Source organism: Triticum urartu, chromosome 7A (assembly GCF_056163025.1).
Source record: "Triticum urartu cultivar PI428250 chromosome 7A, HENAU_Tu73, whole genome shotgun sequence".
Taxonomy (NCBI): domain Eukaryota; kingdom Viridiplantae; phylum Streptophyta; class Magnoliopsida; order Poales; family Poaceae; genus Triticum; species Triticum urartu.
Genome location: NC_141879.1, coordinates 559,909,625 through 559,981,713, shown reverse-complemented (window position 1 = coordinate 559,981,713; position 72,089 = coordinate 559,909,625). Strand labels below are relative to the sequence as shown.

General features: G+C 45.8%; 2 protein-coding genes across 2 annotated transcripts in view; both read right to left on the bottom strand.

Moving 5' to 3' along the window:
• The window catches only part of LOC125523419 (uncharacterized), a 1,051-nt gene extending 52 nt beyond the window's left edge, over positions 1-999 (bottom strand). Inside the window, exons 1-2 of the mRNA XM_048688453.2 lie at positions 632-999; positions 1-505 (exon numbers count right to left, since the gene is read on the bottom strand). The exon at positions 1-505 is cut by the window's left edge and continues 52 nt beyond it. Of these exons, the coding sequence (XP_048544410.1) occupies positions 279-505; positions 632-848 (444 nt within the window). The 5' untranslated portion in view covers positions 849-999 and the 3' untranslated portion in view covers positions 1-278. The remainder of the gene's footprint in view (positions 506-631) is intronic.
• A 34,056-nt stretch (positions 1,000-35,055) lies between these two features.
• On the bottom strand, positions 35,056-41,503 carry LOC125519002 (calcium-dependent mitochondrial ATP-magnesium/phosphate carrier protein 2). Its single transcript, XM_048683887.2, has 4 exons — positions 40,916-41,503; positions 35,696-36,481; positions 35,517-35,607; positions 35,056-35,436 (listed from the first exon to the last, which is right to left on the bottom strand). Exons 1-4 carry the CDS (start codon positions 41,406-41,408, stop codon positions 35,244-35,246), a joined length of 1,563 nt encoding a protein of 520 aa, XP_048539844.1. The 5' UTR covers positions 41,409-41,503; the 3' UTR covers positions 35,056-35,243.
• Positions 41,504-72,089: the final 30,586 nt, after the last annotated feature.

The window sequence follows — 72,089 nt, the reverse complement described above, 5'->3', positions numbered from 1 at the left end:
CAACAATGCAAGGACCCCTTGTTCTTGGACCAATTTGGCTACTTACGCAGGTAGAAACAGTACGCACTCGTACGAGTTACGACAACGAGTAGAACAATTAATAAGACGCACCACACAGATCGCTCGCGCGTAGCGTACGGGATGCTCACTAATTACAAAAATCTCCCAATCAGCGGCGACGCTAATGAACAAGAAACGCGAAAGGCACTGGCAGCTTCGGCCGGACTAAGACGGGGATGGGATGGATTAAACGGCGGGGGTTAATTGACGCCGGCAGCTTAGTAGGAGCAGGCGGTCCTGAGCATGGAGCGGCCGCGGAGCATGCCGCGGTACAGCGCCTCCCGGTTCGCCGGCATCGCGGCGCCCCTGCAGGACGGCCCCGGCCCCGACGCCACCGCCTCCTCCACCTCCGGCGCCGGGCGAGCTGGGCCGTGGTCAACGACGTCGGCGGCGAAGCGCACCCGCTTCATGCTCCCGCGCCGCGCCTTCTCCCGCTTCCGCTTCTCTGCACGCACGGAGAAAGAAAGAAACAGGGCACACATGTAAGAACCAAGAACCAAAAACTGTGCTGTGCGGACGAATGAAGTAACGAACGGCAGGGCTGTGGAGGTGCAGGTGCTGCGCCACTCACCGGAGGAGGAGAGGCAGGGCCGGAGCCGGGCGGGAGACGGGGACGTGGCGGCGGCGTCGGAGGAGACGAGGTGGTGGTCCGTCTGCTTGGCGCGGCAGAGCGAGAAGAGCACGAGGGTGCCGGAGAGCGCCATGGCGGTGGCGGCGAGGGCGAGGCCGGCGTGGGAGCCGCCCAGCGCGGAGCCCGCCGCCGCGGTGGACGACGACGACGACGACATGGCACAGTGCGGCGCAGATCACAGGCTCCCGTGGGAGACGGAGAGCAGAGACCCGACGACGGCGACAATCGGGGGCGGTGGGCTGGTTGTTGCGTCCTGTGAGAGGGAGGGGGGACCGTGCAGTGCTCGTAGGCGCGCGCGCTGCTCCGGCTATAATATAGCGCGCGCGGCGGCTGTGAGAAGGGCGAGCGACCTTGGTGGCCGTTGGATCGGGTCGCGGTGGTCACGTTTGTTTAGTTTTTTTTTAGGGTGGTTTATCGACTGGCAGAAGTTACCTGGAAAGATGCTGGAGATGGGGCTGGGATCATTGGAGTGGGGGCCGAATGGTCATTTCGTAGTTGCTGCGTGACATTACAAAATTATTACCGCCACAAAATTAAAGCCCGCTTTTGGCGAAGAAAGGCCTGATGCTCGTGCTCATCGCCGTCTGATATCTGTGACATGGACTGTACACAATTCTGTGAAGTGTCCACAATTGGCCCAAAAGGTTCCCAACGTTCATGAACTGCTCGACTCGATCGAGCGAGCTCACTGGATGCTCGTAGGCTGGTGGAGAGAAGACCAGAAACCACACGCCTCAGAACTCTCCACACGATTAATCTATGCACCCGACGCCGTCGGCCGGGTCCGTCCGGCGCATGCAGCCCCCACCCCACCCCACCTATCCCGATCCTATCCAACGGCAGAATCCGCGCGCATATTCCTCCAATCCACGGCAGTGGCCTAACCAAACCACCCAGCGTCATCCGACAATTAGTAAGTAGAGTATATCCATCCATTCAATCAATCCGGCCCTCGTTGCTGCCGGAGAGCGCTGTCGCGTGCGGTGGCTCTGCCTCTGCGCTGCGTTGCTTCCAGGGAGCGCAACTTGTGCCTTGTGCGCGCGTACGTACGTACGTCGACGGGGACGCAGCCGAAAGAGCCCGCGCTTTGGAGCTAACGAGAACGAACGTGGGCCCTATTTTTTATTATTATTATTTTTTTAACGCTCGCATTCAGCAGTCGAGTAACCAGGGTCCTGTTAAGAATGCGCTAGTGGCTGGCTGCTGGAATATCCGCTGGATCCCGTTTCCCTCTCCCGGCCGGAGTGACGATGGCGTAAAAGGCATCTGGAGTCATTAACTTAGCAAAAGGCATTAAAGTACCGCGAAAGACATGACATGTCACTCTCTCTGGCCGCCATCTTTTAACCTTTGCGTTGTGCTGATGCGAACATGCAATGCAGGGGACCAATTTGCCATTGTACTTTCTTCTCTCAACTTTTCTTTTTACCATGCTTTAAGAATAGAAAAACATGCATTATTATTATAACTCGAGACAATGGAGTATGCATGTCATCAAGGCATTAGTTAATGATTCTTGAAGAAAAGAGAGGGAACATCTCAGTGATTAAGAAGAAGAATCCTCTAATTAATTAGCACACAAACATCAGAATGGAGTACATATTTGTATTAGATTCGCCATATGGGTGTATTTTAGTGACAATTAATCGCCATATGGCGAATCTAATACAAATATGTGTCGTAATGGGTGTATTTTAGTGACAATTAATCAAAAAATTCCAACACAAATACATATTTGTATTTTTCTAGGTGACGTTCAAAAGAAATATTTGATACTAGGTTGTACCAAGATATAAGATGATTTTCCAGTTTAACTTAAACTACAAAAACATCTTATATTTTGATACGAAGGGAGTACTTCATCTGCTCTCTCCATAATTTACACCTCTTCATATTCATTATTGCGCAAATTGCCATGTTCCAAAGCGCAAATAGGACCGTAGTCATTTAGAACACACCTGCACGGTCTTCAGTGTTATTTGACTGCATCGAAAAAGGCTTTTACTTGACTTTTCAGATAAAACACCGACCATCATACAACCAGATATAGACACGCAACCACAAAACACGCACATACCCAAGACCATATACATAGGCACTGAATTGGCATGAAATTGGCAACACCATCCCATACAACTCCAAGCTAACATCAGGTTGATAATAAGCATCACTATGAGTTATTAGGGCCTTCACGCATGAAAAAGCCACCGCAATGAGATGATGCCGCGTATGACGAACCATGAGATTCAAGACGGCATCTTCAGGAAGGTCATGACACCGGACCGCCGCCACCACCTGATCCACAAATTAGGATTTCTCCCGAAGCAACACAACGGACAATTAGTAACCACAATGATGCCTTCAAGAAGGGACGACAACGAATCGCCGCTGCTAGCAGCCTGACTGAAGTTAGAACGGGTTTCACCCCTGCCAGCAGTCACCAAAATGTGGTACGGCCTGCCGCCCAACCACCATCAAATGCCACACCTCGGTCACTATACCCCCCCCCCAACACAACCATGGCCACCAAATAGCACCTGAGCCACAGGCTCCACCGATGAGCATCCCGGCTCCCACCACTAGGGCCACCGCCCCGACATCCGATACCCCCTACCATTATCACAACATACAGACGTCATCGACCTACAAGGGGTAGAAGACCCCCTCCCTCCCCATTAGCGATTTGTTGGAGGAGTTGCGATCTTTTCCGATCCAAATCATCATGGTTTCTGACGGAGTTTTGGTGGAGGGCCGCGAGATCCGTCTCGGCGCGCTCACGTTCATCGCCGACGACTCCGCTTGGCTTCAGGAGGCTCCGCTCGACGTCGACGCACTCCCTGTCCGCGGGGCAACACACTTTCGCGCGTGCGTTCGCGGCGTCCTCTTGCGGCAACCGTCGACCCATTATCGGTCGGCCCTGTGTTGTCCTCCCTCCCTGTTTCCCGTCGGCGCAAGCGCTCCGGTCGGTCGAGACTTCAGCGGTGGGTGAGACACGCGGTGGCACGCCAGTCGGCCACCCCTCAAGTCGCGGCGATCGAGCCCGATGAATCCCTCTACGGCCTGTTCGACCTGTCGACTCGCTCCACAGAGACCGCATCCGAGTGCGACAGTAGTGATCCGGCGGCGGAGGTTCTGATGGTCGATGGACCGCGCAGTCCTCCCGGTTTTCACCGCATCAACGGAGGCGCAGGTAGAGGCGACCCGTCGCATCCCCATGAGGAATATCTCCCCGAGCCTCTCACGTCGCTGCAAAGAGAAGAACTTCCTCGCCGGAACATGGATGCACTACACACTCCTATCGTTGGAGAAACCCCCGAGGCTCGTGCCTTGGAGGACGCGCGCCTGACAAACTTGGCTGAGCGCACTCGACTGAAGAACCTCCAGCGAGCACTCGACGAGTGTGCGCGACAACGGGTTCCAGAATCCAGTCGATGTCAGCTCTTTCCGCCCCCGCAGGTATATCGAGCTCCGATTCAGAATTTAGCAGTTGCAGCCCGTATAGTAGAGTCGATTCAGCCTTCCCAGTCAGAGGCTGGCAGAGGCTTGCTGCAGATCAGAGCGTTACTCCGGGCAGCAGGAGACCAGAATTGCGTTGTTTCTCAGTCGCGGAACAGGATTCATAGCAGATCCATTGCTGCAGACACAGTCCAGTCGGCTCATAGCCCAAGATCGCCCCTGAGGCGTGAGGGACGTGGGGACCGGCGTGATCAGTACGGAAACCGTGAGCAGTATGATCACCGATTCGATCGTGACGATCGACGTCGAGTGCCCACCCGTCCCCCGAGGAGTGGATCGTATGTGCCTCGACAGCAGGATGACAGGCGCCCTCATAGTGTTGGGCGAAGGATTCCAGTCGACCCAAGGGAACCAGGCTTTGATGCGAGATCCATTCTTGTTCAAGGTTTGGTCGACAGGAACAGAGCTCACCGAGAAGGTCATGACAGAGATGCACCTACCAGCAGCAGAGTACATGTTTCGGGGCCAGAGTGCTTTAGTAGAGCCATCAGGGCCGCTGTGATTCCTCCCAACTTCAGGTTGGCGACTGGAGTCAGTAAGTTCACTGGTGAGTCCAAGCCCGATACTTGGCTTGAAGACTACCGAGTGGCTGTCCAGATCGGCGGTGGCAATGATGAAGTGGCCATGAAGCACCTGCCTCTCATGTTGGAGGGCTCGGCCAGAGTGTGGCTGAATCAGTTAGCACCCAGCAACATTTACACTTGGGAAGATCTCGCCCGAGTGTTTGTCACCACATTTGAAGGAACATGCAAGCGACCGGCAGGGCTGACGGAACTGCGGTCTTGCGTGCAGAAGCCGAATGAAACTTTGATGGATTACATCCAGAGATGGATCATGTTACATCACACGGTAGAGAATGTGCCTGATTACCAAGCAGTCTGTGCCTTCAAAGAAGGTGTCAAGTACAGAGAACTGAATCTGAAATTCGGTCGAACCGAAGACATGTCTCTGAATCGGATGATGGAGATTGCCACCAAGTACACTAATGGTGAAGATGAGGATCGACTCCGGAGTGGCAAGCACAAGTCAGTCGCCCAAGAAACCGGAGGAGGAAATTCCAATCAAAAACAGAAGCGGAAAGCCGAGCCAGCTGCTCCCGGGGAAACCTTGGCTGTAACTCAAGGAAAGTTTAAGGGGAAACCCAAAGGGCCTTGGAATCCCAAGAAAGTTAAAGACCAAGACGGAAATGATGTGTTGGATTTGCCATGTCACATCCACACCAAGAAAGATGAAGAGGGTAAGTTCATTTACCCGAAACATACCACTCGACAGTGTCGGCTCTTGATCCAGCAGTTCCAGGGAAAACAACCCAAAGATAAAGAAAAGGAGTCGGACAAAGTTGAGGACAAGGAAGACAGTGATGATGGATACCCCCAGGTCAATTCCACCTTGATGATTTTTGCTGATGTTGAAAGCAAAAGTCGACTGAAAGTTATCAACCGTGAGGTGAATATGGTTGCTCCGACGACACCCAGTTATCTGAAGTGGTCTCAGACTGCCATCACATTCGACCAGTCCGATCACCCAACGCACATTGCCACCCCTGGGAGGCAAGCTTTGGTGGTCGACCCAGTTGTTGAAGGCACTCGACTGACCAAAGTCTTGATGGATGGTGGCAGTGGTTTGAACATATTGTATGCTGAGACGTTGAAAGGGATGGGCATTCCGATGTCCAGACTCAGTACCAGCAACATGAGTTTCCATGGAGTCATTCCTGGGAAGAAGGCTGATTCACTCGGCCAAATTGCTCTTGATGTGGTTTTCGGTGATTCCAAGAATTACCGCAAAGAAAAGTTGACGTTCGAAGTTGTGGATTTCCAGAGTGCTTATCACGCTATTTTGGGCAGGCCAGCTTATGCACGCTTCATGGCTCGACCATGTTATGTGTATCTCAAATTGAAGATGCCTGGCCGCAAAGGTGTGATCACTGTTACGGGCAATCGGAAGAAAGTAGAAGAGTGTTTTCAGAAAGGCTCAAAGATCGCTGATGCTCAGATGGCAGTGGTGGAGCTGCAGGAATACCAGAAGACTACAGACCCGAGTGATTTTTTGCGAGCCAAGAAGCCCGCTACAGAATCAGCTTTTCAGTCGTCTGGTGAAACGAAGCCGGTTCACATTCACCCGACCGATCCCAGTGCTGCTCCGACTCATATCTCAACAACACTCGACTCCAAATAGGAAGAAGCGCTCATCCAGTTCATCCGTGAGAACTGGGACATCTTCGCATGGAAGCCTTCTGACATGCCGGGTGTTCCCAGGGGGCTGGCTGAGCACCGCCTACGAGTCGACTCAAAGGTGAAACCTGTTAAAGAACATCTCCGACGGTCCACCATCCAGAAGAGAAAGGCTATTGGTGAGGAGGTGGCTCGGCTCTTAGCAGCGGAGTTCATCCGAGAGATTTACCACTCCGAGTGGCTCGCCAACGTTGTCATGGTCCCCAAGAAGGACAAGTCACTTCGCATGTGCATTGACTTTAAACATATCAATCGGGCCTGCCCGAAAGATCATTTTCCTCTCCCCCGCATCAACCAGATAGTCGACTCGACTGCGGGATGTGAGCGACTGTCTTTTTTAGACGCCTATTCCGGGTACCATCAGATCCGTCTATATGGACCTGACGAGATCAAAACAGCTTTCATCACTCCATTCGGGTGCTTCTGTTATGTTACCATGCCATTCGGCCTCAAGAATGCCGGAGCCACATTCATGAGGATGATTCAGAAGTGTTTGCTCACTCAAATCAGTCAGAATGTGGATGCATACATGGATGATATTATGGTCAAGTCACAGAAGGGTCCCGACCTGCTGACTGACCTTGCTGAAACCTTTGCCAACCTCAGGAGGTATGATATCAAGCTTAATCCATCAAAGTGCACATTCGGAGTTCCTGGCGGAAAGTTACTCGGTTTTCTCGTTTCCGAACGGGGAATCGACGCCAATCCAGAAAAAGTCGGTACTATACTCCGGATGAAACATCCTGTGCGCGTGCACGACGTCCAGAAGCTTACTGGTTGCTTGGCCGCTTTAAATCGATTCATCTCTCGTCTCGGTGAAAAGGCATTGCCTCTTTACCGATTGATGAAGAAGTCAGACAAGTTCGAGTGGACTCCTGAAGCTGATGCAGCGTTTGCAGAGCTCAAAGCTCTGCTCTCCACCCAGCCGGTGCTTGCTGCCCCAATCAACAAAGAGCCTTTGCTGCTTTACATCGCAGCCACAGGACAAGTCGTCAGTACGGTACTTACGGTCGAGCGGGAAGAAGAAGGAAAAGCCTTCAAAGTTCAGCGCCCAGTATATTATGTTTCTGAAGTTTTGACCCCATCGAAGCAAAGATATCCTCATTATCAGAAGCTTGTATATGGGATTTATATGACCACAAAGAAGGTTGCTCACTATGTTGGAAATATGCCCTAGAGGCAATAATAAAATGATTATTATATTTCCTTGTTCATGATAATTGTCTATTATTCATGCTATAATTGTATTATCCGGAAATCGTAATACATGTGTGAATACATAGACCACAATGTGTCCCTAGTGAGCCTCTAGTTGACTAGCTCGTTGATCAACAGATAGTCATAGTTCCCTGGCTATGGACATGGGGATGTCATTGATAACGGGATCACATCATTAGGAGAATGATGTGATGGACAAGACCCAATCCTAAGCTTAGCTCAAAGATCGTGTAGTTCGTTTGTTGTAGCTTTTCTGAATGTCAAGTATCATTTCCTTAGACCATGAGATTGTGTAACTCCCGGATACCGTAGGAGTGCTTTGGGTGTACCAAACGTCACAACGTAACTGGGTGACTATAAAGGTACATTACAGGTGTTTCCGAAAGTGTCTGTTGGGTTGGCACGAATCGAGACTGGGATTTGTCACTCCGTATGACGGAGAGGTATCTCTGGGCCCACTCGGTAATGCATCATCATAATGAGATCAATGTGATCAAGTGGTTGATCACGGGATCATGCATTACGGTACGAGTAAAGTGACTTGCCGGTAATGAGACTGAACAAGGTATTGGGATACCGACGATCGAGTCTCGGGCAAGTAACGTACCGATTAACAAAGGGAATTGTATACGGGGTTGCTTGAATCCTCGACATCATGGTTCATCCGATGAGATCATCGAGGAGCATGTGGGAGCCAACATGGGTATCTAGATCCCGCTATTGGTTATTGGCCGGAGAGCCGTCTCGGTCATGTCTACGTGTCTCCCGAACCCGTAGGGTCTACACACTTAAGGTTCGGTGACACTAGGGTTGTAGAGATATGAGTATGCAGCAATCCGTAGGTTGTTCGGAGTCCCGGATGAGATCCTGGACGTCACGAGGAGTTCCGGAATGGTCCAGAGATGAAGAATTATATATAGTAAGTGTAGTTTCGGCCATCGGGAAAGATTCGGGGTCACCGGTATTGTACCATGACCACCGGATGGGTCCCGGGGGTCCACCGGGTGGGGCCACCCATCCCGGAGGGCCCCATGGGCTGAAGTGGGAAGGGGAACCAACCCATAGTGGGCTGGTGCGCCCCCCCTTGGCCCCCCCTGCGCCTAGGGTTGGAAACCCTAGGGTGGGGGCGCCTCCACTTGCCTTGGGGGGCACTCCACCCCCCTTGGCCGCCGCCCCCCCTTGGGAGATCCAATCTCCAGGGCCGGCGCCCCCCCTCCCAGGGGGCCTATATAAAAGGGGGAGGGAGGGCAGCCGCACCTGAAGTCTTGGCGCCTCCCTCTCCCCTGCTACACCTCTCCCTCTCGCAGAAGCTCGGTGAAGCCCTGCTGCGATCATTGCTGCATCCACCACCACGCCTTCGTGCTGCTGGATCTTCATCAACCTCTCCTTCTCCCTTGCTGGATCAAGAAGGAGGAGACGTCATCCGCTCCGTACGTGTGTTGAACGCGGAGGTGCCGTCCGTTCGGCACTTGGTCATCGGTGATTTGGATCATTGCGAGTACGACTCCATCATCCCCGTTCTCTTGAACGCTTCCGCTCGCGATCTACAAGGGTATGTAGATGCACTCTCCTCTCATTACTAGTTGACTCCATAGATTGATCTTGGTGAAACGTAGGAATTTTTTTTGTTTTCTGCAATGTTCCCCAAAAGTGGCATCATGAGCTAGGTCTATGCGTAGTTACTATGCACGAGTAGAACACAAAGTAGTTGTGGGCGTCGATATTGTCAATTTGCTTGCCGTTACTAGTCTTATCTTGATTCGGCGACATTGTGGGATGAAGCGGCCCAGACCAACCTTACACGTACGCTTACGTGAGACCGGTTCCACCGACTGACATGCACTAGTTGCATAAGGTGGCTGGCGGGTGTCTGTCTCTCCCACTTTAGTTGGATCAGATTTGATGAACAGGGTCCTTATGAAGGGTAAATAGAAATTGGCAATTCACGTTGTGGTTTTGGCGTAGGTAAGAAACGTTCTTGCTAGAAACCTATAGCAGCCACGTAAAAACTTGCAACAACAATTAGAGGACGTCTAACTTGTTTTTGCAGCAAGTGTCATGTGATGTGATATGGCCAAAGTTGTGATGAATGATGAATGATATATATGTGATGTATGAGATCATGTTCTTGTAATAGGAATCACGACTTGCATGTCGATGAGTATGACAACCGGCAGGAGCCATAGGAGTTGTCTTTATTTTTGTATGACCTGCGTGTCATTGAGAAACGCCATGTAAATTACTTTACTTTATTGCTAAACGTGTTAGCCATAGTAGTAGAAGTAATAGTTGGCGAGAAACTTCATGGAGACACGATGATGGAGATCATGATGATGGAGATCATGGTGTCATGCCGGTGACAAGATGATCATGGAGCCCCAAGATGGAGATCAAAGGAGCTATATGATATTGGCCATATCATGTCACTATTATTTGATTGCATGTGATGTTTATCATGTTTTTGCATCTTGTTTACTTAGAACGACGGTAGTAAATAAGATGATCCCTCATAATAGTTTCAAGAAAGTGTTCCCCCTAATTGTGCGCCGTTGCGACAGTTCGTTGTTTCGAAGCACCACGTGATGATCGGGTGTGATAGATTCCAACGTTCACATACAACGGGTGTAAGACAGATTTACACATGCAAACACTTAGGTTGACTTGACGAGCCTAGCATGTATAGACATGGCCTCGGAACACAGAAGACCGAAAGGTCGAGCATGAGTCGTATAGAAGATACGATCAACATGAAGATGTTCACCGATGTTGACTAGTCCGTCTCACGTGATGATCGGACACGGCCTAGTTAACTCGGATCATGTTATACTTAGATGACTGGAGGGATGTCTATCTGAGTGGGAGTTCATTGAATAATTTGATTAGATGAACTTAATTATCATGAACTTAGTCTAAAATCTTTACAATATGTCTTGTAGATCAAATGACCCACGTTGTCCTCAACTTCAACGCGTTCCTAGAGAAAACCAAGCTGAAAGACGATGGCAGCAACTATACGGACTGGGTCCAGAACCTGAGGATCATCCTCATATCTGCCAAGAAAGATTATGTCCTAGAAGCACCGCTAGGTGACGCACCCGTCCCACAGAACCAAGACGATATGAACGCTTGGCAGACACGTGCTGATGATTACTCCCTCGTTCAGTGCGGCATGCTTTACAGCTTAGAACCGGGGCTCCAAAAGTGTTTTGAGAGACACGGAGCATATGAGATGTTCGAAGAGCTGAAAATGGTTTTTCAAGCTCATGCCCGGGTCGAGAGATATGAAGTCTCCGACAAGTTCTTCAGCTGTAAGATGGAGGAAAATAGTTCTGTCAGCGAGCACATACTCAAAATGTCTGGGTTGCATAACCGCTTGACTCAGCTGGGAGTTAATCTCCCGGATGACGCGATCATTGACAGAATCCTTCAGTCGCTTCCACCGAGCTACAAGAGCTTTGTGATGAACTTCAATATGCAGGGGATGGAAAAGACCATTCCTGAAGTATTGTAATGCTGAAATCAGCAGAGGTAGAAGTCAAAAAGGAACATCAAGTGTTGATGGTGAATAAAACCACTAAGTTCAAGAAAGGCAAGGGTAAGAAGAACTTCAAGAAGGACGGCAAGGGAGTTGCCGCGCCCGGTAAGCAAGCTGCCGGGAAGAAGCCAAAGAATGGACCTAAGCCCGAGACTGAGTTTTTTTATTGCAAGGGAAGTGGCCACTGGAAGCGGAACTGCCCCAAATACTTAGCGGACAAGAAGGCCGCCGTCACAAAAGGTATATGTGATATACATGTAATTGATGTGTACCTTACCAGTACTCGTAGTAGCTCCTGGGTATTTGATACCGGTGTTGCTCACATTTGTAACTCAAAGCAGGAGCTGCGGAATAAGCGGAGACTGGCGAAGGACGAGGTGACGATGCGCGTCGGGAATGGTTCCAAGGTCGATGTGATCGCCGTCGGCACGCTACCTCTACCTACAGGATTAGTTTTAAACCTCAATAATTGTTATTTAGTGTCAGCTTTGAGCATGAACATTGTATCAGGATCTCGTTTAATTTGAGATGGCTACTCATTTAAATCCGAGAATAATGGTTGTTCTATTTATATGAGAGATATGTTTTATGGTCATGCTCCGATGGTGAATGGTTTATTCTTAATGAATCTCGAGCGTAATGCTACACATATTCATAGTGTGAATACCAAAAGATGTAAGGTTGATAATGATAGTCCCACATACTTATGGCACTGCCGCCTTGGTCACATAGGTGTCAAACGCATGAAGAAACTCCATGCAGATGGACTTTTAGAGTCTCTTGATTACGAATCATTTGACACGTGCGAACCATGCCTCATGGGTAAAATGACCAAGACTCCGTTCTCAGGAACAATGGAGCGAGCAACCAACTTATTGGAAATCATACATACTGATGTGTGCGGTCCAATGAGTGTTGAGGCTCGCGGTGGCTATCGTTATGTTCTCACCCTCACTGATGACTTGAGTAGATATGGGTATGTCTACTTAATGAAACACAAGTCTGAGACCTTTGAAAAGTTCAAGGAATTTCAGAGTGAGGTTGAGAATCAACGTGACAGGAAAATCAAGTTCTTGCGATCAGATCGTGGGGGAGAATACTTGAGTCACGAATTTGGCACACACTTAAGAAAATGTGGAATAGTTTCACAACTCACGCCGCCTGGAACACCTCAGCGTAATGGTGTGTCCGAACATCGTAATCGCACTCTATTAGATATGGTGCGATCTATGATGTCTCTTACCGATTTACCGCTATCATTTTGGGGCTATGCTTTAGAGACTGCCGCATTCACTTTAAATTGGGCTCCGTCGAAATCCGTTGAGACGACACCATATGAATTATGGTTTGGGAAGAAACCTAAGCTGTCATTTCTAAAAGTTTGGGGATGCGATGCTTATGTCAAGAAACTTCAACCTGAAAAGCTCGAACCCAAGTCGGAAAAATGCGTCTTCATAGGATACCCTAAGGAACCCATTGGGTATACCTTCTACCTCAGATCCGAAGGCAAGATCTTCGTTGCCAAGAATGGATCCTTTCTAGAAAAGGAGTTTCTCTCGAAAGAAGTAAGTGGGAGGAAAGTAGAGCTTGATGAAGTGCTACCTCTTGAACCGGTAAGTGGCGCAGCTCAAGGAAATGTTCCTGAGGTGCCTGTACCGACTAGAGAGGAAGTTGATGATGATGATCATGAAACTTCAGATCAAGTTGCTATTGAACTTCGTAGGTCCACAAGGACACGTTCTGCACCAGAGTGGTACGGTAACCCTGTCTTGGAAATCATGTTGTTAGAAAACGGTGAACCTTCGAACTATGAAGAAGCGATGGCGGGCCCAGATTCCGACAAATGGCTGGAAGCCATGAAATCCGAGATAGGATCCATGTATGAAAACGAAGTATGGACTTTGACTGACTTGCCCGTTGATCGGCGAGCCATAGAAAATAAATGGATCTTTAAGAAGAAGACAGACGCGGATGGTAATGTGACCATCTATAAAGCTCGGCTTGTCGCTAAGGGTTATCGACAAGTTCAAGGGGTTGACTACGATGAGACTTTCTCACCCGTAGTGAAGCTGAAGTCCGTCCGAATCATGTTAGCAATTGCCGCATTCTATGATTATGAGATATGGCAAATGGACGTCAAAACGGCATTCCTTAATGGTTTCCTTAAGGAAGAATTGTATATGATGCAGCCGGAAGGTTTTGTCGATCCTAAGAATGCTGACAAGGTGTGCAAGCTCCAACGCTTGATTTATGGGCTGGTGCAAGCATCTCGGAGTTGGAACATTCGCTTTGATGAGATGATCAAAGCGTTTGGGTTTATGCAGACTTATGGAGAAGCCTGCATTTACAAGAAAGTGAGTGGGAGCTCTGTAGCATTTCTCATATTATATGTAGATGACATACTTTTGATGGGAAATGATATAGAACTTTTGGACAGCATTAAGGACTACTTGAATAAGAGTTTTTCAATGAAGGACCTTGGAGAAGTTGCTTATATATTAGGCATCAAGATCTATAGAGATAGATCAAGACGCCTCATAGGTCTTTCACAAAGCACATACCTTGATAAGATATTGAAGAAGTTCAATATGGATTAGTCTAAGAAGGGGTTCTTGCCTGTGTTGCAAGGTGTGAAATTGAGCTCAGCTCAATGTCCGACCACGGCAGAAGATATAGAAGAGATGAGTGTCATCCCCTATGCCTCAGCCATAGGGTCTATTATGTATGCCATGCTGTGTACGAGACCTGATGTAAACCTTGCCGTAAGTTTGGTAGGAAGGTACCAAAGCAATTCCGGCAAGGAACACTGGACAGCGGTCAAGAATATCCTGAAGTACCTGAAAAGGACTAAGGACATGTTTCTCGTTTATGGAGGTGACGAAGAGCTCGTCGTAAAGGGTTACGTCGATGCTAGCTTCGACACAGATCTGGATGACTCTAAGTCACAAATCGGATACGTGTATACGTTGAATGGGGGAGCAGTAAGCTGGTGCAGCTGCAAGCAGAGCGTCGTGGCGGGATCTACATGTGAAGCGGAGTACATGGCAGCCTCGGAGGCAGCGCATGAAGCAATTTGGGTGAAGGAGTTCATCACCAACCTATGAGTCATACCCAATGCGTCGGGGCCGATCAAACTCTTTTGTGACAACACTGGAGCTATTGCACTTGCCAAGGAGCCCAGGTTTCACAAGAAGACCAGGCACATCAAGCGTCGCTTCAACTCCATTCATGAAAATGTTCAAGATGGAGACATAGATATTTGTAAAGTACATACGGATCTGAATGTCGCAGATCCGTTGACTAAACCTCTCCCTAGAGCAAAACATGATCAACACCAGAATTCCATGGGTGTTCGATTCATCACAATGTAACTAGATGATTGACTCTAGTGCAAGTGGGAGACTGTTAGAAATATGCCCTAGAGGCAATAATAAAATGATTATTATATTTCCTTGTTCATGATAATTGTCTATTATTCATGCTATAATTGTATTATCCGGAAATCGTAATACATGTGTGAATACATAGACCACAATGTGTCCCTAGTGAGCCTCTAGTTGACTAGCTCGTTGATCAACAGATAGTCATGGTTTCCTGGCTATGGACATGGGGATGTCATTGATAATGGGATCACATCATTAGGAGAATGATGTGATGGACAAGACCCAATCCTAAGCTTAGCTCAAAGATCGTGTAGTTCGTTTGCTGTAGCTTTTCTGAATGTCAAGTATCATTTCCTTAGACCATGAGATTGTGCAACTCCCGAATACCGTAGGAGTGCTTTGGGTGTACCAAACGTCACAACGTAACTGGGTGACTATAAAGGTACATTACAGGTGTTTCTGAAAGTGTCTGTTGGGTTGGCACGAATCGAGACTGGGATTTGTCACTCCGTATGACGGAGAGGTATCTCCGGGCCCACTCGGTAATGCATCATCATAATGAGCTCAATGTGATCAAGTGGTTGATCACGGGATCATGCATTACGATACGAGTAAAGTGACTTGTCGGTAATGAGACTGAACAAGGTATTGGGATACTGACGATCGAGTCTCGGGCAAGTAACGTACCGATTAACAAAGGAGGTGAAGAATTATATATAGGAAGTGTAGTTTCGGCCATCGGGAAAGATTCGGGGTCACCGGTATTGTACCGGGACCACCGGATGGGTCCCAGGGGTCCACCGGGTGGGGCCACCCATCCCGGAGGGCCCCATGGGCTGAAGTGGGGAGGGGAACCAGCCCATAGTGGGCTGGTGAGCCCCCCCTTGGGCCCCCTGCGCCTAGGGCTGGAAACCCTAGGGTGGGGGGCGCCTCCACTTGCCTTGGGGGGGCACTCCACCCCCCTTGGCCGCCGCCCCCCCTTGGGAGATCCAATCTCCACGGCTGGCGCCCCCCCCCCTCCCAGGGGGCCTATATAAAAGGGGGGAGGGAGGGTAGCCGCACCTGAAGTCTTGGCGCCTCCCTCTCCCCTGCTACACCTCTCCCTCTCGCAAAAGCTCGGCGAAGCCCTGCTGCGATCATTGCTGCATCCACCACCACGCCGTCGTGCTGCTGGATGTTCATCAACCTCTCCTTCCCCCTTGCTGGATCAAGAAGGAGGAGACGTCATCCGCTCCGTACGTGTGTTGAACGCGGAGGTGCCGTCCGTTCGGCACTTGGTCATCGGTGATTTGGATCACGGCGAGTACGACTCCATAATCCCCGTTCTCTTAAACGCTTCCGCTCGCGATCTACAAGGGTATGTAGATGCACTCTCCTCTCGTTGCTAGTTGACTCCATAGATTGATCTTGGTGAAACGTAGGAACAATTTTTGTTTTCTGCAACGTTCCCCAACACACTACTTCTCTGATCATTCCATTACAGTCGTCAGCGACGCTCCATTGTCAGAGATCCTGCACAACAGAGATGCGACTGGTCGAGTGGCAAATTGGGCGATTGAAATCCTTCCTCTAGATATCAGATTTGAGGCAAAGAAAGCTATCAAGTCCCAAGCAATAGCAGATTTCGTCGCCGAGTGGATTGAACAGGAACTGCCGACTCAGGTTCACTCGGAGCATTGGACCATGTTCTTCGACGGCTCCAAAATGCTGAATGGTTCCGGTGCCAGGGTAGTATTGGTCGCTCCCCGAGGAGATAAGCTCAGATATGTTCTTCAAATCCACTTTGATTCCTCCAATAACGAGGCAGAATATGAAGCACTTTTATATGGGTTGCGCATGGCCATTTCACTCGGCGTCCATCGCCTCGTGGTCTATGGCGACTCAGATTTGGTGGTTAATCAAGTGATGAAGGAGTAGGACGTCAGAAGTCCAGCCATGACTGGTTATTGCAATGCAGTGAGAAAGCTGGAGAAGAAATTCGAGGGGTTAGAACTTCATCACATACCCCGACTGAAAAATCAAGCAACTGATGATTTGGCGAAAATAGGTTCCAAAAGAGAAGCCATTCCCAGCAATGTGTTTTGGAACACATCCACACACCATCAGTTCAGGAAGATCCCTTCACTGAAGAAGCCCCGCAGCCAAACAGTGCCACGGATCCGATTGAAGTTGAAGTTCCAGCTGTGGTCGACCTGATCATGGAAGTTTTGGTCATCACTCCCGACTGGACGGTACCGTACATCGCGTACATCCTAAGGAAAGAACTCCCAGAGGACGAAGAAGAGGCTCGATAGATCGTCCGTCGATCCAAGGCCTTTACAGTCATAAAGGGACAGTTGTATAGAGAAAGCGCGACTGGAGTCAGTCAGAAGTGTATAACACCAGAAGAAGGTCAGATAATCCTTGATGATATCCACTCGGGGACCTGTGGTCATCATGCGTCCTCTCGGACCATTGTGGCTAAAGCATACCGAGCGAGATTCTACTGGCCAAGGGCGAATGAAATGGCGAAAGAGATAGTCGACAAATGTGAAGGATGTCAGTTTTACTCCAATATGTCGCACAAACCCGCGTCAGCCCTGAAAACCATTCCACTAGTCTGGCCCTTCGCTGTTTGGGGACTGGACATGGTTGGACCACTGAGAATGGGCAGGAGCGGCTTCACTCATGTGCTAGTAGCAGTCAACAAGTTCACCAAATGGATTGAAGCTAAGCCTATCAAGAATCTTGATGCTTGCACTGCTATCAGTTTCATCAGAGAGTTGATATTCAGATATGGAGTTCCGCACAGCATCATCATTGACAATGGGTCAAACTTCGATTCTGACAAATTCAGAGCCTTTTGCGCCTCTCAAGGCACACGAGTCGACTACGCTTCAGTCGCTCACCCCCAGTCGAATGGACAAGCGAAAAGAGCAAACGGCTTAATTCTCAAAGGACTGAAACCCTGACTGATGCGCGATCTCAAGCACGCAGCAGGTGCATGGGTCGACGAGCTCCCATCAGTTCTTTGGGGATTGAGGACAACCCCGAACCGATCGACTGGAAGAACCCCATTCTTTCTGGTCTACGGAGCCGAAGCAGTTTTGCCGAGTGACCTGCTTCACAACACACCCCGAGTCGAGCTCTACTCTGAAGATGAAACAGAACAAGCCCGGCAGGACGCAGTCGACCTCCTGGAAGAAGAAAGAGAAATGGCCATGATCCGATCAACCATCTATCAGCAGGACTTGCGTCGATTCCATGCCAGAAATGTGAAGAGTCGAGCCTTCCAAGAAGGAAACTTGGTCCTCCGAGTGGATCAACAGAAACCACACAAACTCGCTCCTACTTGGGAAGGTCCCTTCATAGTCACCAGAGTCCTCCACAATGGAGCGTACCACCTTTATAATGTCGATAGCCAGATTGATGAGCCACGAGCCTGGAATGCGGAGCTGCTCCGCCCCTTTTATACTTGAATTCTCACTCGGATGAGATGTAATAAGAAAAACTTATGTGGTTTATTTATCAAAGACAAGAGCGTTATAATTTTCCCAGTGATTGTTATTGTTTTTGTTTGCGTGAGAAATCCCCCAGTGGGTGGCTTAGCTGTGAATCCGTTTCGCCTAAGTGTTTGAAAAATAATTTCCTACCGAGTGGTGAGCCAGCTTCTCACTCGGAGGCTTAGCTGTGAACCCGTTTCGCCTAAGTATTTGAAAATCCTACCGAGTGGAGAGCCAGCCTCCCACTCGGGGGCTTAGCTGCAGTATAGTACTCGCCTAAGTATTTGAAAATCCTACCGAGTGGTGAGCCAGCCTCCCACACGGGGGCTTAGCTGCAGTCCAGTACTCGCCTAAGTATTTGAAAATCCTACCGAGTGGTGAGCCAGCCTCCCACTCAGGGGCTTAGCTGCAGTCCAGTACTCGCCTAAGTATTTGAAAATCCTACCGAGTGGGGAGCCAGCCTCCCACTCGGGGGCTTAGCTGCAGTCCAGTACTCGCCTAAGTTTGAAAAATCCTACCGAGTGGAGAGCGACCCTCCCACTCGGGGGCTTAGCTGCAGTCCAGTACTCGCCTAAGTTTGAAAAATCCTACCGAGTGGAGAGCAACCCTCCCACTCGGGGGCTTAGCTGCAGTCCAGTACTCGCCTAAGTTTGAAAAATCCTACCGAGTGGAGAGCGACCCTCCCACTCGGAGGCTTAGCTGCAGTCCAGTACTCGGCTAAGTACGAAACACATCCCAATCCGCAAGAATGATGAGGTGCAGGTCGACTGCCACCTTCTCCTTGGGAGCTTCGCCACAAATACAACGTGTGCTCCATCCCAATCCGCAAGGACGATGAGGTGCAGGTCGACTGCCACCTTCTCCTTGGGAGCTTCGCCACAAATACAACGTGCGCTCCATCCCAATCCGCAAGGACGACGAGGTGCAGGTCGACTGCCACCTTCTCCTTCGGAGCTTCGCCACAAACACAACATGCGCTCCATCCCGACCCACAAGGACGACGAGGTCCAGGTCGACTGCTACCTTCTCCTTCGGAGCTGCGTCACAAATACAAAAGTTATCTCGAGTGAAGAACGAGTTCCACTCGACGGAGAATTCGTGAAGATATTCAACGATAAACCAAGTTCAGATAAATCCTAAAGGTTCCAGACGCAGATCGAAGTGCTCGGGCATTCAGCCCGAAAGAGTTTAACGGTTACAAAAACCACTCGACATTCCGAGGCAAATTTAAGGTGGGGCATAAAAGTTTGTTCACTCCACAGGAGGAGGACTGGCAGGCTCGACGAACTTGTCCAGGTCGACGCCGTCGGCGATCCGAGTGGCTACAGCAATAAAAGTCTCCATAAAAGATCGGAAGTCATGCCTCTGGGTGTTGGCGACCTTGATTGCTGCCAGCTTATCTTGTCACACCTCCTTGCAGTGGACACGAACCAAAGACAGAGCCACATCAGCACCACACCGGGCAGAAGATTTCTTCCACTCCTGCACTCGACCAAGGATCTCGTTAAGTCGAGTCATCAGAGACTCGAGATCATTCTGGAGCGTGGCCCCTGGCCAAAGTGTGGTGACCTTCAGTCGAGCCAAGTAGTCCACAACACCGTCGATGCGGGATTCCAGTCGCAGCAGATTCATGGCAGTTTCATCTTTCACGGGAGAGTTGATGGGGTCCAAACCTGGCTCAATCCGCCCAGTCTCCTCCTCGAAGTTCTGGCAAAACTCTACATTCATGATCCAAGGATAAGTCAATTTTCGTATGCTGAGTCGACAAAAAAAACATCAGTTAGAACAAAATGTATACCTTCAAGCTTGATGAACAACTTCTTGGCAAGGCTCCTCAGATAACTCTCCAGATCGTCCCTCCTGCGAGCGATGCCTTCCATCTTCTCGTAAAGGTTGACATTGTTTTTATTCAAGTGTGTGCACTCCTTGTTGGCTTCGTTCAGGGCAGATTTCATCTTGGCGTTCTCTTCTTCCAATTGGCCGACTGAAGCCAGTTTCTGTTTAGCCAGAGCGATTCTGTCGTCAGCTTTCTTTAGAGCAGCAGCCAAATCCTGATCCTTCTTCGCCAGAGCTTCATTCAGTTTTTCTGCAAAGAAATGGTGCTTGATTCAGAAAGAGCAAAAGGGTACTCAAGCCTAAGACAAACCAGTCGACAAGCTCGTCTTACCATTGGCGTCGTCCTTGGCCTTTTGCAGCTCTGTCTTGGCCAATTCCAAGTCAAGGTTTAGCTGGATCTGCTGTTTCTCCAAGTCAGCAAAGCGAGCTCCAAGATCGCAAGATTTCTGCAAACAGGGAGGGGAAGTTATTTTACAGTGAAAAACGACAAAGACAATCAATACTAAGACTACGGGCGACTGCCCGCAGTCCACCATAGTCTCGGGGACTACACCCAGTGGGTGCACTTTGCGTGCCCCCACCGGTTCGGTTTACACTCGACACGGCCAGACCAGATCGAGCGAAAGAATCAAAATACAAAGACTACAGTCGACTGCCAGTAGTCCACTGTAGTCTCGGGGACTACACCCAGTGGGTGCACTCAGCGTGCCCCCACTAGTCCAAAAATTCAATCGACGCACCCAGTGGGTGTACAGATGCAAAGATTTTTGGAAAGAGAGTCTCCAGATAGCATATCCTAACAGAACAAGCGGTGACTAGCTAACCTGAACATTGCTTTGGAGAGCCGAGCTGGCGTCATAGGCGGCCTGACTGGCGTCCCGCACCATCTTCACCTTCTCCATCATAATGCCCGCCTGGCGTATGGCTTCCTTGGCAGCATTCACTTCGTCCTCTGGGACATGATGGATCGCAAAAACTGAAGGTGGGTCGGCAGGAGCTTGAGCAGTCGACGAAGAAGGCAGGGCACTCGACAATGGTACGGCGAAGGTAACAGAACCCCAATTGGCATCACCAGCGTCCTGAACGACTGGTTCCGCCATCGGCGTCGACTATGGCACCTTGCTTGCAGGAGCTTTCCTATTTTTCCTCGTCAAAGGCCTATCAGGCTCTTCATCATCATCATCGGGGAGGTCAATAATGTTAGGAGCAGTTCAAAGATCAATCGCCAAAATCACATCACCCAATGGTACACATTGCAGTTGAGTCGACCAAATAAAGACAAAATGACAGAAATCATACCCAGATTGGAAGTGACTGCATCCTCCATTACCTCATCCTCATCTTTGTAAGCTGAGGTCTCAGAAGTAGTAGCGCTGCCAGTTCCAAAGTTCATCTGGTTAAATCAAGAAAAAAATAAACAACACGGAGCGTCGAGTGAATACAAAGGGAGACACTCACGCAGAAGCGACGAGGATGTCAATCTTAATCTTCGGCAACGCCTTCCGAGTCTTCTGCTCTGCAACTTTGAGATGCTTTGACACTTTTTCAGTTGGGGTTGGTGAAGATGTCCGAGGATGCTTTGAAGACTGACCAGTCTGAGCAATCGCCTTTTCACGGGCGCTCGGTCGTTCTTGGTCAAGCTTGGATCGCCTCTCCCTGTGAGGAGGCGACTCGACTTCTTCTTCGTCACTTGAGTCGTCGCTTTCTTCGTCCTCTTCTCCGTCAGAATGCCATTCGCCACTATCGCCGCCGCTCGCCTCTTCTTCCAGATCTTGCTCTTGCTCTCCGTTGGGCACTGAGTACATTTCGATAAGGGCCTCAAAGAAAGCAGGAAGAATAAAGTCAGTCGACGCATTATAGACAGCTGCGCGAGTGAATTCAGATTATAATCAAAAGCTCAGAATCGGACCTTTTCTGGTTCGTGGGACTGGTCGAATGGAGGAACTCTCCTGGCTCCCTGGGGTTGTCCTTGTTTCCGGTGATGCCCGACAGCCACCCCTCCAGTGTGTCGTCATCGACCTCCTCCGGGTGAATCCGAGTGGTGTCGTCAAGACCCGAATACATCCACATCGGATGGTCTCGAGCTTGAAGAGGCTGGATGCGCCGCCGAAGGAAAACCTCCAAGAGATCCATACCAGTGACCCCGTCACGGATAAGCTGGACCACTCGTTTGACCAGCACCCTAACTTGTGCCTTCTCCTCCGGGATCACCTTCAAATAGGAGGGTTTCCTCACTCGGTCCATGGTAAAAGGAGGGAGGCCAGTCGACTACCCTGGCGTCGGCTGGTCTTTGCAGTAAAACTAGGTCGACTGCCATCCGCGGACCGAGTCGGGAAGAATCATGGCCGGAAAGGAACTTTTCCCTCTCATCTGAACACCAAGACCCCCACACATCTGAATCACTTGTGTTCTCTCGTCACTCGGATTGGCCTTTTTCACCATCTGAGAACGACATGTGAAAATGTGCTTGAAAAGACCCCAGTGAGGCCGACAACCCAAGAAATTCTCGCACAAAGACACGAAAGCAGCGAGATACACGATTGTGTTGGGAGTGAAGTGGTGGAGTTGTGCCCCAAAGAAGTTCAGAAATCCCCAGAAGAAAGGGTGAGGAGGCAAGGAAAATCCACGGTCGACGTGGGTGGCAAGGAGAACGCGCTCACCCTCCCGAGGTTGCGGCTCGGATTCCTTCCCCGGAAGCCGCGCCGATCCATGGGGGATCAGTCCTCCGTCGGCTAGGTCGTCGAGGTCTTCTTGGCGGAACGCCGAGCGGATCCAGTCGCCCTGGATCCAGCCCTTCGGCAAGCTGGCTCGTGAGGAAGATCCACCCCGACTGGTCGCCTTCCCCTTCGCCTTTGCCGTCGCCTTCTTCGCCCGCTCCAGAGCCGCCGTCTTCTCCTTCCCCATCGTCGCCGGCGAGACGCGTACGGAGCGGCGGCGCTGAGGCGAGAGCGAGCGCGGCGAAGAAGCCTGAAGAGGAGAAGAGGAAATGAGAACGCACTGTTCAAGAAACCCCGGTCCGACGCCTTATATGAGGTCGCTTCCGAGTGGCTGACTGGTAGGCCCGGACGATCCTGTCAAATCCCGTAACAATCGCGCGCGTGATACGTGGCGAAAAAGGTGGCGCGGAGATCGAGGCGGCTCCGCCCTATCCCATCCGATTACTGTGGCCTCCCCCGTCCCGCGCGCTTCCCAAAATTCGAATTCCGCGAAATCTGCGGGCAGCAGAACAACTTGTTAGACGGAAGATCTCCTCCACACCGTCACTCGGAGCTTTTCAAGTAAAGAAACTCACTCGATAAAAAACTAGGAATGGATCAAGGCGACTGAAAAGGAAGTTGCTGTCATCACTCAGGTTCATTGATCCGAAACAAGATATGCTCATGGCATGAAAAATGAGTTGGAGAAGTTCTCAACTCCTTCTCCACTCAAACCTCGATTCATTCGGGGGCTAATGATGAAGCTATGTACCTAGGGTAGGGTCATGGACCTGTCCTAACTGCCCTACCCAAGGACATCTCTAGAAGAAATCACCTTTCAATCGACTTGGAGGTGTTCCACTCGACAGACTCGAAGACACTCGACCAAGAAGCAATCACTCGACCAAGATCTAACCACTCGACGGCCAGGAGACCTAAAGTCACTCCGCACGCTAACGGTCGGTCATTAAGTAGCTTTTATGGTCATCATAGCACTTTATTAGGGGCATTACCAGTAACGCCCGACCTTAATGTATTTGAAACCCTGCATAACTGAGGGCCGGAGGGGTCTGGCGAACTCTATATAAGCGACCCCCCTCCTCAGTGTAAAGGGTTCGCACCTCTGTAATTCATACACACATAATCCAGTCGACCGCCTCCGGGCTCCGAGACGTAGGGCTATTACTTCCTCCGAGAAGGGCCTGAACTCGTAAACCTCGTGTGCTTACAACTACTCCATAGCTAAGATCTTGCCTCTCCATACCTACCCCCTACATTACTGTCAGACTTAGAACCACGACAGAGGGCACCTCGGCGTGACTGGGGCCCCACCGACCAGATCTTTGCAAGGAAGCTCCAACAGCCTTAAGCCATGTTGCAACCGCTAGTTGCGCCACCAGACCACGTCGACATCGAGGACGGAAAGCCCCATGTCTCCTTCCTGAAGAACCCCTGCCACCTCTAGCCAGCCCCCGTGTGTTGCGAGAAGAGACACCCAACTAGGTGATCACCCCCCCTCCCCGGTCGTCAAGCCATGTACCTGCACCAATAGTGGAGGGGGGAAGACCGAATCCACCACTGTTGCATCGCCACCTTCACCAACCGACCACTACGGCAGAAGCAGCCGACCGCATCCCACGCCAACCGGATCCTAGGACCGGCCGCCCGCCGCGACCACGCCGGTCGTGCACCACCAACGCGCAGTCCATCGCGCCGCCACCGGACACGCGTGTCGTGACATGCTCCGATTGCGAGGCCGCATTGCCGCGCCCTACGAAGACCACCCGCACGCGGCGACAAAGATACCCCTCCCCCCCCCCCCTTGGCGGCGAGGGGGGGAGTGGAGCGGAGGACCGGTGAGGGTGGGTAGGTCGCCCTCTCCATCACATGCTGTGGCGATGGGGGATAAGCCTTTCTTCGATATTTTATTTTGACTGTTTATGATAATTCGTCAAATCAAATCCAATTCAACGTAGCTTTTTTTTCGTAGCATTCTTTATTATTTTGCAATGATGCAGTATGTACATCTTGATAGTTTATAAAATGGTCCATACGTACTTTTAAGTATTTTCTTTTGCATCGAACGTATTTTTAAAGTTGATCGCACGTTAACCGCCTCTCATCGGTTTTCATTCAACAAACACATGCACGAACGAACCTCACATGCATCTATTCTCCCATGCACAGTCCACCATCACATCACACGGCACCATTTCTCGGCGCATTTCCTAGGCACAGTACCACCCGTCCGCATGGCAACTTGCAAAGGTTTTTCTCTGTTTCTTCGCCCATCAAAGCAGCAGCATTATTAGGCACAGGCACGGGATCCCACTTGAAGATCGGCCGAAAGCGCTCGTCGCTCCCACGAGCCGGCGGGCGGGTGCGCGGAGCATCTGCCATTTGAATACTGCTCCCCCCAGCCCCAGGCGTCCGTCCTCGTGCTTATCCACTCCGAGATTTCCCCACGAACATGGCCGACCACCGCAGCGTCACCAGCAAACAGTAAAAAGGTAGGGAACTGAGCGCAGCGGGGAAATCGAAACCGACGGTGCGCCCCGTGCTTTCCTTCTCCGCGTCACGCGCCGGGTCCCCTCCTCGGGTGAAATCTCGCGTTCGGCGTCAGCATGGGGGCCTCGCCCTGCCCTGCGGATCGGGGGCTCGGGGGCCATTGCTCGTGCGCAGCTGTCGCGTCGGGAGATCCTGTGGTGGGGGAGGCGGTCCTCCGGCGAGCCGTCGCTGTCTGGACACTTGTCGCCGTTGCGGTTGGGAGCGAGGGACGCGCGCGGGCCAGGAAAAATCATACTCCCGCGCGTTTCTCCGGCCGGGAGCCTCGCCGTGCCCGCGTGTTTTTGCTTTTTTTTAAACGAAATTAGGTTTTATTATTTTCTGAAACAGGACGTACACGTCCTTCATTCTAAAAAATGTTTGTGCCACCCCATACAATTTTCAATTACTATTTGAACTCTTTTCCATTTCAATTTTTTATTTATATACATATTGCTTCAACGTTTATAATGACTAGCAAGATGCCCGTGCGTTGCGCGGAATATCAAGATGCATTTGTATGAGTAGATTATCTTGTGAGAGAAAAGAATGAATGGAGGAAGTCCTTATCTACAAGTGTGGAGAGAGGTACGAGTATCTTTTACAAAATTGCCATAGTTTACTTTTTATCCATCAGATATAGAACAAACGGTCTATATTACACGATGACAGGCACACCATCATCACCAACTCAATCTTTTATAAGAGTAGAGACAAATGTGAATTGAAATCACCATTTATTACGCAATATTTCATTCACATTGTCTCTAGCTATATAAGGCTAGAAAGCTAAGAAGTGTCTAAATGTTATCATAAATACAAAATATTGGAAGGAAGTCTTAATATTGGTACGATATCTTATGATAAAAATTTGAGAGGATTACACATAAGATGAATAATAATCATTCACCAAGTTATCACATGAAATATTCACACAGCCCTTTTGAAGTGACCATTTGAGCTCATTTTCGCTAAAATTTTGTGCACACCTTGCTTTAACAGTTTGTAATGACAAAAGTGAATTAAAACTGCCATTTGTTATGTAATAATTTTCTATATTTGGCATTTTCTCCAACTATTTATAAGACTAAAAAAATGAAAGAATGTTTAAATTTTGTATAAGGATACTAAAAATTGGCAAGGAATCCTAAATATAGGTACAATATCTTGTCATAAAAATTTGGGGGGAAATATAATACACATAAGAGAAGATACGATTATTCACCAAGCATTTTTCTCAAAACTTTGAGAAGAAGAAAAATAATAAAAAATGAAAGTTGTCAAAAAATTCAAACCTGGCATGGTTATCTTAATATTGGTTTATGAGTTTGTCACAAAAATTTCATGCGTTTCTTTGAAAGTAGGAAAAACCACTAGCTTAGAAATGGTCCCTTTAGAAATACATATGGCACTATTCTCTAAAGCTGAACGAAACATCAAATTTTATCCAAAAATTCTTTTTAAAAAACCTTAGCAGTTCTTCATACACGCATTGGAGAAAACTGGGAAAGTTTCTGCTTAGTTGGCCCAGTAGTTATGAACTTTGGACAGATTTTGTTCATATAGACCAAAATTTGACCAAACATCATTTTTCTAAGAATATTCATATAATTATAGATAAATGCAGAGCACGATCATTCAGCCGTTGAACTACATTGTTCATCGAAAGGAAACACAACACAACATGTCCATCAGATTGTTCAAATAATATTGAATTGCTACATTACTAGCTTCCTCCTAATCCTTGTGTTCTCAGATACTGCAGAAGGATAAAACGATGTAAGTGGCATAGTCTTTGTTCTGTTATTGCGTTCGATTTTCAACCCTTCCTCATTAATAATCCACGCCTATGCAGTTGGTCCAAGTCTCTCACTTAGCAGCATAGTAGGGAACATGTGTATCTCAATGTTAATCTTCACCTGGAATGGACTAAAAATTTATTAGGGGTATTTAGGGAGAATAACAATGATAGGATATGAAATACCCATTTTATGTAGAGGAATACTCCCTCCATCCATATATATAGGGCCTAATACATTTTTAAGGCTGCCTTTGACTATTGATAAGATTAATAATATATAAGACGTATAATCTGAAAATTATATCGTTAGAAGCTCCCTCCACATACAATTTTGGTGGTGTGGTTTGTGTAATTTGCATGTCATATATTATTGCTCTAATATGTGGTCAAAATTAGTCTCGGAAAACGCATTAGACCCTATATTCATGGAAGAAGGGAGTACCTAAAATGGATAACCAAATTTATTGCGGATGCATGCAATCGCCAATTATAGTATTTGGTTTGCCTACAATTCACTCTAAGCATATTTTGGTCACTCTTTTCGGTGATACGCTCAAAAAACCCTTGTATAAACATAGGTTGCATGTGCATATTTGCACTCCTCTACATTATCAAAGACAATCCCAACCTTCATATGTTGGCCACCCCTGTCAAAGGATAGCACATACCTATCCTCTTCTTCTTCTCCATCGTCCACGTGTCATGGAGATCAATCATGGAGATGGCAGCAGGTGTACAAGGAGTGAATACTCAGCTTGAACTAATGGCCTCAGAAGCCTCACATGAGGAACATGGACAATATAGACAAAATGTCATTTATAATTCCGTCCATGGTCATCCATAGGTGTTGCGTCACCTCAATTTTGGTGGGGCTTTTCGAATAAAAAACTATAATGCAATTTTAGAGTCAGTTTTTAGAAAGGAGACCGAACTTAAGGTTGGATTCGACGCCCCCCCCCCCCCCCCCTCCTCCTTGAGCTGGCCGAATCCCCCCTTGGACCGTCCTTATAAATACCCCTAGGTCATCATTTTAGGGTTAGTGTTTTGTTTGATTGAGTTTTAGTGTTTGCTACTCGTTTCCATAGACATGAAAGTCGTCGAGACCTCATGTACTATGCATCATTGGAACCCACTATGTTAATCAAGTACTTCATATTTTATCCGCAATTTAGATTGCATATCTCCAATTTCTGCTTATCTCAGTTATGGTTCCACATGTTTATGGGCAATTTGGCCATTTTGGCTTGGTTGAAAATGGGACTACTCGGCCGGTACATTGAGCGGACGGATTGGGTCCTTCCCCACGTCTCATTTAGAGGTAGATTTGTACCCCCTGCCCACCAGAGTTCAAGTTCTAAACTTGACATTGGTGCTCGCATTATTTCTGAATTTATTTCAGACTTCCCATGATGTTCGTTCAGTGGGAGGAGACGTTCCCGTCGCTATGAGATGCCCGTGGTGACTTCATAAAATCTCAAGATGCTATGCCAGCTTAGTATCTTGAAGATGCTTGTAGAGGTAGGGTGTGCGTATGTGCATTTATATGGGTGAGTGTATGCGCATGTATGTGAGCGACTTCGATTCTAATGTGTTAAAAAAAAATATTAAGAAACTTGCAAAGAGATGAAGCAAACTTTCCAAAGTGTTCCTAATAAATTTTTTGTAGGAAGTTGCAAATAGAGCCCTAAGTCTCCCGCCGTGCCTAAGGTCCCTTTACCAATGTGCCCACGCACATTGTAGTCGATGAATCTTGTCACTGACCAGATATTTTGGTAAGCTTCCTAACACGTACTGTACATCACAGTGGATGAGACAACGTGTTCGGTATAACTAAGAGAACAGACGCACAGCCGTACGACCCGTACAGTTCGTACCTGAATGGCCAAGCACGCGAACTGTCAAACGTGTTAGGCATAACAAGAGAACACCTGTTCTTTACCTGACTGACCATACGCTTTGTCTGATCTAAATAGCTGCGCGCGAGCGTGCTTTACGTGTTTACTAGTCTGTCTATGCCTTAACGGCAAAAACACGCTGCCTGTTCTGCCTGGAAATGCCAAATTCCCATATCTGGCGGCCCTGGTTAGGATCAAACATTGGTTTCGGTCAACAGTCCAGCCAAATACTCTACGCCTTTTTTCCTTGCAGAGGAAGCACGCACAACGCACACCTAAAAATGCCTTCTGGTTTGGGGCGGCTTGTACCGTTCGTACCGAAGCTGCCTGCGGTGCCGATAAGCAATCCGGACATGGCAGACCAGTCTTCGACTAGCATGCGTGACCGGGTGAAGGGGTGAAGCTCGCCTCATCTCCATCCACCGTAATGCAGTCACCACCTTGGCTGCACCGCAGCCAGTCAAGAAACAGTGGCGGAATGCTGTTCGGCAAGTGCTGGTGATGCTGGTGGACAACGAGTGCAAGGGAGGCAGCACACGGCTACACAACGGAGGACGAAACTTGTCACCTGTTTCCTGCTCCTTTACCACCTCTGCCCCGCCATCTTGATCGTCTCTGCTTTGGCAGGGCGTAGCTTTCGAGCACGAGGGCTTCTAGAAGAGCCGACCAGCTTAGCGGGGACAACGAAAACATCGACCACTCAGCTGCCGTCAGCTCCCTTGGCATCCTAGTCTATCTTTCCAAGAGGCTTCTTTCGGCAACTGTGAGGCCGCGCCGCTGACAGTGATGCATTCACAGCATCGGGCTTTACGTGGACTGGTAAACAACGGGCACGATCGACACCACACCTGTCTTCTGTTCCATATCAGTCCCCGCCATGTCTGGAGGATATATCCTACTAATAATAATAAAATGGGTCTAATATGCATCTAGTACTATCAGTTCAGCGACTAGCTTTTCTTAGAGAAATCAGTTCCACAACTGTGGCGGGGATCCGCCGATGTGAGGCAGATGCAGTTCGTGTTCTTGTGCCCATTGATTTCTTCTTTTATTTTATTTTCGAATTTTCAGTTCGTTTCCTGGAGCTACTGCAGATCTGAAGCTGATACGGTGGTTTATTTGTATACTGCATATACAAGGCATACACACTGTAATTGATTAGAGCAACTCCAATGGGGCGACCCATTTCATCTGCCCGCGTCCGTTTGGGTCGGCGTGGACAAAAGTGGAGGCCCAACGCGCCGACCCAAACTCAAATCGTGTCCGCCTGGCGGCCGCGCCGATCCATTTCCGGCCCAAAATTGCGCCTGGAATGCGTCGGCGCGGACGCGCCGCGCGTCTCCTCGCCGTCCGCCGCGTCCCCACCTGACGGCCACCCAACCGTCACCGGTCGTCTTACTTATGACGACCGCCGACAGCGGGCTCACGCGTCAGCTAGTGAAATCGTCCTTTTTAACCACGCGTGCGGCGGGGTCGGCCTCATCCACTTCTCCCGTCCACATCTGGCCCCCCACCACTCCCTTCGCTTCCTCACCGGCGACCGCAGACCCTAGCCATGGGCCTCTTCGGCAGCAGTAAGAGCAAGGGCAAGGGAACCCCCGGCGCCTCGTCCTCCCATGCTTCCCTCCCCCTCCTCCGACGGCGACGCGTTTCCGCCCTGGTCGCCGGCGCCTGCACATCCCGGTGCACCAAGCGCGGTGGCACTGGGAGTATAGGCAGCCATTGCCGTACCCCGATGTCACGCTGTCGCACCGTTGGCATCTGGATCCGCAGCGGATCCCGGTGCCAGCGGTTCCTTGTACCCAACGGGCACACGACGACGAGGTGCGTAGGCGCCGCGGGCAGCTCACGCCGGAGCAGCGTCGGCTGCCAGAGTACGCCGCCGACTCCCCCAACTGAGAGGCGTGGTTCGCCCTCGAACACGAGGAGCAACGGCGCTCGGGTGTCGACGCCGTCCCGCCGCCGCCCCCGCAGGTAGAGCCGGAGGACATGGAGGCGGAGTACCAAGCCGCCCTCGAGGAGGCCCTGCAGCACGCGCTGGAGGCTAGCCGCCTCGAGGAGGATGCGCACTGGGATGGGCTGGAGCAAGCCCTTGCCCTGTCGGCAGCGGGGGACTCTGTGCACACCCTGCTCTTCGTGCCGCCACCGCCACCGTCGCCGCCCGTCCAGCCCAAGCCGGAGCCAGAGCCGGAGCCAGAGCCGGAGCCGACGCGTAAGCGCTCCCCGCCTGCACCCACTTGGCCGAAGGAGGCCTACTCGTGGACGGGTCAGTACCGTGAGTGGGTGAGCGCGCCTCCCGTCCACTTCACCGCAACGCCGGAGGAGGAGGCGGCCCACCTCGAGCGATGGAAGGAGCACTGGCTCCGCCAGGAGCAGGCCGACGGCGAGGAGCAGATGCGCTACGACGCCATGCTCCAACGCGACGCGGAGGCGCTCCGGCTCGAGGAGGAGGAGCGCGCGGCTTGCCGCAATGCCGCTACCCCAGCAGACGCCGGAGGAGGCTGCCTTGACAGCGTACCAAACAGCGTTCAGGTGGGCTAGCCCTGCTCCGGTCTCCATCGACCTAACCGACGACGGCGGCGTCGACGGCATGGGCAAGAGCAAGGCCAACGACGTCTAGGGCAGCGTGCCGGGCGGCAACAGGCGGGCGCAGACTTTTTTTAATGTTTTATTTAATGTTTATTAGATTTAGGTGGATTAGCGCAGACTTTTTTTAATGTTTTATTTAATGTTTATTAGATTTAGGTGGACTTTGGCCAGCTTTTGACCGGCGACTTTATTTAATGTTTATTAGATTTAGGTGGACTTTGGCCGGCGTTTGATCGGTCACTTTATGTTTAATTATGTTTATTTTGTGCAATTTATTATTATTTTTCCACGGCGACACATTTGGGTCGGCCTCCCCGTTGTGCGGTCAAGCCGACCCATATTAAAATGCAGATGCGCATATTCGCCTGGCCGATCTAAACAGATAAAAAGCGGATAAAACGTGCGTCCGTTTGTGTCGCTCCGTTGGAGTTGCTCTTACAGTCTATTTTAGAACTGAACCAAACACGTTATCCCTTTTTTCTCATTTCGTTTACGGTGCCGGTGTGACCTCATTACGATTACGTTTGCGCTACCCTTCCTGAACCAAACACCTCACCTCATTACGATTACGTTTGTGCTACCCTTCCTGAACCAAACACCTCCTCAGAATAACCCGTTTGTATGAATGCACATACTCTGAACTAGAACAACAACACGGAAATACCTACCCCATGTCTTTTTTAGTCTGCATATAAGTTTTGTCCGAAGTTAAAAATCTCTATTTTGACCAAACTTATTGAAAAGGTTAACACTCACAATGCCAAACCAATATTGTTAGATTCATTATAAAATATAGCTTCATAGTATATATATTTGGTTTTGTAGATGTTGATATCTTTTAATATAAGCTTGGTCAAACTTTACAATGTTTAACTTGACACAAATCTAATTCATGGAGTAAAAAGGACTTCACAATGTTTGACTTGACACAAATCTAATTCGCAGAATAAAAGGACCGGAGGGAGTACTATGTAAACACCTCGAAGGAAACTTTTGCTAAGCATTTCCGGATATTTCACCCTCATTACATCACTCAAGCCTCCCTCCCAGCCTCCCAGGTCACTTGCGTGGATGATGCATGCATATGTACGTACTAGGGTTTACCATAAGGCCCCGCTTGGATTCGATGTAAGTTTATACACCCGGATTTAATTTACAGGTTTAAATTACCAGCCGTAGTATGTTTTCCGTCTGGAATAGAAACAACGGCTGGAGGTCTGTATCGATTACGGAGGTGTATTTGGGAGGCAACCGACAATCCAATCGGGGCCTAAGGAAGCCGAATCGGCAGCGTAGGCAGAAACAGAATATTACATATAATAGACATTGATTTTTGGCTAGCAAAGGAAAATACACGCATGCATAATCAGCAGCCATTTCTACTAGGTAATTTTGCGGTCAGTACAGACCACAGCTCTGGTCTGAGTTTAGGAGAATAAGGATTTGTAAATTGTATAAAGATATTTTTTTCCTGTGTGTTACAATTTTGACCAACAAAACTCACCACTAGACTGGGGGCAAACAAACCTTCATGAATTCACAATTAACAGCTAACTCGATGCCAATGGTGCCATTTAACTGAAAGTGCAATGCAAAGCAAATGAATCATAAAGCTCAAGTGATAAAGAGAATTCACCCACAAAAAAAAATGATGGAAGAGAATTTATCCAAATCAAGCTGCATGTATCAACAAATGAGTTGCGGGTTCAATTAACCGAATGATTCACCCAGTTTGGTAGCTAGTTAAAGTGGCGTGATAAAAGTCCAGCTCAAAGAGATCCAAGTAATAAACGGAGTAAAATAGATCATTTGGACATGAAATGACCACGGTGCTATGTCAGGCAGAAAAAAGAACCAAAAACACCACACCTTTTTTTGGAATGCAAAAACAAATCAAGCGGCAAAGAAAAAAATAACACCAAAAAAGTGCAGTGCAAAGATTTATGCAAATGGCCAGATTTCCTACAGATGACGAGAGTGACTGATGGTGCTGCTGAATACTTCACTACTGCTAAGGAGCTGTTTGTAGACAAGAACGCGCCATATTACTGAAACACACCATGGCTCTCTCTAAGATGTCTGCTCCTATCTACAGCTCATGTAGACACAAGGGAGGTATTAGGCTCCTACAACTATATCCTTATATCCTCTTTTCTTTTCCTCCAGAGCCTCCTTTCTTTTGTGTGCGGGGAAGACAATCAGCTTGATTTTAAGGCGCAAAAATTATACGGGACACTGAGTAATAATTGAGACTCCCCACTCTAAACAGACTCGGTACTTGAGTAGTGCCGAGTCCTGAATATAGAAATCCAGTGCGTGTACAAAATAAATTATAAGTAGGTGGCCATCTTTATCCTATTCACTTTGAAGTCTAGCACTGCGCAAACTAGTGTCAGGGTGTAAACCAGTTCTACATTCTTCCTCTTCCATTATAACACACAATTATATAAAATGAAAATTTTGTAAGCATAAACCTTTCAAGGACACGATATGGAACAGCAAAACCTCAGGGGAAAGACTGAATTCTTGAGCCTATGCTAGCTAACGTCTTCAGACCAGTAATGGTACTTCCATCACTTCATTTCATCAATTTACAGAGGCTTTCCTCCGCTTCTCTTGCGCCGTTTCAAGCAATCCCACAGAATATTCAATTTTGAACTTAATAGTTAATACTGATACAAATTCATTCTGATTTTGGCCATTAGCATTGCTCTCCATGGGAGATGGTCTGTTTGCTCTTTAAGTAACCATCTTATACAGGCACAATATTTCTTTGTATACAAATGCGATACTACAACTTAACTAGTTAATATATTAATTTAATTACATGAAACTTGATTTTGTGGTCACAAATAACCCCAGGTTTCTTGTATTAATTGTCGCTCAAACAGATGTAGTATAGATGCATCTGTTTGAGCGACAATTCATATGGGACAGAGGGAGAAGCACTTATATGGTCATAGGGTTTCACAAAACCCTTATACAAAGCCAAAGCCTGCTGAGTGCTGACAATGGGATGAAGGTCACCGGGCGAGGTAAGGACATAGGACACAGTGGAAATTTGTGAAACTGTGAGTACAAAACCTACAGTATTCGTAAAGAAATAGTCCTTTAACTGTTTAGTCATTATCGTGATCTATTCATGGAACCATGTATTCAGCTGTGCTAGATGACAATATATGTGTCATGTATGCCAAACTTGTTATTTAAGAGTCCATGCCACTTCTAACAGAATCATGGCATGTCGTTCTTCACATTCACATTATCAAACTGTGCACAATGGCTGCTAACAATATTCCCTGGTGCTCTGTACATGACAAAAGAAAATGTACACATAATCTAAGTACCAAGATTGAAAGTGGCCATCAATTACAAGCTTTTTGATTGTTCATTATCAGCTTAAGAAACTCCTAAATACTTTATTATGATTAGTTGCCAAGAAATGAGCTATGGATCACAACATCCTAAGTACTTCAGTACTGTTACTAATTGTCAAATGTGTGCAGCAGTAGGTAGTTGTGTATGCACAGGAGCTGTCATGAGAAGACAAAAGGGGCCTATGAAGTATAACTGATAGCTGCAATACAACTTGACAAGAAGGAACCGTTACCAGTATGCCAGTGTGACAGCCTTGATGATCTCATGATAATCTCTTTGTTTTCATTTAACAAGTAGGATAGCAATAGCTTTCAGTTCTATCCTGAAGGCACCATCTTTCGCGTCAAAAAAAGGAGCTCTTTAACCAGTAAATTCATGTGTCGTCATTATCTCTACAGTCAGCCACGCCAATAATAATGGCCGATTTGCAAAACAATTCCAGAATTTAATCAAGAGACAGATTTTTCTTCATCGCCTCATAAACTAGATAGGTAATACTTGCAGCAGGCACCACTTTAAGGAGATTCGGTAGGATTCCTTTGTAGAATCCAGAAACGCCTTCGTGCCGTAGGGTTCTCCAGAACACATCAGACATTCCTTTATATGCAGCCTCTGAATTGGCTTGTTGAGCTTGCAGTCTACAAATATTTCAAATACAGTTGAGATAGACATAGACTTTTATGTATATATATACAGTTTCACAATTCTGAATTCTTACCTTGTTCTAATAACCTGTAAAGGGTAAACACATGTTGCTCCCAGAGCTCCAGAGACAGTGCCACAACCCAATTGTACTAGAGGACCAGGTTCTACATTATTATAATAACCAAGAATCAAGGAAAATAAATTGGAAAGAAAAAGGTTGGAAATGCCAACAAATTATAAGCAAGAGCTTACCGGTGTCCTTTATGATATATGTCCTGGAGGCATCTTTCAAAGTCTCGTATACAGCAAGATCAATTCCAGCGTAAGGGACAATACCAAGCAAAGATGGAACAAGACCTCTATAGAATGCTCGAGGCCCTTCATGCTTCAATATATCCCTTGATAATGTACCAAGACTAGGAACTTTACCACTCTCGCAAGAGAAAGTCTGCAGCCTTGTCTTTACTAAATCTATGGGATAAATTGCTGTTTGTGCTATTGCACCAGCCAAACCACCAGCAACGAGGCGTTCAGAAGCACCAACTGCACTCTTATTTTCTCCTTTGCTGTTCATAATATACTCTTTCAATGTCTCGTACGCATAAAACCTTATTGCACTTTCTGGAGCAACTTTTACAACATTCAAACCGTTACCTCTAAAAAATCCCAATAGACCACCCCGGATAAATATATCCTTAACTGCATGTGTGACGGTAGTACGTGTTGTTTGCACTTGCATGATCACTTTAAGACGATCAAGAGGTGCCGTTGCAGTACGAGATGCTGCGCCAGCAATGCCTCCTGCTATCAGATATTTGCTTGCGCTGACATGCTTACTTAAGCCTTCTGGTATAGCAGCCTGTTCACCTATATCTACAAGGCAAACTCTTTCCCAGTGATGATAAATGTTCTCGATTGTTGCTTCATTGGGATAAAGCATAAGAAAATCCCTCCATTCTTCAAAAGTAATAATTCCATTGTTGTCCTTGTCCACATGCTCAACAAATCGTGCAAGCTCCTCATCATCAATCTCTATACCTGCAAACAACAAACTGACATCGCTTGTAAGTTATATTATGGATGCAAAAAAGATGAAAGCCCTAAATAACCAGAGTTCAAGGAGATCCAAGCAAACTATGTTAGCGCTTCATAATATATAGACAGAGCCCACACTTTTTTGGGGGCAGAAGATTGGTAACCTAATAAGATAGCAATGAGGTTCAAGAATAAGATATGCAAATTTCCTACAAGCTTGACACTATGCAGGAGTCAATTTGAATTTAACCGAGACACTACAGAGGAGACACTAGTTAGTCTTAGTTGATATTGGAACAACAAAGCCTTTAGTCCCAAACAAGTTGGGGTAGGCTAGAGGTGAAACCCATAAGATCTCGCGACCAACTCATGGCTCTGGTACATGGATAGCAAGCTTCCACGCACCCCTGTCCATAGCTAGTTCTTTGGTGATACAGTCTGAATGAAGAACTATCAATCAAATATAAGTTGCTCTGTAACTTAATGGAAAACAAAACCAGCTTAACATAACCTTCAATATATACAAAAATCCCACGTCAAATGACCAAGGCATATATAGCTAGCAGCTAGCCAATATAACCATTTTAACCTATTTCTCTAGCATATCGGGAGGCATTTTTTCCTGCAAAGACATCCATGCCAAGTATAGCTCGTAACTACAATAGTCTACCTAAGCTGTATTTCGTCATTTCATTTCAGTATCAAGGAATTCACTTAGGAAATTCATTGGCTAACTCGCATGTATCTCTACAGAACACCATGCTAGCAGTCAGATAAAGAATATGACGCTTCACCATATTTTCGAATTAGGCAACGCCCAACGTCTGAGCACGCTTCCTAGGCTGTACATTGCTCTAGTTAAGTGAGCTAATTTGCAACAATATGGATACAGGAATGCGGCATTTCCGAAAAGCACCAATACAAGGATACGTCTGACTATTTAAAAAAATAGTGATAAATAGTGGGGCTCTAGCCCACCACCTGCTCGAGCTGCTGCCGGCGAGCTGTTTGCATGCTCCAGGAGGTAGCCGCCAACAGGGAGGGATAGGGAGAAAGAGGAGAGAGTGAAGCAAGCTTTGCTGCCGGCGAGCTGCTAATGCAGGACCCCTGAGCCAACCACTGCCTTGCCGCCGGCTGCTGCATCTGGTGGCGCAACTGTGGCCACGTCGTCTATATCGGGACCTAGGAGAAAGATTGGATCAGGGGGAGTGGACAGAAGGGGGCATCGGGTCGGGATAACTAGGGTCATGCTGCCCTTAATGGGATGATGATGGGCTGGAGGTACCTACAACATATTCTGTAAGTATCCCACAAGTATCGGGAATTAAAATTGATTGCTTTAATGCTATATCGGAGGATACTCGGCTGGTACGTATCCAACATGTCGATACGGATACGATGTTCCAGCCACGTATCAGTGTTTTTGACGCATCTGGTTTTAGTTGCCTATGTCATGCACTGTTTAGCAATGAGGTATATAATCTTCGGACTGCCTAGCTAAGCTGCAGCCGTGTTGGCTGCCGTAGAAATTGCACCAACAAGCAGGATAGGATTCCTCCCTGGAGAGTGTTTTTGATACACCTGATTTTAGTTGCCTATGCCATGCAATGTTTAGTAACAAGGTATATAATCTTGGGACTGCCTAGCTAAGCTGCAGCCGCGTTGGCTGTTGTACTAATTGCACCAACAAGCAGGAGAGGATTGCTCCCTTGGACAAGGTGAAGATCAAGGTGAATAAACGATAGGGTAGCGGTTATTAACTGCCCAAGTTTTCGGCATCAGCAATAACGTGATGTCTAAAGAAATGGATAGGATTTGAGGCTGCATGCATGCATGTTTGTTCCAATACCAATGAATGACCACATAATTAAAGAATACCCATAATCAGGAAAAAAACATGTTCCACATATTGGGCAGAACCAAACTATAATAGTGTATATCTAGTCAAAGCATGAGATGGTACGCCGATTACGCACACCCAGTATAAGCTATACGTTCGTGCTGGATTATTATGCACTTTAATGCAGGAGAGCATGCCAAATGACAATATCAGGTGTGTTCATAGTCATTTTTAGTGGTAACGTGGAACTGTTTGATAAGAGAGGATTTAGGGCCACACAATTATTTAAATGATCTAAACTATGACTTATCAACACCTACATCTGGTAGAATATCATGTGACTGAATATGTGAGTGGTTGGAAATAAACCATCAATATTAGTTGTAGCAGCTATTTTCATGTGTTCAATTTCAACTCGTTTAGAAAGTAGTGTTAAAAGTTTAGAACAAGAAATCGACTTAACTGTAAACCACGACGAACTTGGAAGCATTGGCAAAATTTTAGCAGTGTTCTATAGCATAAAACAGCCAAACTATGAGAAAACATGATGCCTTCATGGCTATTGACATTATGCAGCAAGTTATATGCTCATATTAGTTACTCCCTCCCTTCACTATTAAGGCCTCTTTTGGTTCATAGGATAGGATTATCATAGGAATAGGAATCTTGTAGGAAATGAGATAACATGTATCTCAAATCCTATGAGTAGAAATAGGAAACAAGATGTTATTTGGTTGACACCAAAGGAATTTTTCCATTGAGTCTAGGCTCTTTTTTATTTTCCTATGAAATGTGGAGGATAGGAACCAATCCTATGTAGGAATAGGAATCCATTCCTATGAACCAAAGGGCTCTAAAGGAAAAAATCCTATAAGAATCCTATCCTCTAGAATTCCTATGAAATTCCTCTAAACCAAAGGAGGCCTAAAAGATGTTCTAACTTTTTTCTGAATCGGATGTACATAGGCGCGTTTTACTGTGTTTGTTCACTCATTTCAGTACGTATATAGTCCATATTGAAATATCTAAAACATCTTATATAATTTGGAACAGAGGGAGTAATTAGGAAAGCTAACAAGACCTGCACTGTCATACATCACTGCACAATTATTTTACTGGAAAGCTACAATACACCACCATGTAATTGAGTCTACAGAATACGACTAGGTACCAAGGCAAGGCACAGACCCAAAAAAAAGCACTTCAATCAACATAAGGTGCAGTGAAATTGAAGTTCCAAGGTCCAAAACACACATGTTCCAGCATGGCACGGTATATGACAGAAAAACAGAGAACAAACAATTTGCCAACTGATCATAGACCAAACAGTGGGCCTATTAAATACTAGTGGTATAGTATTTCTAACTCTAAAGATTCAGCCAATTCTTAGCAGTCAACAAGCAATGTAAGCCTTCAGTGCTCATGTATGGTAAAGAAATAGGTTGGACTTCAAATGTATCGAATGTGCTACATATGTTATGAACCGTTGCAAATTAATCTATAGATGAAATGTGTTGCCGTGTTGGTGTTCAGCTTTTTGATGGAATTAGTAGTGTACAATTCTGTTCTAAAGTTTCTTCAAAATTCAAAACTTCAGTGGTGCTATTGGAGTGATATTTTTATTTTATTTTGCACCAAACAAATGCTAAGCACTCAGGTACATTGCCCTTTTGCTTACTGCATCTTAAGTGATTTACAGATCCAATATCCCAAGTGGGCATTTTGGGTTCTGGCCAGTTTTGTTTAGTAGCTTGACAAACCGAGGTATCCTACAACAAGAAAGATATATAAATTGATGCCTAAGTGCCTAACTTAAACAACATGTTTCGTACACTACAAATCTTTTTGCAGGAGCAAGACAACAGCATTAAGTTCATCCCCAACTGTGCATCAACATGAACACTTACGTGATGGTTATGGTATTATTGCTGAGCTGCATTTCGTCATGTTAATACAAACTAAACTCTAAAGTCAGGTTGACATTTTATGTACTCTCAATTTGCTAGTGGTAACACACTGGTTAAATTGATGTTCCTAATCTGAGAGGTTAAATTACATTTCCATCGAGAAATAATAAGCTTACATGCTTAACAAATTTAATGTATTACTCGATCATCTTGTATTTTGCCAAATAGCCAAGGTACCTCCTAGAGCTCAGTTTCTCCACTGCTCAGACATTACAATAAGGCCAGTTCTGGCCCTCAGGGCCTACCGAGACTCACCATTCTGTGAAAACAGACATACACCAACTAAAAGTGTGATTGAACATAATTGGCACCAGTATCTATACTATCTAGTCAATCACAAAGGACCCTTCTAATGTCCAGACATGACAACAGTGACATACATCTGCTCACAGAGTAAACCCCCAAGAAGTAAAAAAGGGCTACACTCCAACGGGTTGGCTACTGATTTGCTTGTTGCAAGCATCCAACAACCAGGCAGAAATATGCTACAGAGACTGCATTTCGCACAACGCGTCATAATTTACAATTAAGATGCCACTGCAACCAGCGTGTGACCACACAGCAGGGGCGATTGTATTGAGGAGGTCGGTAGCTGTACAGGCGGGGGGTGGGGGTGAGGCTACAACATACCAGCCTTGACGAGGGCGTCCCAGAGCTCCTCGGGGAGGATGCAGCCGTTGTGCTCGACGTCGATGGCCTGGAAGATGCGGTAGAGCTCGAGCTCCTTGTCGTCCATGTAGCGCCTGAAGTCGTCGTAGCCGACGCGGCCGTCGCGGTCGCGGTCGCAGGCGCGGAGCAGCTCCCGCGCGTACTTGCACTCGGCGGGGACCTGCAGCGCGGCGAGGCCGGCCTCGATCTGCGCGTAGTCGAGCTGGCCCCTCCCGGACGTGTCGAAGAAGTCGAACATGTCCCGGATCCGCGCCTCCCGCTCCTCCTCCGTCTCGTGGAGCGCCAGCAGCACGTGCTCCATGGTCACGGGGCCCGCCTTGCGCACCGGCTCGCACGGCCCCCCTGCGGCCGCCGCTGGCGCCGCCGCCGCCGCAGCCGTCGCCGCGGCGGCCACGGGGGGAGGGGGTGCGGCGGTGCCGCGGGGTTCCACCGCGTGGGCCGCCGCGCCGGGCATGGCGACGGCGGCGGCGAGGCGGAATGGGGGGAGGAGGGGGAGATGGTGGTGGTGGGTTGGTTTGGGGAATGGAATAGAATCGAGTCGGAATCGAAGGGAGAGGGAAAGGAGGGGAAGGAGGGGTAGAAGGGAAGGGAATGCACGTGTGGGTTTCAGCCCTACGGGTAGGGTACCCTACCCGTATGAGCGTCGCTGGATGGGTATGGGCTACCCGTGCGGACCTTTCGCATGTCCTCCTACGAATTGGAGCACCCTCCACTGTGCAAGAACCTGCTCGAGAATGCAGAGCGAAGGCACCAAAGTCCAATGGCATATCCTTTGTTTGAAAAAAGCATATTACGTATGCGCTTTGTTATTTATAGATTATCATCAAAATCTGTAGTACAATATACTCCCTCCGTTCCTTTATGGAGTATAAGGTGTATTTGTTTTTTCCAAACGTCAAACGAGTGCATGTTTTTTTTTACGAGAAATCTTCCGATCTATTCATCTTCAATCATGGCAGTACAACGAACACCAAAAATAATAAAAAATCACATCTAGATCCGTAAACCACCTAGCGATGACTACAAGCACTAAAACGAGTCGAAGGCGCGCCGCCGTCATCGCCCCCCATCATCAGAATTGGGCACAACTTGTTGTAGTAGACAGTCGGAAAGTCGTCATGCTAAGGCCCCATAGGACCAGCGCACCAGAACAGCAATCGCCGCAGATGAAGAATAATGTAGATCAATAGATCAATAACGAGTGCATGTTTGACTGAGCTTTTATAAAAATATATCAATATTTACAATACAAAATTCATATCATTGGATCCATCAAGAAAAGTAGTTTCATATTTTATCTATTAGGTATTGCGGATGTTGTTATTTTATTTTATAGTCTTGATCAAACATTCAAATGGTTGATTTGCACGGAAATCAATACACCTTATAGGGCTCTGGCGGAGTATGTGTAAGAATGTTTCCTTGCATATGGGGTTTCTTTGGATTACAAGATATTCGTAGAACTTTTGGAGGATTTGAATCCTAAGATTCTTTTTTCTGCGAAGACCTTTGACTCAATAAATTGGAATTATCCAATTCCGGTGAAATCCATTTTTTTAAATAACCACCTTTATTAATTAGAAATAACTGTTACATCGTCTATTAGAGGTTGTACAATTTCGACCAAAGGCTCCTCAATCCAACCCCTTGTCTCAGAAAATCTAGCTAATCTGGCAAGTCCATGAGCTACCTTATTCGCTTCCCTATTACAATGCTCAAACCTAGTGAGAGAAAAACCATATGCTAAAAATAACAATCATCAAAAATTGTCGCCGCTGCTCCTGCTGAACGTCCTCCATTCTTCATGGTATCAATGACTTTCGTATTGTCAGAATTAATGTCAAGGCGATTGCAACCCGCCTTATGTGCGAGAGATAATCCGAACCTTAGAGCCAAAGCTTCTGCCTTCAAATGGGGCAGACCAAGGCACCAGGTCCAGATGGCTTTCCGGCACTCTTTTACCAGAATCATTGGGATCATTTGCAAACAGATGTTTGTTCCGTCGTGCGAGGTTTCTTGACAGGGGCTGAAATGCCTGAAGGTTCTTGTGATTCGATAATTGTTCTAATTCCTAAAGTCCGTAGTCCTGGAACATTGACAAATTTTCGTCCAATTAGCCTTTGCAATGTCATTTGCAAAATAGCATCTAAAGTTCTTGCTAACAAGCTCAAGCTTTTCTTGCCAGAGATAGTGTTAGAGCAACAAAGTGCTTTTGTTCCCGGGCGGCCGATTACTGACAACGTGCTTATTGCATATGAGTGACTTCGGAACATCCGCAAGCAACGGATCAAAACTCCACACTTTGCTCTAAAATTTGATATGATGAAGGCATATGACTGGGTGGAATGGTGCTACTTGGAGGTCATCCTATTGAAGTTGGGTTTTGTTCCCTATTGGGTCGCGACAGTGATGAGATGTGTTACCTCTATTTGATATGATGTCCGGGTTAATGGAGACTACACAAATCCCTTTGTTCCATCACGTGGTATAAGACAAGGGGATCCCATCCGTCCATACCTCTTTCTCCTTTGCACGGAGGGCCTATCATGTTTGCTTCAACGATAACAGAAAGATGGGGTTTTATGTGACATTCGCAATGGTAGAAAGGGCCTGATACGTCCATTTTGCATCATGCTTTTATATCGATATTTATTGCATTATGGGCTGTTATTACACATTATGTCACAATACTTATGCCTATTCTCTCTTATTTTACAAGGTTTACATAAAGAGGGAGAATGCCGGCAGCTGGGATTCTGGGCTGGAAAAGAAGCAAATATTAGAGATCTATTCTGCACAGCTCCAAAAGTCCTGAAACTTCACGGAAGATGTTTTCCGAATATATAAAAAATACTGAGAGTAAGAACTTCACCAGGGGGCCACACCCTGCCCACGAGGGTGGGGGCGCGCCCTACCCCTTTGGGCACGCCCCCTACCTCGTGGGCCCCCTAGTGGCCCTCCGGTGGCCATCTTCTGCTATATGGAGTCTTTCTGTAAGTGCATCTAGTGCCACCCCTAGTTGGTTTTGGAGTATTGACGACAAACCTAGTTGAGGGACTAATGTGTTCGTGAGAATTGTAGGATAACACAGGTAGAAGTCCCTCATTGATTCGGTTTTACTACCAGAGATGACCCCCAAAAATGTATGAAGACATTGAAGTCAAAGGTGGTATATGAAGATATTCACTTTGAAGACTATGACAAAAGAAGACACGTTATGAAGCCTATGGAGCTCGAAGACTTAGATCTTTCGTAGTTCTTTTTCTTGTGTGTTGAGTCATAGGAACCACCGTACTGTTAAGTGGGGTCCAGGAGAACCAGTCAGAATGACTGAAGTGATGCCTAAACCAAAACCTATGTCTTCGAGTGAAGACAATGAGAGCGAATCTTGTCCAGAGCCGGACAAGTCAGCTTTGCTTGTAGCCCAAGTAAAGTTCCCATGAGAGTTTGAAATCTGACCGTTGTGACACGTGTCAGTTCCTTAGTGACCCAGGGTCATTTCGGACAAATCAGGTCGGGTTGCCAAGTGGCTATAAATATCCCACCCCCTACAACCATAACCGGTTGGCTGCTCAGATTTCAGTGCACGGCTTTTGTCGTTTGAGAGCAACCCACCTCGAAGCCTTTGAGAGAAAATTCCTAGCGAGGAGAAAAGCCGTAACCACCCAGAGCCAGAGTAAATTGGGCATCACTTAAGTCTTCTTGTCTGTGTGATCTGAAGACTTATTACACTTGAGGACTGTGAATCCTCCAGACGGTTAGGCGTCGCGTTCAGAGCATCCAAGAGACATTGTGGATTGCCAGTGAACGAAGTCTATGAAGGTTTGGGAGTCTACCTTGAAGACTTACCAGAGTGATTGGGCGAGGACTATGTGACCTTAGCTCAAGGAGAATACGGTGAGGACTTGGTATCCTGAGCTGCGTGTTCAGGACTGGGTGTCCGGGACTGTGTGTCCTAAGGTTTAAATACCTAGCCGCCCCAACCAGACGTACAGTTGTCACAGCAACTGGAACTGGTCCAACACATCATTGTCTTCAACGAGTCACTGGTTTCATCTTCACTTCCTTTTTCATACTGTTACTCATTGTGAAGCCATTGCATGCTTGCTCTATCTTTTGTCTTCACAACGTGAATGTATGATCTGTTTGGCTTCATAACTTCTTCCTACCTGATCCTTATTACACTGCAGCTGTTTTTCATTGTGCTTTCACTCTATTGAATACTTGACCATGGCTGGCCTAGTGTAATCTAACTTCCGCTGCATAGTAATAGGCATAATCTTTACTGTTTGTCTTCATAACTCCCATGTTTTGAAGACTTTCATAAAAATCGCCTATTCACCCCCCCTCTAGTCGATATAACGCACTTTCAATTGGTATCAGAGCGAGGTGCTCCCTTGTTCTGTGTGATTCGGTTTAACCACCTGGAGTTTTAGCTATGTCAACTGCAGGGATAATCAAAGTCTCCGCTGCGTGCCCCGTCTTCGATGGAACTGAATATCCCTACTGGAAGAATAAGATGCACATGCATCTTGAAGCCATTGACGTTGACCTATGGTATGTCGTCGAGAACAGCATTTCCAAGGCTGGAGAAGGTGTCACTGCTGCTGATGTCAAGAAGTTCACTCAACTGGACTCTACTGCCAAAAATATCATCTGTGGTCATCTGACAAAAGGACAGTATGGCCGTGTGAGTGGCTTGAAGACATCCAAGCTGGTCTGGGACTGGCTCTCTAAGGTCAATGAAGGCATATCAACCTAGAGAGATCAAAGAATCAGTGTTCTTCGCAACCTCTTCAACCGCTTCAAGCGAAATGACAATGAGAATGTCCAGCACACATTTGACAGGTTCACTGACATCACAAATGAGCTTCAAGCCTCGGCGCCACTGAGATCACCAAACATGAAATCGTCAAGACGCTGCTGAGATCACTTGATAGTTCATTTGACATTCTAGCCCTGATGATTCAAGAACGTCCTGATTTCAAGACACTCGATCCGTCTGACATACTTGAGAGGCTCAACACACATGAGTTTCAGCTTTCTGAGAAAAGAGATATCTACGGTCCAAACTATGGGCGAACTCGTGCCTTGAAGGCAAAAGCTGTTTCCTCATCCGAAGAAGAATCTGACAGCAGTTCTGATGATCCTGAAGACATTGAAAGGGAACTTGCAATGCTAGTGAAGAAGTTCCAAAAATTCACCAAGAAGAAAGGCTTCAGAAAATCTTCATGATCAAGCTCAAGGAATGATGAAGCTTCTGCTCATGACTACAAGAAGAAAACATGTCACAAGTGCAAGAAAACTGGACACTTCATCTCTGAGTGTCCACAGTGGGACAATGAGAACAGAAGGAAGAAGAAGAGCAAGGAATATGATTCTGACGACAAGAAGAAGAAAAAATACTCAAAGTCTTCTTCCAAGTCTTCCTCAAAGTCTTCATCACACAAGAAGAGCTCATCAGGCAAGGCACGTGCATTTGTTGGCAAGGAGATGGATTCAGAGGAGGAGTCCGCTTCTGAGGAGGCAGAGGTGGAGTCTGAGGAGGAGTCTGATTCTGGCATTGCGAGTCTGGCTACAGCATACGTCGCCAAGTCCATCTTCAACACTGAAGACAATGACTTCATCACCGACACCGATGCAAATGACAAGAACGACTCCACTCCTACCTACTGCTTCATGGCACGCGGTGCCAAGGTAAACACACGCACTACTCGCTATCAAACATCTAGTGACGATGACTCTGACTGTGATTCAAAACCCAGCTACAAAACACTTGCTAAAATTGCAACTGAACAACAGAAAGCTATGGAACATATTCAAAAACTGTTAGACAGAAGCGATGATCTGTTGGGTGCTGAAATGACTCGATCTGAATCCTTAATTGAAGACATAAAAAATCTTCACGTTAAGTATCAGGAACTTGAGGATCGTCTTGATACTCTCTCAACAACTCATGAGAAGCTTTCCTACGATTATCTTCAAAGGAAGCAAGAACTTGAGAAATTGAGAGCGACTCATGAAGATCTTCAAAAGGAAAACGAGTCACTTCGCGCCGAACAGATCAATTCCGCTCAGGAAGGATTTGAACCACCATGTCTTAAATGCATTGAGCGTGATAATGCTACTTCTGTTGTTGAATGTTCCACTGCTACTAATTTTGCAATATCTTCAACTGTTGATGTGGTAACTAACCCCTCTGCTGAGGATACCACTGCCATTGCTGATGAGAATGCTAGGTTGAAGACATTGCTTGAAACAGGGATGTACAAAAGTCTTAAAGGACATCAGACATTATGTGATGTCCTCAAGAAGCAGATTCTGAACCGAAACCCTAGGAAAGAGGGTGTTGGGTTCGTAAGGAAAGTAAATGCAGATGGCTCTTACTGGAAACCTGAGCAGTACTCCAAAACCACATGGGTTGCTGCAAAGGAACTTTCAGTAGATCCATCCAATTTATCTGGCTTCACTTGTGCTAACCCCATTATCATTGATGAATCCTTTGATGCAAACTATAAACTGTTTAAGAATCAGAATGGTGAAGTGTTTGCCAGGTACATTGGTACTAACTGTAGGAATGGACCGCCTATGAAGAAGATCTGGGTTGCGAAAAAGTGTCTGGAAAATCTTCCTGTGAATGTCTTCATGACACCTCACTTGAAGAAGACAAACCTCAGACCAAAGGCTTCATACGGTCCAAAGCTTCATACAAACAGAGGACTCACCTGAGTCACACTAACGCAAATGTTTTGCAGGAAAACCATACTCAGGCATATGAATATGAGAGCGGTTCATCGAACCGTCATGTTCATATGACCAAAAATTATTCTGCTTATTCCTATGAGTATTATTGTCCACCTGCAAGACTGTTTGCTAAGGCTTCAAAGCCAAAATTCTCAGATGCTGCACTTAGACTTATTGCTTCTAAGCCACCCTTGAAGATGTGGGTGGTTAAGAAAGCTTAACTCTCTTTTGCAGGGAAAGGTCTCCAGCAGAAAAACAAAATCTTCTGACGCTATTGCCGGGGACCTTAAAAATCTTGTAGGGCGCAAGATAAAATGCCTGAATGGCATCATTATGTACTTCGTTCCTGAATCGCATGCTACTCTCCCTATTAGTCCTAATCTGGATTTAAGTTTTCATAACCCACTGGTTCGTCAAATGTTTTTGCTTCACAATTCTCTTCGTGAAGCCTATCCCCCTAACTGCACTGTAGGGTACGACACCAGCGACTTCAAAGTTTTCAGAATGGATTATTGACAGTGGGTGTACAAATCACATGACTGGCAAAAGAAGCCTTCTTATGGACTCAACCTTACGTCCATCCGACAAGAGCCACATCACATTTGCTGACACTGGTAAAAGTAAGGTATTGGGTCTAGGTAGAGTTGCAATCTCAAAGGATCAACACATGGATAAAGTCATGCTTATTGAATCCCTTGGCTTCAACTTAATGTCTGTCTCAGTGCTTTGCGATTTGAACATGATCATAATGTTTGGAAAATATCGTTGCCTAGTACTAATGGAATCTGACAAGTCTCTAGTGTTTGAAGGGTATCGGAAAGATGATTTGTATGTGGTAGATTTCTCAGCAGGTCCACAACTTGCAGTGAGGAACCTCCACACCCTTGCGAAGAAGAAGCATGTCATAGGCATCGAGGGCGTCAAGTTCAAGAAAGATCATTTATGCGGTGCCTGTGAAGCAGGGAAGATAACAAGGGCAAAACATCCTTCGAAGACAATCATGACTACTACACAACCCTTCGAACTGCTCCACATGGATCTTTTCGGTCCCACTCACTACTCAACTTTTACTACTACTGCTTGCCTCTATGGCTTTGTCATTGTTGATGATTACTCTAGATATACTTGGGTGCACATAATCCTTTATAAGACTGAAGTGCAGGATGTCTTCAGACGATTCGCCAATCGAGCTATGAACATTTTTGGCGCCAAGATAAAGCACATCAGAAGTGACAATGGCACTGAATTCAAGAACACTGGCCTTGATACATATCTTGATACCTTGGGCATCACACATGAATTCTCAGCTCCGTACACGCCACAGCAGAATGGCGTAGTCGAACGCAAGAACAGAACACTCATTGAGATGGCCAGAACGATGCTAGATGAATACAAGACTCCAAGAAAATTCTGGACTGAAGCCATTGATACTGCATGTCATACAATCAATCGTGTTTATCTTCACAAGCTTCTGAACAAGACATCTTATGAACTCCTAACTGGCAAGAAGCCAAATGTCAGTTACTTCAGAGTATTTGGCTCAAGGTGCTGGATCAAGGACCCACACCACACCTCAAAGTTTGCACCAAAAGCACATGAGGGCTTTATGCTTGGATATGGAAAGGATTCGCACTCCTACAGAGTCTTCAACCTCTTTCATTACAAAGTTGTTGAAACAGTGGATGTGCGGTTCGATGAGACAAATGGTTCACAAAGAGAGCAACTGCCAAATGTGCTAGATGAAGTTCCAGCTAGTGAATCAATCAAGCTTATGGGAACTGGAGAGATTATACCTTCTGAAGCTCATCCTGAAGAAGAACTTATCATCTCAGCACCTGATCAACATGAAGACAATGCTCAGTCTGAAGACATTCCTCCCAACAACGACACAAATCAGCAAGAGCAAAGTCTTTGCCTTGTACATCCTCGTGTTGCCAATGAAGTGCAGATTGACAGAATAATTGACAGCATGAATGCACCTGGTCCACTCACTCGTTCAAGGGCAACTCAGCTAGCAAATTTCTGTGGGCACTTCGCATTCGTCTCAATATCAGAACCCAAGAAAGTTGAAGAAGCCTTCATGGAACCTGAATGGATTCAAGCTATGCAAGAAGAGCTTCAACAGTTTGAGCTGAATAATGTATGGGAACTGGTCAAGCGTCCTGATCCACAGAAGCACAACATAATAGGCACCAAATGGATATACCGCAACAAATAAGATGAGCATGGTCAAGTTGTCAGAAACAAAGCTCGTCTCATTGCTCAAGGATATACTCAAGTGGAGGGCATTGACTTCGATGTAACATTTGCTCCTGTGGCTAGGCTTGAAGCCATACGCATACTGCTGGCCTATGCAAATCATCATAACATACTTCTATATCAAATGGATGTGAAAAGTGCCTTTCTCAATGGCAAGATTGAAGAATAAGTGTATGTTGCACAACCGCCTGGCTTTGAAAATCCAAAACATCCTGACATGGTATACAAGCTCAACAAGGCACTGTATGGCCTCAAACAAGCCCCTAGGGCCTGGTATGACACACTCAAATACTTCCTGAAGAGCAAATGCTTCATACCTGGTTCCCTGGATCCCACTCTTTTCACGAAGACATATGATGGTGAACTGTTTGTGTGCCAAATATATGTGGATGACATTATCTTCGGCTGCACCAATCAGAAGTACAGTGAAGAGTTTGGATATATGATGCAAGAGCAATATCAGATGTCCATGATGGGGGAGCTGAAGTTCTTCCTTGGTCTTCAAATACGACAACAACGCAATGGCATCTTCATATCTCAAGAGAAGTATCTCAAAGATTGTTTGAAGAAGTTCGGTATGCAAGACTGCAAAGGCTTCACAACACCAATGCCAGCCAAACATCATCTAGGTCCTGACGACAATGGTAAAGAGTTCGATCAAAAGGTATACCGCTCCATGATTGGTTCTTTGCTTTATTTATGTGCATCTAGGCCAGATATTATGCTTAGTGTTTGCATGTGTGCTCGATTTCAAGCGGCACCAAAGGAGTCGCATCACTTAGCTGTGAAGCGAATTCTTCGATATTTGGCTCACACCCCAACTCTAGGATTATGGTATCCAAAGGGCTCAGAGTTTGATTTGGTTGGATTTTCGGATGCTGATTATGCTGGTGACAAAGTTGATCGCAAGTCTACATCAGGCACTTGTCACTTTCTGGGACGATCACTTATATGTTGGTCTTCAAAGAAGCAGAACTGTGTATCTCTCTCCACTGCTGAATCTGAATACATTGCTGCTGGATCTTGCTGCGCTCAACTTCTGTGGATGAAGCAAACACTCAAGGACTATGGCATTCATCTGAAGCAAGTACCACTTTACTGCGACAACGAAAGCGCCATCAAGATTGCCAACAACCCAGTTCAGCACTCGAAGACAAAGCACATTGAAATTCGTCATCACTTTCTCAGAGATCATGTTGTGAAGGAAGACATTGATATCATACACGTCAACACTGAAGAACAATTGGCAGATATCTTCACCAAGCCCTTGGATGAGAAGAGATTTTGCAAGTTATGGTGTGAGCTAAATATCTTGGAATCCTCAAATGTCCTGTGATCAGGCACACATCCTAACACTTATGCATATTGATGACTTAGATGTGCAACACACAAAGTAAATTATATCTTCAATCAATGAAGACATACATTCTAAGTGTGAATACATTAATGTGGAATTTGACTTCGGAGCGCCACGATAATTGTGCGCCGTGTCTGGGTCTAATACTTCCTATACGGTGGGTAACGCCACCACCAAACGTTCTATTTTGAAGTGTTTCACTCATGGCGTTACCTTGCAATATCTTCACATTTGGTTTGGCTTCGAACCTAACATGTCTTCATGATTATCTTCACTACGTTGATTATATAGATATATATATATATATACTAGTGTTCTGTCCTCTACAGCATTCACTTATAGCTATGTCTTCTTGGTTGAATCTTTTGAACTAAGTGAATGTGATCGGACCCTAATCTCTCTATGCTTTCTATCTCAAATTCTATCTCTCCAAGTCATATGCATTCTATTAAAACTGTCGAATGTCTTCACTGCGTCCTTGTCAGCAGAAGATATAGAGACAACCATAAAGTCCGTTTTCAATGCTCATTCCTCCACATAAAATTCGGAGAAGCAGGAACGACCGCCCGATAATCCAGGCGTGCGTGGGACGTGGAACAAACCCAAAACTTCCGCAAACTGGCCACGCGTTCCTCAGATGCGAATCGCCAGGGGCACCTGTGTAATAGCACAGTGCCGCCCCTGAGCCTATAAATTCACACTTACAGCGATCATTATCTCCTTCTTCCACCCTCGCACGAACCCTAGCGCCACCGCTAGCACTCGACGACGCCGGCGACGAAGCGCTTCGCTGCCGCAACTTCTCCGACGCCGTCCTCACGCCGACTGCGGACATCGTCCTCTCCGCCGTCTTCGTAGGTGTCTTCCGTCGCCAAGTTAGGGCACGGAGGATTGAACTGCTCGGCATCAACTCCCACTTCCGTCTAGCAGTTCCAAGTGTGGTAAATAAAACTTCTTTTTACAGCCCCTTTTGATCTCATGGTTCTATCACTTTCTACCATAAGAAGTTTATCTTCACACAAGTTAGATCTCTCAATCTGCATCTCATAACATGCCTAGTATATTCACTTGTGCTTCATGAAGTAGTTAGATTCCTCACTTGTAATGATCTGTGGGTTCGTACAAATCTGGAACCAACTTCTTATCTATGAGTGAATGTCTTCGCACGATGAGGTCAATGTCTTCTAAACTGATTAATCTTCAAAACCTTCTGAGAATGCATATGACCTCTTCCCCTTCCCTCGCACCTTAATGCTGTCACAGGTACATGTCCGTGGGAGAATCCTTCGGTTCTCATAGTCTCCATTCATTTGCAGAATTTCTACAGCATCACATAAACTCTCCTGAAGCCAGTTCCTGTTGGTCCAGCAAAGAAAGCCTTTGAAGCCTTTGAAAGTTTTGAAGCCTTTCAAGTTAAAGTTTATGGCTTCAGAAGCAGCAGCAAGGAAGGGGGGCAGACAGAGACGTGAAGGAACTTCCAAAGATCTGCCTGAAGACCTGGCAGAAATGTATAAAACAGATCCTGAAGAGAACTATGGGCAGCGCAAGACTCGAATCCAATGGATTCGACGCTATTGGGCAGAACAATGGTTCAAATACCGCTTCGTCACCCAGGAGTATGCTGAGAAAAGTGCCATCAGGAGACCATGGGGGGACATCCATTTCAAGAATCTCATACCCAGGACCAGAGATGAAGCCATTGCTCAAGGCTTCTACCCATGCATGGTCCGAGGACCACAGCCTGATGATGCACATCCGTCGTCACTACTCTGATGTCGTGACGACAATCTGTTCAAGCGCAACTTCCAATTTGCTCAACAATCAGCGAAGCTGAACAAGAAGAAATTTGGGTTAGACTTCAACCCTGGTCCCTCCGCACCAAGGGCAGATGGCACACGCGACGCCGAACCCAATATCATCGGTCCATTTGCCAACCTTGAAGGCCTCATCACTCACATCCTAGTCCAAGGGACTGCCGTGAATGACCCTCCAGCTGACTCTGAGTCTGATGAAGCTCCTTCTGTACCAAAGCCAAAGCAATCAAAGAAGCCAAAAGCTTCAAAGCTGGCCCCTTCCTCAAAAATCTCAAGGGCGAAGCCATTGGCAACTGCACCTCCTGAAGACAGTGTGCAGTCTGAAGACGTATCCCGCGTCTCCAAGCCCCAGAAGGCCAAAGTGCCTCAGCCACACACCGGCAAAGAGCTCACAGCTGCTGCCATCCTGCGCAGCGAAGCAATAGATCTGTCAAGTGATGAAGATCTTGGAGATGACGCTCTAGAGCAGCTCATCAAGAGCAAAGAAGAAGCTGAAATCTTCAACAATTTGCCTCTCTTTGATGTCGCCATCATCCACAATTTCATCGATGAATGGTTTGCCTCACCAGACATCAGCTTCGAAGATCTGCAGCTGCCCGTTGGCCTCAGCGTCGCTTTCCAAGGTGCTATTGCTTCAGAACTTGCTATTGCACAACGCATAGTTGAACTGAAGCAGAAAATTGATCATGAAAAGACTCAGTTCAAGAAGCATATGGCCAAGCTCAGCGTGCAAGAAGTGAAGAGCTTCAAGGCCATGCTGCATGAGCTCAAAGAAAATTTTCTGAAGAAGCGTGCAGAAGCTCAGGGCTCACGTGAGCGGATGAAGTCTCTGGCGGAAAGATGTGTACAAGCCTACAATGAGGCTGAAAAGCGCAAGGCACTTGGGCGTCCAGGCATTGACCCCAAGATGGCCGCGAAGAAAAAGAAGAAGCCTGCTGTGGCTGAACCAGAGGCACCTAGGCAAGAAGCGGTTCCAATTGTCTTCCCAACTGCAATGACTGGCTCGAAGCCAAAGAGCTGGTCAACAGCTTCAGAGCTTAAGAAGACAAGAACTGCTGAGGCTGAAGCAAGAAAGAGGAAAAGCTCTGAAGCCTCTCCTACTGCCCCCAGCAAGAAGAAGAGAAAGATCAAGAAATCTCGGGCTGCTCCCACAGAGCCCTTGATAGTTGAACCTATTGCTATGGTGCACCCGAACGCAGAACGTCAACTGACGGTTCATGAGCCTACTTCCACTGAGGCTCCTAAAGCTGAAGACATACCAGCAGCCGACCCCATTGCTGCTGAAGACATTGGTCATCAGGACAATGTACAAGATGATGCAACCCTTCCTCAATGAACAAAGCGAACTCATCAGCATTGGTCATCCTCTGACGCCAATTGCACAAGATGCGTCATGGGCGGATCGCCCTCAAGAGAAAGAAGACTTTGAGGCCCAGCCCACTCCAACCCCACAAGCGTCGTCTGCGTTCCGCAGGCTTCGCAAAGGTCCAAGGCCTCAAGTCCAAGCTGAAGACATTCCGGCTGCATCAGCCGAAGAAGAAACACCACAAGAGCCCACTCCAATGCTCCATCAAGAAGCAGTTTTCCAGGAGAACGTGCTTGTGACTGACCCTCCAGCTAGTCAAGCGGAGGAGGAAAATGTTGAGGCTGCCACAACAAATACTGAAGCAAATGTGGAGCCCTCCCCACCAAAAGCTTCAGCAGACAGCGAAGCTACTGAACCAGACACTTCTGTTCCTGAGTCTGCTGCAGGTCCCCAATTTGATTACCATGTTGAGCACTGGCCTCATGTCCAGAAGCCAGTCCCAAGGCTTCCAAGGTTCCCAGGTCCTGCATCAACACCTGGCTCATTTGACATCAATAGCTTCAAGGCAGACAATACACTTTTCAACAGCTCCAAGAACCCCTATTCAAGGGAAAGGATTTCATCAGATAGGTTCTGGAGCTATCCTCAGCACAGCTACTATTCATGCATCCTATACAACCAAGGTCGCATCTTCCCTCACAAGCGCCTTGATGTTGAAGCCATTGCTGGTCTGCCCTGCTTAGAAGAAGCGCTGGATTGCTTCAAGCAAGTGGGTCTGCTGCCGTTTATAACTGATGAAGAGCACTGGAATGAAGAGCTTCTGCTTCAGTTCTATGCCACCCTCCACATTAAAGGATACAAAAGAGATCTGAAGACTTGGGTCCTGGAGTGGATGACCGGCAATGTCCATCATGAAGCCAATGCATTTGATATCATTGAGCTCACCGGCCTGCCCACTCCTGGCGAATTCTTCGAGGAAGGCTGTCAACTACATGCTGAAGCTATTGAGAGCATATTCCAGAGGCCTGAACCAAATATGAGTCAGATGCTCTCAATGATGAAGCCATTGCCCCACGATGCTCCTTATCCAACAGAGTTCTTTGTTGAAGACTTTGAGTTCCTGCCCAGGACCATATATCACATTATCCGGCGGACTCTCTGGCCTATTAAAGGGCACTCTCCAAATGCAAAGATTGAGGGTGCAATGAAGACTATGATATTCTGCATCCTTCATGGCAAATGCTTCAACGCACAGGATTTCTTCATACGCCAACTTGCAGCGTCAGGCTCAGACTTATTTGGTTTGAAGTTCTATGCTCCTTGGGTGATGAGGCTGATCAAACTGCACTCTGCGATCTCGTATCAACCCTCAGCCCGAAACCATCAGATTTTCTTGCCAGATGTGGATACCTTTGCTGAAGCTATATATCCAGAGCCTGCCAAGCAACCGTTGAGTCTTCAAAATGCAGAACACCAGAGCTTCACTCAGAATGATGAAGGTGTTGAAGCCATCTCCAGGGTGTATCCTTTGGCTGGCACTACACGTGCGCCACACCCTGCTTCAACTGAAGCCACTGATAGTGCAACTGCTTCAAGACCCAAGAAGCGCACTCGTATTCTCACTGACCGAGAGCTTCTTGTGGCCCTTCATCAAAAACAAGATAGGCATCACGACTGGCTAAAGCGTCAGATGGAAAGCCTCTTGGTGGATGTTAATCGTCTTCGAAATCTTGCCACCAAGAATGCCTTCGTCACTCATGAAACCTGTCGTCATACCTGGAAAGGGCTCTCAATGATATGTACTGAAGCTGAACTTGAAGAGGATGGCTTCATAGAGCGCTTCAAGTTTGACACCACACCTTCTAGAAGGGCTGTGATGCGAAACACACCATCACTTGAAGACTCTGAGTTTTCTTCATCTGCTGCCACAATCACTGCCAGAATCATTGATGAAGAAGACGATGCTACATCACCGCCACCTGCTTCAGCACCTCCAAGCTCTTCTGCACCGCCAAACACCTCCAACGACCCTGCTGCTCCTGGGAACGAGTAGACACTCTATGTCTTCAAACCTTTTTGATCCTTGCTGACAAAAGGGGGAGAAGCATATGGGTTGATAGTTTTCAAGCGGGTCCATATGGGCGGATGCTTTAAGTTTTGCTATATTTTTGCTTCGTGCTTACAACTCTCGTTTTTGCTTCATTTGGTTCTTATGAGTTGTAACACTTAAACCAGATGGTCGTTTGCTACTTGTTTGCCACCCTGTTTTGGGACGATAAATTCCACACTTATCTCATTCTGCAGACGTCCATTTTCCATTATGCATGTCATTATCTTCATATACTTTCACATGCATAGTGGATTGTCATCATAAGCTGAAGTGGATCTCCTAAAGTACAACCTGCCATGTGCATTTGCATTCCAAAAGCAAATTAACTTATATGCACATCTTCAGGGGGAGCCCTTGCAACTTATGAAGACAATTCCTTATCCTTTACAATTTCACAGACTATATTCCCCGTTGAAAACTTCAACTAGTTTGTCATCAATCACCAAAAAGGGGGAGATTGTAAGTGCATCTAGTGCCACCCCTAGTTGGTTTTGGAGTATTGACGACAAACCTAGTTGAGGGACTAATGTGTTCGTGAGAATTGTAGGATAACACAGGTAGAAGTCCCTCATTGATTCGGTTTTACTACCAGAGATGACCCCCAAAAATGTATGAAGACATTGAAGTCAAAGGTGGTATATGAAGATATTCACTTTGAAGACTATGACAAAAGAAGACACGTTATGAAGCCTATGGAGCTCGAAGACTTAGATCTTTCGTAGTTCTTTTTCTTGTGTGTTGAGTCATAGGAACCACCGTACTGTTAAGTGGGGTCCAGGAGAACCAGTCAGAATGACTGAAGTGATGCCTAAACCAAAACCTATGTCTTCGAGTGAAGACAATGAGAGCGAATCTTGTCCAGAGCCGGACAAGTCAGCTTTGCTTGTAGCCCAAGTAAAGTTCCCATGAGAGTTTGAAATCTGACCGTTGCGACACGTGTCAGTTCCTTAGTGACCCAGGGTCATTTCGGACAAATCAGGTCGGGTTGCCAAGTGGCTATAAATATCCCACCCCCTACAACCATAACCGGTTGGCTGCTCAGATTTCAGTGCACGGCTTTTGTCGTTTGAGAGCAACCCACCTCGAAGCCTTTGAGAGAAAATTCCTAGCGAGGAGAAAAGCCGTAACCACCCAGAGCCAGAGTAAATTGGGCATCACTTAAGTCTTCTTGTCTGTGTGATCTGAAGACTTATTACACTTGAGGACTGTGAATCCTCCAGACGGTTAGGCGTCGCGTTCAGAGCATCCAAGAGGCATTGTGGATTGCCAGTGAACGAAGTCTATGAAGGTTTGGGAGTCTACCTTGAAGACTTACCAGAGTGATTGGGCGAGAACTATGTGACCTTAGCTCAAGGAGAATACGGTGAGGACTTGGTATCCTGAGCTGCGTGTTCAGGACTGGGTGTCCGGGACTGCGTGTCCTAAGGTTTAAATACCTAGCCGCTCCAACCAGACGTACAGTTGTCACAGCAACTGGAACTGGTCCAACACATCATTGTCTTCAACGAGTCACTGGTTTCATCTTCACTTCCTTTTTCATATTGTTACTCATTGTGAAGCCATTGCATGCTTGCTCTATCTTTTGTCTTCACAACGTGAATGTATGATCTGTTTGGCTTCATAACTTCTTCCTACCTGATCCTTATTACACTGCAGCTGTTTTTCATTGTGCTTTCACTCTATTGAATACTTGACCATGGCTGGCCTAGTGTAATCTAACTTCTGCTGCATAGTAATAGGCATAATCTTCGCTGTTTGTCTTCATAACTCCCACGTTTTGAAGACTTTCATAAAAATCGCCTATTCACCCCGCTCTAGTCGATATAACGCACTTTCACTTTTGATGGAAAAAAATCATAAGCCATCTTCTCAGAGGAAACTCCGCCGCCACGAGGCGGAACCTTGGCGGAACCAATCTAGGGCTTTGGCGGAGCTGTTCTGTCGGGGAAACCTCCCTCCCGGAGGGGGAAATCATCGCCATCGTCATCACCAACGCTCCTCTCATCGGGAGAGGGCAATCTCCATCAACATCTTCATCAGCACCATCTCATCTCAAAACCCTAGTTCATCTCTTGTATCCAATTCTTGTCTCCAAGTCCGGGATTGGTGCTAGTAGGTTGCTAGTAGTGTTAATTACTCCTTGTAGTTGATGCTAGTTGGTTCAATTGGTGGAAGATCATATGTTCAGATCCTATATGCATATTAATACCCCTCTGATTATGAACATGTTTATGCTTTGTGAGTAGTTACTTTTGTTCCTGAGGACATGGGAGAAGTCTTGCTATTAGTAGTCATGTGAATTTGGTATTCGTTCGATATTTTGATGAGATGTATGTTGTCTCTCCTCTAGTGGTGTTATGTGAATGTCGACTACATGACACTTCACCATTATTTGGGCCTAGAGGAAGGCATTGGGAAGTAATAAGTAGATGATGGGTTGCTAGAGTGACAGAAGCTTAAACCCTAGTTTATGAGTTGATTCGTAAGGGGCTGATTTGGATCCATATGTCTCATGCTATGGTTAGGTTTACCTTAATACTTTTGTTGTAGTTGCGGATGCTTGCAATAGAGGTTAATCATAAGTGGGATGCTTGTCCAAGTAAGGGCAGCACCCAAGCACCAGTCCACCCACATACCAAATTATCAAAGTACCGAACGCGAATCATATGAGCGTGATGAAAACTAGCTTGACGATATTCCCATGTGTCCTCGGGAGCGCTTTACATCATACAAGAGTTTGTCCAGGCTTGTCCTTTGCTACAAAAAGGATTGGGCCACCTTGCTGCACCTTATTTACTTTTGTTACTTGTTGCTCGTTACGAATTATCTTATCACAAAACTATCTGTTACCACTTATTTCAGTACTTGCAGAGAATACCTTGCTGGAAACCGCTTATCATTTCCTTCTGCTCCTCGTTGGGTTCGACACTCTTACTTATCGAAAGGACTACGATAGATCCCCTATACTTGTGGGTCATCAAGACTCTTTTCCGGCGCCGTTGCCGGCGAGTGAAGTGCCTTTGGTAGGTGGAATTTGGTAAGGAAAAATTTATATAGTGTGCTGAAATCTACTGTCACTTGTTACCATGGAAAGTAATCCTCTGAGGGGCTTGTTCGGGGTATCTTCACCCCGACCAGTAGAGCAAAGAGTTGCTCCTCAACCTACCGAACCTACTGAAAATGAAAATGGTTGCTTTGAAGTTCCTTCGGGTATGATAGAAAAACTACTAGCTAATCCTTTTTAGGAGATGGAACAAAACATCCTGATGAACATCTGATATATGTGGATGAAGTTTGTGGATTATTTAAACTTGCAGGTGTACCCAGAGATGTTGTTAAGAAGAAGGTCTTCCCTTTATCTTTGAGGGGATATGCATCGACATGGGTATAGGCTATGTGATGATATGGGGTCTTGGAATTACAAACGATTGAAATTGGAATTTCATCAGAAGTTCTATCCTATGCATCTTGTTCATCGTGATTGCAATTATATATATAATTTTTGGCCTCGCGAAGGAGAAAGCATCGCTCAATCTTGGGGGAGGCTTAAATCAATGTTATATTTATGCCCCAATCATGAGCTCTCAAGAGAAATGATTATTCAAAAATTTTATGCTCGGCTTTCTGGTAACAATCGCACCATGCTTGATACTTCTTGTGCTGGCTCTTTTATGATGAAGACTATTGAATTAAAATGGGATTTATTGGAAAGAATTAAACACAACTCTGAAGATTGGGACCTCGACAATGGTAAGGAGTCAGGAATGACACCTAGTTTTGATTGTCTTAAATCTTTTATGGATACCGATATTTTTCGTAAATTTAGCACTAAATATGGACTTGATTCTGAGGTAGTAGCTTCTTTCTGTGAATCTTTTGCTGCCTATGTTGATCTCCCCAAGGAGAAGCGGTTTAAATATCATCCTCCCATAGAAGTAAAAGTAGCTGCACCTATTAAAGTTGAAGAAAAGACTATCACTTATAATGATCATATTGTTCCTACTTCTTATGTTGAGAAACCACCTTTCCCTGTTAGGATAAAGGATCATGCTAAAGCTTCAACTATGGTTCGTAAAAGCAATATTAAAACATATACACCTCCTGAGCAAGTTAAAGTTGAACCTAATATTGCTATTGTTAAAGATCTCTTGTCTGATAATATAGATGGGCATGTTATTTATTTCTGTGATGAAACTGCTAGAATTGCTAAACCCCGTGATAAAGATAAACCTAGACCTGTGGTAGGCATGCCTGTTATTTCTGTTAAAATAGGAGATCATTGTTATCATGGCTTATGTGATATGGGTGCCAGTGCTAGTGAAATACCCATTAGCCTTTATAGAGAAATTATGCATGATATTGCACCTGTCGAGTTAGAAGATATTAATGTTATAATTAAACTTGCCAATAGAGATACTATTTCACCAATGGGAATTGTTAGAGATGTCGAAGTCTTGTGTGGGAAAACTAAATATCCTGCTGATTTTCTTGTTCTTGGTTCCCCACAAGATAGCTTTTGTCCCATTATATTTGGTAGACCCTTCTTAAATACTGTTAATGCTACCATAGATTGCAAAAGAGATGTTGTTACTATCGGTTTAGATGATATGACTCATGAATTTAATTTTTCTAAATTTAGTAGACAACACCGTGAAGAAGAATTACCTAGTAAGGATGAAATTATTGGTCTTGCTTCTATTGCCGTACCTCCTAGTGATCCTTTAGAACAATACTTGCTAGACCATGAAAATGATATGTTTATGAATGGAAGAAGGGAATTAGATGAAGTATTATTTAAACAGGAACCTATTCTGAAAAACAATTTACCTGTTGAAATCCTAGGGGATCCTCCTCAACCCAAGGGTGATCCCGTGTTTGAGCTTAAATCGTTACCTGATACTCGTAAATATGCTTATCTTGATGAGAAAAAGATATATCATGTTATTATTAGTGCTAACCTTTCAGAGCATGAGGAAGAGAGATTATTGAAAACTCTAAATAAGCACCGCGCTGATATTGGGTATACTCTTGATGATCTTAAGGGCATTAGTCCCACTCTATGTCAACACAAAATTAATTTGGAAGAAGATGCTAAACTAGTTCGTGATCATCAACGCCGGCTTAATCCTAAAATGAAAGAAGTGGTAAGAAAGGAGATACTAAAGCTCCTTGAGGGAGGTATAATTTATCCCGTTGCTGATAGTCAGTGGGTAAGCCCTGTCCATTGTGTCCCTAAGAAGGGAGGTATTACTGTTGTTCCTAATGATAAAGATGAATTGATTCCTCGAAGAATTATTACAGGTTATAGGATGGTAATTGATTTTCGCAAATTAAATAAGGCTACTAAAAAGGATCATTACCCCTTACCTTTTATCGATCAAATGCTAGAAAGATTGTCCAAACATACACATTTTTGCTTTCTAGATGGTTATTCTGGTTTCTCTCAAATACCTATGTCAGCCAAAGATCAATCAAAGACTACTTTTACATGCCCTTTTGGTACTTTTGCTTATACACGTATGCCTTTTGGTTTATTTAATGCACCTGCTACCTTTCAAAGATGCATGATGGCTATATTCTTTGACTTTTGTGAAAAGATTTGTGAGGTTTTCATGGACGACTTTTCCGTCTATGGATCTTCTTTTGATGATTGCTTGAGCAACCTTGATCGAGTTTTGCAGAGATGTGAAGAAACTAATCTTGTCTTGAATTGGGAAAAGTGCCACTTTATGGTTAATGAAGGTATTGTCTTGGGGCATAAAGTTTCTGAAAGAGGTATTGAAGTTGATAAAGCCAAGGTTGATGCTATTGAAAAGATGCCATGTCCCAAGGACATCAAAGGTATAAGAAGTTTCCTTTGTCATGCCAGTTTTTATAGGAGGTTCATTAAGGATTTCTCAAAAATTTCTCGGCCTCCGACTAATTTATTACAAAAGATATACCATTTGTCTTTGATGATGATTGTGTAGAAGCATTTGAAATACTTAAGAAAGCACTGATTTCTGCACCTATTGTTCAGCCACCTGATTGGAATTTACCCTTTGAAATTATGTGTGATGCTAGTGATTATGCTGTAGGTGTTGTTCTAGGGCAAAGAGTTGATAAGAAACTAAATGTTATTCAATATGCTAGTAAAACTCTAGACAATGCTCAAAGAAATTATGCTACTACTGAAAAAGAATTCTTAGCGGTTGTATTTGCTTGTGATAAGTTTAGACCTTATATTGTTGATTCTAAAGTAACTATTCACACTGATCATGCTGCTATTAAATATCTTATGAAAAAGAAAGATGCTAAACCTAGACTTATTGGATGGGTTCTCTTGCTACAAGAATTTGATTTGCATATTGTTGATAGAAAAGGAGCTGAGAACCCCGTTGCAGACAACTTGTCTAGGTTAGGAAATATGCTTGATGACCCACTACCTATTGATGATAGCTTTCCTGATGAGCAATTAAATGTCACAAATGCTTCTCATACTGCTCCATGGTATTCTGATTATGCTAATTACATTGTTGCTAAGTTTATACCACCTAGTTTCACATACCAGCAAAAGAAAAAGTTCTTCTATGATTTGAGGCATTACTTTTGGGATGACCCACATCTTTATAAAGAAGGAGTAGATGGTGTTATTAGACGTTGTGTACCTGAGCATGAACAGGAACCGATCCTACGCAAGTGTCACTCGGAAGCTTATGGAGGACACCATGCTGGAGATAGAACTGCACATAAGGTACTGCAATCTGGTTTTTATTGGCCTACTCTCTTCAAGGATGCCCGTAAGTTTGTCTTATCTTGTGATGAATGTCAAAGAATTGGTAATATTAGTAGACGTCAAGAAATGCCTATGAATTATTCACTTGTTATTGAACCACTTGATGTTTGGGGCTTTGACTATGTGGGACCTTTTCCTTCCTCTAATGGTTATACACATATTTTAGTTGCTGTTGATTACGTTACTAAGTGGGTAGAAGCTATTCCAACTAGTAGTGCTGATCATAACACTTCTATTAAAATGCTTAAAGAAGTTATTTTTCCAAGGTTTGGAGTCCCTAGATATTTAATGACCGATGGTGGTTCACATTTTATTCATGGTGCTTTCCATAAAATGCTTGCTAAATATGATGTTAATCATAGAATTGCATCTCCTTATCACCCTCAGTCCAGTGGTCAAGTAGAATTGAGTAATAGAGAACTCAAATTAATTTTGCAAAAGACTGTTAATAGGTCTAGAAAGAATTGGTCCAAGAAACTAGATGATGCATTATGGGCCTATAGAACTGCATATAAAAATCCTATGGGTATGTCTCCGTATAAAATGGTCTATGGAAAAGCATGTCACTTACCTCTCAAACTAGAACACAAGGCTTATTGGGCTATTAAAGAACTTAATTATGATTTTAAACTTGCCGGTGAGAAGAGGTTATTTGATATTAGCTCACTCGATGAATGGAGAACCCAAGCCTACGAGAATGCCAAGTTGTTTAAAGAAAAAGTTAAAAGATGGCATGATAAAAGGATACAAAAGCATGAGTTTAATGTAGGTGATTATGTATTACTATACAACTCTCGTTAAGATTTTTTGCAGGAAAACTTCTCTCTAAATGGGAAGGTCCTTACGTTATCGAGGAGGTCTACCGTTCCGGTGCCATAAAAATTAACAACTTCGAAGGCACAAATCCGAAGGTGGTGAACGGTCAAAGAATCAAACATTATATCTCAGGTAATCCCATACATGTTGAAACCAATGTTATTGAAACCGTAACCCCGGAGGAATACATAAGGGACACTTTCCGGAACGTTTCAGACTCCGAAAAGGAATAGGTATGTGGTACGGTAAGTAAACCGACTCCAAAACAGTTTTTAAGGCAATATTTCTCCGTTTTGGAATATTTAGAATAAGAAGCAGTCCGGAAAGGACACGAGGCCTCCACGAGGGTGGAGGGTGCGCCCTACCCTACTGGGCGCGCCCCCTACCTCGTGGGCACCTCGTGTGCTCTCCGGACTCCGTTTTCGTGCACGACACGTATTTTGGTCGGTAAAAATTCATTATATAATCTCCCGGGGGTTTTGACTCCCGTATCACGCAAAAATCTCTTGCTTTTGTTTTGAGCTGTCCTGCTGCAGACAAAGCAACATGTCGTCCCAGGATTCGGAAGGAGAAAGCTATGTGGCTGATTACCTTGCAGATCCTAAGGTCTATGGGGATGTGGAGCATTGTGGTTGGACTATGGAAGAAGAAGACTATGAACCCAAGGGAAAGGAGGAGACGAGCTCAGATGAAGATGAAGTCCCACTACCTCAACCTGGGGACATGCATGTGGAGTTCAAAAAGTCAAGCCTCCGGGATAGAGTAAAGAAACCTAAGATCGAGTTCATCCCTTTTCGCCTCTTGCAGGAAAACAAGCAGGAACTATGCAAAAAGATACTGAGCCTGGAACAGGAGATCGAGGCCTAAGGGACCGAAATTCTGTCCTCAAACGCAAATTAAGGAAGAAGCCTACGCCATCAACAAAATCACCATCGTCTCCACCAACAAAGAAGAATTGAGTATCTGGTATGGGCACTCCACTTGGCAATTGTCAATCTTGGGGGAGTGCCCCGGTATCGTATCACCATCACTTTATCTTTACAGTTTTTCTTAGTTCGATCCTTTTGGTAATATCTTGATCTAGTAGAATAAAAGTTCTTAGTATGATCTAGTTGTGAGTTTTGCGTTATTATCCTTCTATGTAATCAAGTCCGTGAGCTATATAATAAAGATTAGTGTTGAGTTAAGGGCTTGATTATTTTGCCATGATCCTAAGGGAATAAAAGAAAAGAGAAAGAAATAAAAAGAAACAAAGAGATCATGTGAGTCTTATGGAGAGTAATGTGCTCACATAGAAAGAGTGTGATAAATAAAAGTTGTTGAGGGTTGACAAACACAGTTTTGGTCATCGTTGCAATTAATAGGAAGTAATAAAGAAAGAGAGGTCTTCACATGAAATATACTATCTTGGACATCTTTTATGATTGTGAGCACTCATTAAAATATGACATGCTAAAGAGTTGACATTGGACAAGGAAGACAACGTAATGGGTTATGTTTTCTTACATCTGAGATGAATTATATTGTCTTGGATCTTCCAACATGATGACCTTGCCTTTCCCCCTCATGCTAGCCAAATTCATTGCACCAAGTAGAGATACTACTTGTGCTTCCAAATACCCTTAAACCAGTCTTGCCATAAGATTCCACCATATCTACCTATGGATTGAGTAAGATCCATCAAGTAAGTTGTCATCGGTGCAAGCAATAAATAAAAATTGCTCTCTAAATGTGTATGGTTGATTGGTGTGGAGGAAATAAGCTTTATACGATCGTGTGATATGGAAGTAATAAAAGCGACAAACTGCATAATAAAGGTCCATATCACAAGTGGCAATATAAAGTGACGTTCTTTCGCATTAAGATTTTGTGCATCCAACCATAAAAGTGCATGACAACCTCTGCTTCCCTCTGCGAAGGGCCCATCTTTTACTTCTATCTCCTACATTGCATAAGAGTCATGATTTTCACCCTTCCTTTTTACACTTTATCCTTTGGAAAGCACAATATGTTGGAAAGATCCTGGTATATATGGCTAATTGGATGTGAGTTTTCATGAACTATTACTGTTGACATTACCCTTGAGGTAAAACGTTGGGAGGCAAAACTATAAGCCCCTATCTTTCTCTGTGTTGAATTTAAACTCCATACTCATAAGTATTGCGTGAGTGTCAGCCATTGTGAAAGACTATATGATAGTTGAGTATGTGGACTTGTTGAAAAGCTCTTATACATTGACTCTTTCCTATGTTATGATAAATTGCAATTGCTTCAATGACTGAGATTATAGTTTGTTAGTTTTCAATGAAGTTTACGATTCATACTTGATATTGTGATTGAATTATTACTCTAGCATTAGAGATTATATGACAAGAATTATATAAGTTGTTGTTCTAAGAATGATCATGATGCCCTCATGTCCATATTTTATTTTTATCGACACCTCTATCTCTAAACATGTGGACATATTTTTCGATTTCGGCTTTTCGCTTGAGGACAAGCGAGGTCTAAGCTTGGGGGAGTTGATACGTCCATTTTACGTCATGCTTTTATATCGATATTTATTTCATTATGGGCTGTTATTACACATTATGTCACAATACTTATGCCTATTCTCTCTTATTTTACAAGGTTTACATAAAGAGGGAGAATGCCGGCAGTTGGGATTCTGGGCTGGAAAAGGAGCAAATATTAGAGACCTATTCTGCACAGCTCCAAAAGTCCTGAAACTTCACGGAAGATGTTTTCCAAATATATAAAAAATATTGAGAGAAAGAACTTCATCAGGGGGGCCACACCCTGCCCACGAGGGTGGGGGCGCGCCCTACCCCTCTTGGCGCGCCCCCTACCTCGTGGGCCCCCTGGTGGCCCTCCGGTGGCCATCTTCTGCTATATGGAGTCTTTCGATGGGAAAAAAATCATAAGCCATCTTCTCGGACGAAACTCCGCCGCCACGAGGCGGAACCTTGGCGAAACCAATCTAGGGCTCTGGCGGAGCTGTTCTGCCGGGGAAACTTCCCTCCTGGAGGGGGAAATCATCGCCATCGTCATCACCAATGCTCCTCTCATCGGGAGAGGGCAATCTCCATCAACATCTTCATCAGCACCATCTCATCTCAAAACCCTAGTTCATCTCTTGTATCCAATTCTTGTCTCCAAGTCCGGGATTGGTGCTAGTAGGTTTCTAGTAGTGTTAATTACTCCTTGTAGTTGATGCTAGTTGGTTCAATTGGTGGAAGATCATATGTTCAGATCCTATATGCATATTAATACCCCTCTGATTATGAACATGTTTATGCTTTGTGAGTAGTTACTTTTGTTCCTGAGGACATGGGAGAAGTCTTGCTATTAGTAGTCATGTGAATTTGGTATTCGTTCGATATTTTGATGAGATGTATGTTGTCTCTACTCTAGTGGTATTCTGTGAACGTCGACTACATGAAACTTCACCATTATTTGTGCCTAGAGGAAGGCATTGGAAAGTAATAAGTAGATGATGGGTTGCTAGAGTGACAGAAGCTTAAACCCTAGTTTATGCGTTGCTTCGTAAGGGGCTGATTTGGATCCATATGTCTCATGCTATGGTTAGGTTTACCTTAATACTTTTTTGTAGTTGCGGATGCTTGCAATAGAGGTTAATCATAAGTGGGATACTTGTCCAAGTAAGGGCAGCACCCAAGCACCGGTCCACCCACATACCAAATTATCAAAGTACCGAACGCGAATCATATGAACGTGATGAAAACTAGCTTGATGATATTCCCATGTGTCCTCGGGAGCGCTTTACATCATACAAGAGTTTGTCCATGCTTGTCCTTTTCTACAAAAAGGATTGGGCCACCTTGTTGCACCTTATTTACTTTTGTTACTTGTTGCTCGTTACAAATTATCTTATCACAAAACTATCTGTTACCACTTATTTCAGTACTTGCAGAGAATACCTTGCTGGAAACCGCTTATCATTTCCTTCTGCTCCTCGTTGGGTTCGACACTCTTACTTATCGAAAGGACTACGATAGATCCCCTATACTTGTGGGTCATCAGGGCCCTTTGTTTCTCATCTACTTTTTGCAGATGACGGTGTTTTCTTTGCTCGAAGTGATGTCCGAAGTACCAAGCCCTAAAAGCTACATTTGCAAACACACTATGATGGGTCGGGAGAGAAGATTAATATGAACAAATCTTCCATTTTCTTCGGCAAACATTGTAGCAAGCAAATAAAACAAAGAGTTAAAGCTTGCTTGGGAGTTCAGGAAGAAACATTGCAAGCTAACTATCTTGGTATGCCAACCTTTGTTGGCCGTTCTCCTACAAGCACTTCTAATTTCCTCACTGGCAGGCTATGGAAGCACATCAATGGTTGGTCAGACAAACCTCTTTCTAGAGCTGGAAAAGAAGTTCTTTTAAAATCTGTTGCTCAGGACATCCCTACATATGTCATGAGTTGCTTCCAGATCCCAATAACCATATGTAAGAGAATGAGACGCCCAATGTCTAACTTCTGGTGGGGTGGAGAATGGCAAGATGCAAATGCATTGGAGATCTTGGAAATGGATGTCAACTCCGAAGTATCTTGGCGGCATGGTTTCCCGTGACATGACACTCTTCAATCAAGCTTTGCTTGGAAGGCAGTGTTGGCGCTTCCTAACGGATCCGGATTCTTTCTGTGCACGTGTGTTGAAAGGTCGATACTTCCCAGATGGAGATTTTTGCTCCGATTCATGTCTGAGATCTGTGTCATACACGTGGCGGAGCCTCATGTTTGGTAAGAAATTGCTTCAGTAGGGATTGTTGTGGAGAGTCGGAGATGGCAAGAGCATATCTCTCAAGCATGATAATTGGATTCCACACTCTCCGACCGGTGTTATCTACCCAATATGTCCCCTGCCTGAAGATCAAAGTGTCAACTTCCTTTTTACGGAGGATGGTCGGTCCTGGGAAGAGGCTGCTGTGAGAACTTTCTTCAATGACAATGATACAACACATATCTTGGATATTTCGATCAGTGTTGATGGGTGTGCTGATTTTGCTTCGTGGCCTTATACAAAATTTGGTATTTATACTGTACGCTCAGCGTATAACTTGGCTCGAACTTTACAATTTTGGTCTGACCGAAGTAGGAATGGTGGAGGTGCTTCCTCTGAGCACGCCTTAATTAAAAAAGGTTGGAAGAAAACTATGGGTTGTTCAGTGTCCTAACAAGATGAAGGTAATTTTATGGAGGATGTCACATGATTGCTTACCAACGGGGGCTCAACTACGGAGATGGTCCATTCCTACAACATATATTTGTCCATTTTGTGGTCGAGAGGAACCAATTAATCATGTCTTCCTGTTGTGCCAGTACGCTAAGGAAGTTTGGGATATTATGAAGACTGAATTTGGCATTCACCTCAACCTTCAGAATTTTGTGAATATGCGACGATGGCTTCTGGATTGGTTAACTGAAGCTTCAGATGTTCATGCTACTATTTTTACAGTCTGCATTTGGCACATTTGGGAAGCAAGAAATAGTGCCTGCAATGGGGAAACAATGATGCACCCTAGACGAGTTGCTGAGAAAATTAAGGTTTATGTCGAGATGATCATGAAGTTCACCTTCAAGTCCAAGACTTCCAACAGGTGTGAGTTCTTTGTTTCTCTTAAAAAATGGACTCCACCGCCGGAAGGGTTGGTGATGATAAATGTTGATGCTGCTTTCCCATGTCAACACTAGGCAAATGGGTGCGAGTGTCGTGATTCATGACCATCGTAGGGAATGTGTGGCTGCTAGTAGACATTCCTTCGACAGAGTACCTGAACCTGAAATGGCGGAGGCCACCGCTATGCGTTATGCCTTGTCATTTGCCTCCGAAGTTGGTTTCCAACAGGTGATGGCCACTTTAGATTGCTCATCTTTGGTGTCCAAAGTTAATTCTCCTATGCTGAATCGCTCAGGGATAGGGGCCATTGTTTCTGACATCAAGAAGTTGGCATCAAAGTTTCTCTTAGTTTCTTTTTTCCATGTTAGTCGTCTACTCACGCTCTTGCTAAGTCAGTTGTGCGTGAGGCTTGTGCTGTTTGTATTAATGACATGCCGAATGTGATTCGGTCCATTGTCTATGATGAATTTTATCTGTGATATTAATGAATCGGCCCATTAACTAAAAAAAGCTTCTGCCATCAGGACATCAACACACCAATCAATCTTCCAGTTTTCGCCAACAATGAATTTTCCTTTGTCATCTCTGAGAACAGCACCAACCGTGCCCGTAAGCAAGTCATGATCAAAAGATGCATCCACATTAAGCTTCACAAAACCCAATTGAGGTCTAGTCCATGCTCCTCTTTTACTGACTGCATTTGGTGAGAAAGCATTAACAAAGTTTGCCGTTATAGCACGAATTCCCATAGAAGTTTGTTGAGCATCTTGAAAGTTTCCTTCATGGACCAACCTACGTCTATCCCACCATAAGTAACAAGCGGTAATAGCAATTAGTTTGCGGGCATTCTGGAAACCCAATATAGCTAGATCATGTTCTGGCATAAGAAGTAAAATTCAAGGACTGCCTCTCCTGCATGATCCATAACACAAGCTTTGTTGATCAGCTCATCCAATCCCAACTTATGCCAAACCTCCTTAGTTTTCTAACAAAGAAACAACATATGCTTTGTATCATCTGGCACACTAGAATAGGAAGGGCAGATGGGAGTGACTCTCAGGTGTCTGTTCGCAGGCGTAACCTGACAAGGTAGAGTGCCATGCAATGTGCACCAGATGAAAATTTTGACCTTTGCTTGACAAGATAATTTCCAAATCTAACCCCAAATAGGTCCACTTATATGCCCTCTCGACAGGCGTATCTAGGCATTTAAGGTGCCATGTTCCTCCAAAAATGCGTGTGTTTGGTTGACGATTTGCTTCCAATGCTCCCGCTACTTGGACAAATAAACATGATAGGCATATTTGCCTGTTGTGTGTCGCGAACACGATGATACTTTTCCTACGTTCTGTAGGTGCCCATGGGCTGTCGCATTGTGGCAAGATATGGTTCGAGTGTGACATTTTCAGACATGAAGATGGTACATAACACGGGAAAGGAATAGGTCGTGGACCTGCTCGCCGACCTCTCAGAAAATGGACAGGTTCGTATGCTCATGATCCTATGGAGTGAAAGTGCATCTAATCCCCGGGCGATTTGGTAATTCATCACAACATATATCTCACTGAACTAATGCCTACTCAAAGAATATTTCAGAGAAGTTCAATTTAGGTACAACAATTGGGATGTGAAAGTGGTCTCCTCAAAATGCTAAGGAAAAATGTTGGCCGGCCACCAAGACTCTTAGTTTCGTATTTAAGTGATGCAAGATCACATTGAGTCCATAGGAAAGCCAATACTATAAAAAGGGATCGATTATGATGATAGTCTAACTGCTAAAGTGCTTAGAGATATTGCTCCAAAGCCTCAAACATTTTCCCACATTACATTGTCCAAAACCCTAAGTTCATCTCGGTCACACCGAAACACACTTATATGGATTCACTGATATACACTTGACGTAGTCATTGCCTTAACCCTAGAATCTCGGTCCCACGGAGTTGACCATTCATTACCATGGAAGAGCACTGGCCAATCTTCTGTTGCCAACTAAAATTCAATTAGAATTTGCGGTCGATTTTAATCGGTGACACCGAAGTGTGGAAAGTGATTAGGTCAGCATGAATCGGTCTCACGAAGAGGTTTCATCCGGTCTCACCAAAATGCATGAAGTTCAAACCTTTTGTACAGGTCGGTCTCACCGAGTGGTTTCATCCAGTCCCACTGAACTGTGCATAAAGGTGTGTAACGATCGGTTTTTTGGTGTTGCTTATATATATACACCCATTCCATGACTCTCTGAGAGCAACCAGAGCAAAGCATACACTTCGCATATCTATTCTTTGAGGGAGAGCTCTAGATCCTTGTGTTCA

Excerpts from the sequence above, each read along its gene's own strand:
- LOC125519002 (XM_048683887.2), bottom strand. The coding sequence starts at position 41,408 with ATGCCCGGCGCGGCGGCCCACGCGGTGGAACCCCGCGGCACCGCCGCA. Across the intron at positions 36,482-40,915 it reads GGACGCCCTCGTCAAGGCTG|GTATAGAGATTGATGATGAG; the intron begins GTATGTTGTAGC and ends TGTTGTTTGCAG. Across the intron at positions 35,437-35,516 it reads TTACAGGTTATTAGAACAAG|ACTGCAAGCTCAACAAGCCA; the intron begins GTAAGAATTCAG and ends AAATATTTGTAG.